The 60,948-nt window shown below is 41.7% G+C and overlaps 2 protein-coding genes across 2 annotated transcripts; both read right to left on the reverse strand.

The window, feature by feature from the left end:
- Positions 1-10,784: 10,784 nt before the first annotated feature.
- LOC145418755 (E3 ubiquitin-protein ligase RNF180-like) lies at positions 10,785-49,831 on the reverse strand. Its single transcript, XM_080287091.1, has 5 exons — positions 49,812-49,831; positions 31,598-31,738; positions 24,614-24,723; positions 22,067-22,198; positions 10,785-11,067 (listed from the first exon to the last, which is right to left on the reverse strand). The coding sequence occupies exons 2-5, from the start codon at positions 31,701-31,703 to the stop codon at positions 10,819-10,821; spliced, it is 597 nt and encodes a 198-aa protein (XP_080143217.1). The 5' UTR covers positions 31,704-31,738; positions 49,812-49,831; the 3' UTR covers positions 10,785-10,818.
- Positions 49,832-54,782: 4,951 nt separating this feature from the next.
- On the reverse strand, positions 54,783-57,846 carry LOC145418739 (uncharacterized). The gene has a single exon (XM_080287072.1). It carries the CDS (start codon positions 57,844-57,846, stop codon positions 54,976-54,978), a length of 2,871 nt encoding a protein of 956 aa, XP_080143198.1. The 3' UTR covers positions 54,783-54,975.
- Between the last annotated feature and the right edge of the window lie 3,102 nt (positions 57,847-60,948).

Raw genomic sequence — 60,948 nt, forward strand, 5'->3', positions numbered from 1 at the left:
GGATATGTGGCTTGTTGGTTAATGACTCTGGCGAAGCTGCGATGATATACCTGTGATAGCAGAGAATTACTGATGTGTGTGTGTGTGTGTGTGTGTGTGTGTGTGTGTGTGTGTGTGTGTGTGTGTGTGTGACGCAACACAGAGACAGTGAAACGCGGCGGGCGAAATCCTAAGACTCTGTCCCAATTTGGCGAAAGTGATGATTTGCCTCCTGTTGCCAGAGATTAATGATCTAATTTTTTTTAAGCGATGGCGGGCGGTACGCATTCGTGGCCGAATGCTGTGGCTTTTACTTTAAGAATATTTTCCCTGATGTAAACGCTTGAGACACTGCTGACATCCTGGATTATTATTCTGGTCAGCTTAGGGCTGATATCACCCTCATAGCAGGCACATGCAAAGCTGGTGGAGTATGTGGACAACTTTCGAGGAAGGTGCATGTCACCAGTATGAGTACATCCATGTGTAAAATTCGAATGTCATGCAAGTGTATTTTGCTTACATGAAACTAAGCATATTTATCCCCAAAACTACTACTATCAAAGAGGTGGTCAAGAGAAAGACAGCCATATCAGGCAAAGCCCTGAGTGTCGAAGTAGGCACAGCTTTCTGCAAATGAGCAAAATAACATTTCCCATAAACAACAGGCTCTACACCATTAGTAAAATTAGCAGGGCGCCTGGTTGTTCCAGGGGCGTAACTACTGGGGGGCCTGGGGGCGCCCAGGCCCCCCAGTCAGACCCTTGGTCCCTCCAGTGGCCCCCCCATTTGTATATTTTCCTTTTTTATATAATACTGTGTGCAGCTGTTTTCTTTGCACTTTTGGGTTAATTTTTTCAAAATTCCATTTCACTTCCCAATGGATAAAACTGTGTATAGTATTGTACTTCTGAATAATTTAATATCTTGGTGTGATATTGGTGGATTTTATTATGCGATAAAAATGATACACAATATATTTTTCCTCAGTCTGTCCTATGTTGACAAAGAAAATGTTCATCATTATCATCATCATCATCCGGACCTCCTTTCCCACCTTAGGGCAGGGTGAGGAGTAGCAATATCCAGACAGCCCAGATTTGCCCAATCCAATGGGCCACGCTTCCATTCACTCAAAGTAAAAAGCTTCTTTGTAATCAACGTGTGGTATCAGAGAACAGTGTAATCCAAACAAAGCAAAAAGTTGCTTTGTAATCAACTTGTGGCATCAGAGAACATCGGGAAGAGTATATGTCAAGAAAATATGAAGTCCTTTACTAAGCACCACCAGGGAATGGTTAGTAATGGCTGTCTTAGCTGGATATTGTAAAGTGTAAACCCAGTGGACTGTGTTGAAGTTGCCCTTATCCCGCAGCCCACCATCCTCCTCTCAGGGGACAGGGAGCGAGTGGAGGGGCGTTTGTCTAACTGGGTAAAAGAGCCGATCCATTTTATGGATGCCACCACGTGAAGGCGTCCCTCCAGCAAGCAGTGAACAGTAAAATCCAATCAGTGCAGTGTAAACAAAATATTAATTCCTTCAAAAAACGCCATTGTGTAGTAAAATGCAAAGAAAAAAACTCCTTACAAAATAACTAAATAAGAACAACAGTGAGTAAAAAGATCGTTCAGTCAACCAGTGAACAGTAAAATCCAGCTAGTGCAGTGTAAACAAAATATTAATTCCTTCAAAAAACACCATTGTGCAGAAAGATGCAAAGAAAAAAACTCCTTAAAATAAATAAGAACAACAGTCAGTAAACAAATCGTTCAGTCAACCAGTGAACAGTAAAATCCAATCAGTGCAAACAAAATATTAATTCCATCAAAAAACGCCATTGTGCAGAAAGATGAAAAAAAAAAAAAAAAGAAGAAGAAGAAGCTCCTTACAAAATAACTAAATAAGAACAACAGTGAGTAAAGAGATCGTTAGAAGGTAGTGAATACGTACAATTCAAGCCCAATGTATCAGTAGCGTAGGGGCCCGGGGCTAGGCTGTCACTCTTGGTTGTAAACATTGATTAAAGCCTTCATGTAGTGACTGCCCCTAACCCTGGTACAGCACCAGTGTAACACTAGATAATCTCCAAATGTGAGGCGATCAATTAGTAGCTTTTTGTGTACGTTTGCGGGCAGGCCAGCCCTGATGTATCCCAGCCGAGTTGACTCTAACGGTAATACTGCCACTAGCCATATCACTGCTCCTACATTCAATATAAGGGCCATGAAAGTTAGAACACTGAAAAAAATTGCGGCCTTTTCATATATAGGTGTGGCCATGTTGTAACAGCCGTAGACCACCGTCGTAAGACCCAAGATGTGGTCATCTTGATCTATTTTACACCTTACAAATGGAGGAAACGCTTTTGTTATTTCATCATTTAAATTATCCAAGTCTCGCTCGTAGATATTTGGAATAATTTTAAACAGTGTTCGTGAGGAAATAGCATACAAGAAAACCAGCTCACAAATCCCCAAGATTACTGCAGTAATATGAAGAATAATACTACTAAAGTATCCTGAGAAACTTCCCAAATTATCTTGTAAACTATTGCCTATCTGTGCTTCTCGAGTGTTCTCTAATCCATATGTGTTTTTCAAATATTTCTTTTTCAACCTGGAATCCACCCCCCAAATTACCTCTGGGACAAGGAGGATGAACAAAAAACACAATGAAATAAGAACGTAAAAATCAAAATAACGGTACACTACGGAAATCACGTCACTGTCGTCCTCGAAACCAGACGAATATTGGTTAATTCTGCAAACGTATTTTAAATATTCGCTTATTGGTTTTCCTTTTGACAAATCTACACAGTATAAGTCACTAATAATACTGAAGTAAATTTTGATACATATTATAACCACGAATTTTGACACATAGGATATACAAGTAAAATAATAACCAAGCGATCCCACAGGGGACACAGGGTCCGATAGTCTTGCTAGAAAACTTTCCATTTTTAGTGGATTACTGACCAACGAACTTACTGATCGCTCGGACTAAACTGAGTCAGCAGGTGGGAAGCCTCCCTTTATATACATTAGTTATTTTCACCAACCGGTGATGTATTGATATCACTTCAACCAGTGAATTGATAGTTATTCTCACTAGTTGGTATTGGACCACTTCCGCTAAGTTATTTACACCAACCGTTTGGAATTATTTGACAGGTAGGATTTCCTTTGAATTTCGTTATTCCATATTCATTAAAACTGACAGTGCAGTGTGTGAAGTATTTCAGATAAAGGTATCTAAGACAAGCCTTTTCCTTGCCTTGTTGACATGTTAATGCTTTGGGGTAAACATAGGCCTACGTTTTACTTGGAGCAGCAGAAGCACCTTACCAAATCAGTTCTTCCGCCTGATAGTAGTCTTCACTATTTTCCTGGGCCATTTCAGGTGTGCTAAATGAACATTTCACGTTATATTTTTTTCCCTCTTATTACTCATGTTCCTTCCGCTGTATAAACTGTTTCTCAGGTGTAATGGCGAACGCTTACAACATACGGAAATCCAGCAAAATTTGTTGTTGGCGGCCCGGTTGCCTGTTACTAAATCATCCTAATTTACGTTTTAATGTAAACTACCCAAACTAAACTTAACCCAGCCTTACCAAGCAGTTTAACCAAACCTTACTTAACCAAGATTATAGTAATTTTTAGTTAATCCGCCATTAGCCCGTGAAATAAAACGTAAGGTAACAGAGAAACAAAGTCAGCATTAAACATCATTTACGCCTCCCAAAATTAAGATAAAAAAGCAGTAAATACAAAAATTTATTAATTTGGCAGGTGACGGCGCTAACCATCCACTCACTTGATGTACAGTAATGCTACTCTCAGGCGCCAGCCCTTTCCTTCCTTCCTTCTTTCCTTCCTTCATCTTTCTTTTCTTCATTCCTCTTTCTTCTGTCTGCGCTGGGTGGTAACCATAGAATCAAATTATGGCGCTCTCCATCCAAGGGGTGGTTGGGGTTTATTGCTCATGTAATGCCATTCAGGGATGTGAGGCTGGACACGAATGTCAGGACCGACTTACCTAGCCTCGGACTCCTGCGCTTCTCATGGGATAGCACTGGGTTAGGTGATGAATGAATGAAACTGAGTAGGTTTGGGTAACATTGCTTAGTGAGAAAGTAGGTGTGTGGGTGAGAGGGAGATTAAATAATACTGTAAATATGATGATGACTTATTATTCTGTCTATCTATCTACCTATTGCCAGACGCCTTAATCCCGTAAGGGTTGGCCACAAACAAATCACCTCCATGTCGCCCTGTTCCCTGCCGTTTCATTGCCCTGTTCCCAGCTCACCCCTCCTCTCTCATATACCTCTCCACTTCATTCCTCCATCTCATCCTTGGCCTCCCCCTCCCTTTCCCCCCCTCCACCTCACTCACATACATTCTCCTCGTCAGTCTCTCGCTCTCCATCCTCTCCACATTGCCAAACCACCTCACTGTGTTTCTCCTAACGCATCTCATCACATCCACATCCACACCACAACGCTCCTTCACTTCCTCATTTGTCAGTCTGACTTTCCATGTGACTCCACGTGCTCCTTTCAGACAACTCATATCCACTGCTCTCTTGACCTGTGTCCCTCCAATAAGATCCAAGCTTCACTTCCATACGTTTAAGTTGGTATCACACATGCAGTAACTTTCTCACTTCCATGCTCACTTCCCTGTTTCTTATCACTGCATTCAAGGAACCAGCAGTCTTTCTTGTTATGGTTAAGGTACTGGCATGGGGAGTGCTGTGGTGATGGTGGATACTACTTGGCTTTAAGGTACTGGCAAGGGGAAATGCTGTAGTGATGAATTTTTAGGACAGTACAGTCATGGAGCTGGAGAGAGGGCATCTTGATGGCAGAGGACAGGGTGGCTTGGAGGCAGTTTGTGGTTGACTCACTGTTCGTAGACAAATTGGAGAAACACCGATGTGGGACTTAGTGTGAATTGATGTGCTTCATGGCTTCCTTAGAATACAGTGATGAAACCATGAGGCAGAATGTCAATACACACTAAGTCCCACATCGGTGTTTCTTTCTGAAGTTTGTAGTTACTCCTACTGTGATAAAAGTCCCTGACTGTATATGGATATATAAATAGGTAGATGGCTAGGTAAATAAAGTAAAAAAATGGGTAAATAGGTAGATAAGTACATAGATGGTAAATTGATAGATAGATACATAAATGGGCAGATGGATAATTAGATGGATGGTTAAATAGATAGATAGATGAGTAAATAGGTTGGTAGATAGGTAAGCAGATAGATATAGATAATTTGATGGGTAAATAGATAGATAGATGAGTAAATAGGTTGGTAGATAGGTAAGCAGATAGATAGATAATTTGATGGGTAAATAGATAGATAGATGGATAATTGGACTGATGGGTAAGTAGATACATCGTTAAATAGATAGATATTGATGTATTTCACCATTTTTAATAAGTGATGTGGAAATAACTCCCTGAAAGATTAAACATTTACCCTATACGTTTCTCTTACTGATCATTAATAAGTATAGTTTGTTTTCATGTGAGGGAACTGGGCCACAACCATAGCTAGAATACAGTATAGTTGTGGTTGCATGAAATCTGGTGGGGTTATAAGGTAGGAATGAGTCTCCTTGGTTACTAGTCAACCCTCCAATCTGACTACACATGGCCATAAACAGAGCTGATAAGGATTAGGAATCTTTTATCCATTACGTTTCTCCTTCAGCTGACAGACTGACTAGTAACCAAGGAGACTCATTCTAGCCTCATAGCTCACTGGCTGAAGGATAAATTTGACTAGTAACCAAGGAGACTCATTCCAACCTCTTAATTCACTGGGAAGACTTTTGGTTAGTTTGGCCTTCTTTCTACCTTTCTTTTCTGGACCCTACCCCACCCCATCTGTAGTACTGGATGGTGATGATGATGATGATGATGACAGTGATGATGTGGCAGTGATGACGATAATAATAATGGTGATGATGATGATAATGACAAAGATGACAGTGATGATGATTGTGATGATGACAATGATAATGATAGTGATGATGGCAAAGATTGTGATGGTAGTGATGATGACAAAGATGATCATGATAGTAATGATGATGATGACAAAGATGATGATAGTGATGATCATGTTGACAGAGTTGATAATAGGGATGATGATGATGATTGTGATGGTAACAATGATAATGATAGTGATGATGGCAAAGATGATGGTAGTGATGATGACAAAGATGATCATGATAGTGATGATGATGATGACAGAGATTATGATAGTGATGATGATGACAAAGATGATGATGATAGTGTTGATGATAGTGATGGTGACAATGATGATGATGATAGTGATGATGGCAAAGATGATGATAGTGATGATGACAAAGATGATGATAGTGATGATGACAATGATGATGATGATAGTGATGATGACAGAGATGATGATGATAATGATGTTGACAGTAAACAGCATTTCAGAGCAGACTATTAAATGCTGCTCTGTGTGTTGCAGGAGAGTGTGTTTCAGAGCAGACTATTAAATGCTGCTCTGTGTGTTGCAGGAGAGTGTGTGGTGGTATGGACTGCAAGCCAAAGATAGTCAGCACAGCAGTAGTGGAGCAGGACCAGCAGCCAAGAGTGGAAGTTGTAATACAAGCCACAGTGGTCACAAGTTTACCTCAACCTTACATGTATAGTTGGAAGGTGAGACGTTAAGTTCTCTACTGTACCCTATTTACTCTAACTTGGCCTAAAACTGCCATCTCTTTATCCTTGATGCCATCTATCAGTCTGTCTGTCTCTCTATCTGTCTATATACCTAGGCTGTTTCTCCCCAAAAAGGAAAGGGGGGTAGCCCAGACAGGACGGCACATTCACCAAACTGCTCATCCACATACACACGTTTACTTGTATCTTAGCCTCTAAGGGAAGGCTGAGCTGTAAAAATAGATTGACATTATAATATGATTTTAGTGATGAAAAAGTGCTTTGTAGAGGATATAGAGCCACAGCACTGTCTTCTTCAGCCACTGAGCTATGTTGAATGTTGTGAAAGGACAAAAAATCTGGGCTAAGTTAAGATGAAAAATGTATAACTAGGCAGCGAAACCTTGAACTATACTGTTTTGTTGCCACCACATGAAGGCATCACCCAGCTCCCTCCAGATAACTGTATACAGGTTAAGAGATATTTGCCAACAAGAAGTGTTAGATACAACCTGCATTATCCCCTTCACTTCAAAGGCTTAGTACAATGTCTGGTATAGTCCTTTCATCTTAACTTGGCCCAATTTTTTTTTTTTTTTCAGCTTCACATATATCACTGGCAGGGAAGAACAATGCTGCAGTACTAAATCTTTCTGTGGCACTTCTTTGTGACTAGCATCATGTTCTGGGGTAAATTTATTGTCAGCTTAGAATACAAGACAGAAACATGGCAATTTTAGGCCGTTACAGTAAAAGGAGTGTACAGTAATGGGTAATATGAGTGGGAGAGTAGGTACTGATCATGTGAATGATCTAATGGGTAGTAATGGAGTACCAGGAAAGAACGATAATGGAAAGCGACTGAAGGACTTGTGTCAAGAAAGGAGGTTGTGCATTTGTAATTCCTACTTCAGACATTTAGATGCACATAAATATACATGGTACAGAGGGAATGGAGATCGTGTCGAAAGAAGCCTGAGTGATTACGTGCTCGTAGGGAGGTCGATGCTGGGAATGGTTGCTGATATGAGGGCCGTGAGAGGACGATGTGGAGGTCTATCAGATCATATGATTGTGGTATGCATGATCAATCTGAGAGGAGTGAGGTGGACCATGAAAGAGAGGAGCAATCAGGGAGAAAGACTGAACATTGAGAAGCTGAGGATCAACGAAATGGAAGATGAATCCAGGGACAAAGTATAGGAGTTGAATTAAGTGAATTGGAATGAAATGGATTTGGACAACTTGTGGAATGCATACAGATATTCCTTATTAAGAAATGTTAAAGTGATGCGTGGTATGGCAAGTGTAACAATGAAGTAAGATACGGCATGGTGGGATGAAGAGGTTAAGAGAGCAGTGGAGGAAAAGAACAAAAAGTGGCTAGAGTGGATAGAGGACAGGAGCTTAATTGAAAGAAAAACTGAATATACTGAGAGCAAGAAGCATGTAAAGAGACCAGTGAAGAGGAAAAAGAAGGAGGTAAATGATGATCTAGGAAGAAAAATGAATGCAAACTACTCAGAAAATAAGAAGTTATTCTGGAAAGAGGTGCGGAAATGTAGAAGTGAAAGCAGAAAGAAATGTGATGGTGTGAAGGATGTAGGTGGTAGATTATTAACCCATGAGGATGAAGTAAGGACCACATGGAAAGAATATTTTGAAAGCCTGTTGAATGGGATTGGAGAGAGCAGAGCAGCTGTAAACTTGAATGGTTCTGGGGGTATGCAGAGTAGGAATGCAGTGACAGGAAACTTGACACTCGCACAGATGAAGAGCTCTGTGAAGCGGCTGAAAAATGGGAAATCACCTGGGGTTGATGAGGTGCATGCAGAGATTAAGTGTAGTGGAGAGAGAGGAATGAAGTGCTTGTTGGAGATATGTAAGAAGGCATGGATGAGTGAAGCTGTGCCAGCAGAGTGGAAAATAGCTGTGATTGTACCCGTGCAAAAATAAAGGTGAGCGAAGTGAGTGCAAGAATTATCGTGGCAGGTGTCTACTGAATGTTGTAGGGAAGGTATATGGAAAAATTATTATAGAGAAAGAAAGAGAGATATCAGATGGCCTATTGAGTGATGAACAGGGTGGCTTTAGGAGTGGCAGAGGATGTGTGGATCAAATATCTGCAGAGGGAGATAATGGAGAAGGCTTGTGAGAAGGGCTATAAGGTGTTTATGGCATTCATGGATCTGGAGAAAGCATACGACAAAGTAGACAGAGAAGGTTTGTGGAAGGTTTTGCTCATGTACACACGAGGCTCGCATGAAAAAGTGTTAGTGCCAACTTTAACATACGGATGTAAGACTATGGTGTGGAATGAAAATGAAAAGTCAAGTGTAAGAGCAGTGGAGATGGGACTGCTGAGTAATGTATGTGGAGTACAGAGGGTGGATAGGATACAGAATAATGTAATTCCTGAAAGATGTGGAGTGAGGATGTCTGTGGACACCAGAATCGAAGAGAGTGTCCTGAGATGGTATGGTCCCGTGGAGAGAATGGATAACAATAGAGTGGTGAAAAAGGTATATCTGTGCAAGTTTGAAGGAGGGAGGAGACAAGGTAGGCCAAGGAGAACGTGGAGAGATATGGTGGATGAGTGTGTGAGGAAGAAAGGTTTGGAAGTCGGTGAGGCTAGGGAACTGACAAGAGATCGAGCTGGCTGGATGAATGTTGTGAGGAGAAGTGCATGATCAGGGATTTGGCACCCTTTTTTAATGTGGCAGCATCCGGATTTACTCTGTCGGATACGTTTATTTGAAGCTACAGAACATGGTGAATGTTTTTGGTGTATCCGATAGAGCCAGGATTCCGGGGGCTTGAATGATGAGTGAACTGAAGTGTGGCCCATTGAACTGGGCAAATTTGGGCTGTCTGGACATTGCTACTCCTCACCCTGCCCTAGGGTGGAAAAGGAGGTCCGGATGATGATGATGGCATTGTTATCACTGTTATCATTACTATCATCCCCACATACTCAAAAAAAAAAACACACACACAGACATTTGCCTGCATAGACAGCCATAGTTACCCAATTTTCCTTTCCCTGCACCTTCCCACAGCCAGGGCTAAGTGTACTGTATATACAGGGACAGGGCTGTGACAGATGACTAGTGTCTGAAGAAGGCCAAAACAGGGACAAACATTACACACCACAGAATAAAGGCCAGTACCTCTATATGCTGCTTTGGTTGATATTCTGTTTCTCAAATGCACCGGATCTTCAAAAAATTTTACTAGCACTCGGTACCTTGAAATAAAATGGCTTTCAACTAAAAATATAATATCAGAATTGTGGTAGTGACTAAACCCTGTAATCCTTCATCACAGTTGCATCAACAGGCTCATGTGTCTTCAGGAAAGAAATGTTTTGAGTTGCTTCTTAAATGAGTGCAGAGAAAGATGGAATGCTCTATTGATATGGGCAACTTATCAGTTAATCTGGTGTTGTACAAGAGAAGGATCTTGAAGCAAAAGGACACTAACATACTGCTGTACACTCATGATGACACATTAGGTAATCACCATTACACAAAATAATTACATAATGCTTGACAAAAAAAGATACACATTCAGCAATCACAGTCATCACCACAGTGCTATTTAACTTTCTCATTTGCTTGGCTGTCCATATAACTCCACATGCTTCACTCAAATAACTCCTTTCCTCATTTTTCATACTTGTGTCCTTGCAACAAGTGTCCAAGCTCTACTTTAAAGTAGGCATCACAATACTGTCATTCAACAACTTTTCAACTTGCACACATACTTCCCTATTCATTACCATTGCTCTCAGCGAACTTACATCATTCCCTGTCGAACTTTTTCTTTTCCCTCATTCTGTAACTTTCCATTGCTGTTCATCACACTACTTAAATTCAGTGTTTTCAGTGAACCAGCAGCCTTTCTTTCCTACTGTCCTCTTTCTTGCACATCATGTAAATTTCCATCCTTGCTTATCACACTAGCTAAATATCTGTATTTGAAGACACTCACATTCCCCATATCCAGCCTCTTCAGCCTCATTATGCACTTCTCATGTACAAGTATAAAAATATGGTATATTCTCCATTAAAAATATGTTGACACAATGTATTCTTTATTTTTAACCTTGTGTTATTACAGCATAGTCTATGAAGTAAGTGTACCACCGCTGGAGTGTGATGCTGGTGAATTTGGGTGACACTGGCTGATCTGAACACTGTCTGCCTCATCACTGTGAACAGACAACAACAAATTTCCACCCCTATCACCTGCAGCATATTTGTCTTCTTCTGGTGTTGGGGTGATGAGGGGGAGCGAGGGCGGAGACGCTGAGGCAGAGTGGTCTGGGTAGGAGACAGGTCGGGGTAAGGCTTCACCTGTTTTCATCCAGTCAACCTGTGAGGCCAAGAGCATCATTAATATCCTCAAACTAACCTTTTGGTTCAGTGGAAGTTGCGGTGGATGGCCCTTGAGCATATATCCCCTCCCCCCTAAGAAATGAAAAATAAAATAAAGTAAAATAATATAAAAATAATACTACAGATACAGAAGAAATGTGGAAAGTTGTGAAGAGAGGTATGACAGAAGCAGTACATGGTAAGAAAATAGTGAAGGAGGTAAGATGAGATGGTATTGCTTTGTTGAATAGTGTTACAGATGTAGCCTTGAAGGATAAAAAAAAATATAAAAAAAACATGAATTATGATACATCAGAGAAGTGCACACAGGGAAGTGAGAGAAACAAGGAAATGGGAATACAGGAGATTGAAACTGTGAGTACCTGTACTATGGACAATAAAATAAAATGCATATGAATGATGGGTATGGAGAAGGATAATTAACTGAGCAGTACAAGAATGACAAAGAAAAATACTGTGAGCTAGTATATAAGGCTAAAAGACAAAAGGTGAAAGGAAGGATCAGGATAAATTTTTAAGAATGGATGGTAGACTGTTGGAAAAGGAACATGATACAGTTAAGACATGGAAAGAATATTTTAGCTTTCTGGCAGTGCCAGATAATCATATAATTTATTGCATCATAGCATTGCATCGTTTGTAAAGACTCCAACATGCTTGCAAGTGCCAGACTTGGTCACTTAAATGCAGCTCTCCACACTGCTTGACCTCTGGCTGTCTCCCTGTTCAGTCTTATCCCTGTGGCCACACTCTATGACCTCATCCCAGGTCTTTTTCGATCTGCCTCTTGCAGCCCTACCGCAAATGCTCTTACTTCTCACATTCTGCACCCAACTGTCATCCTCCATCCTCTCCACATTCCCAACCCAACTGTCATCCTCCATCCTCTCCACATTCCCAACCCAACTGTCATCCTCCATCCTCTCCACATTCCCAACCCAACTGTCATCCTCCATCCTCTCCACATTCCCAGCCTAACTGTCATCCTCCATCCTCTCCACATTCCCAGCCCAACTGTCATCCTCCATCCTCTCCACATTCCCAACCCAACTGTCATCCTCCATCCTCTCCACATTCCCAAACCATCTCAATCTAGCCCTCTTCAACGTTCATTCATTCATCACCTAATCCTGTATTGTTCCACGAGGAGCATAGGGTAAGAGACCGGGGCTTTGTAAGTTGGTCCTGACATTTAAGATGAGCGACCAGCCTCACTCATCCCTGAGAGGCATTTTGAGCAATAAACCCCAACCACCCCTTGGATATAAACCTGCACCGGCTCAATCCAATTGGAGCGCCTTAATTACCCACTAAACCACCAGGTGCCATAATTTGGTTATATGGTTACCACCCAGCGTAGTAAATGGTTTCCAGGTGTACAGGAAACCATTTGGCTTGTCACTCAGTGTAGTCACCCGTAGACAGAAGGAAGAGGAAAGAATGAAGGAAAGAAAGACAGAAGAGGAAGGATGGAGGAGAGGAAAGGGCAATCACCAAAGAGCAGAACTTTTTTTTCTTTTTTTTTTTTTTTTTTTTTTTTTTTTTTTAATGTGTCCGACTCTGGGCATAGGCTTCACAGCCTGCTATCAAGGCCCAGTAGTCCTCCTACATACCATACACCTCTACATGTCACCACTTCGGCACTAACACCCACCGTCCATACTGAATACATGCTAGGGCTGTCTCATACAGGACTGGTGTATTGGTATTAGCGGGGGTATTTTTACGACATGTCGGCGGGTTTTCTGGTAGATCGGTAAAGCCTGATTTAATGAAATTCAAATCCTCAAACTGTTCCCTGCCCCAGCCGGGATTCGAACCTGGGTCTGTAAGGACTGCAGGCCACCTCTCTACCGATTGAGCCACCGCCTACACTCAGTGAGTTCAATACATTCTAGTCCCATCCTTCCTCTCAACGCTTCAGTCACAATCCTAACTCCCCCCCCCCCCAGGCCTCACAATCCTAGCTCCCCCCCCCCCAGGCCTCATTTTCAAGGATGCACTACACATTCATCTAACCCTTGTCATTTCTGTACATTTGTGCCTAGGAATGTCCTCTTCCTTTACTGCCCAGGTCTCACCACCATATATCATTACATTCCTAACACATACTGTAAACAAAGCTCCCTTAGCACACAATGAGGGCCCTCTCAACGTTTGGAGAGGTAATAGCTCCCTGAACTTCCTTCAACCACTCCATACCTTAGTCACAGTGCTTGCTCCAGCCCTGCCTCCGGCACATAACGTGTCCCTTTATTAACCCCCTCAAGGTTTTCATACACATTTGATGCGTATGATCTACTTATCCCCTCATGGCTTTCATACACGTTTGATGCATGTGAACTACTTACCCCCTCACAGTTTTCATAAGCATTTAGACGTGTGTGAACCACTGGAAGAAAAAAAACAGACAGAAAAGGCGTATGATCTGCCTTCATATGCATTATAGACTCGTATGTCTGGCACCGGTGTGCCTAATTGTAAACATGTGTCTCATTGGTCCAAGTTGCAAGTGACAATCTTTTACTTTCTATGGGTAATATATTACAATAAATCTAACTTTGACTGCAACCAGAAAATAGTAGCACACTAAATATTCATGTGCTCTATACACTATATCATGAGAAATTTGATAACATAATGCAAAATAAGTCAGACAGAAGAGGGACTGTAATCACCATAATATTTTCTATCTATCTATCTATTGCCAGACGCCTCAATACCATTCGGGGTGGCCACAAACAAATCGCCTCAACATCAACCTGTCCCCCGCCATTTCACTGCCCTGCTCCCAACTCACACCCCCCTCACTCATATACCTCTCCACACCATCCCTCCATCTCATCCTTGGCCTCCACCTCACTCACCTACACTCTTTTTGTCCGTCTTTCACCCTCCATCCTCTCCACATGGCCAAACCACCTCAGTGTATTCCTCCTAATGCTTCCTATCACATCCACATCCACACCACAACGCTCCTTTATATCCTCATTTGTCATCCTGTCTCTCCATGTGACTCCACAGGATCCTCTTAAATAACTCATTTCCACTGCTCTCACTCTTGCCTTGTGTCCTTCCAACAACGTCCAAGCTTCACTTCCATACGTTAGAGTTGGTATCACAATACTTCCTCAAAATGTTCAGATTTCTTCGTAAATGAATGCAATGTAGTATTCACACACTTATTTCTACATAAATTTAAAAGGTTTTAATTTTCCGGCCTAAGAACAAAAGCTACAACTTTTGGTTTTCCAAAGCAACAAAAAAATAATTGGTATCTGTACCAAATTAGGGTCTGTTGTATAACAAAAAGTATAAACCATACTTTCAGTGCAGGGGATATATCTGGCTGGGCCTAAACCAGGAGGAGGAGTATGTGCAGGCCAAGTGTCCTGAGAGAGTTAATTAAACTCCTTCACATACTCAAAAGACTCTATAGCAAGATCAATCTTTTTCATGTCTTACAAGTTCTACATGCTCTCTCCAACATACTGCACACACGAAATCAGCATTATTTTCCAGTCTACCTCTAATACTGCTACATCTCTTATACATTCACCTATCACAAACACTGCACAAGATGGAGTCACTTCCCACACCCTTGTGTCAAACTACATATGGCCATTCTCCCTCTTCTTTGACAGGACCACCACCAGTCCTAAATATCATCACTTTTGTCTTATCCACATTTAATCTTAAACCTTTGTGCTCCATACTATCTCTCCATTTCCTAAATCTTTCCACAGCTTCCCTTTCATTCCCTGCAATCAACACCAAGTCACCAGCATATGCCATCCCCCACGACAGTCTATTTCTGAAGTCACATGAGAGAGTTTCCAGTACCATGACAAACAATAAGAGGCTCAAGACTAACCCCTGATTCATGCCAACATTCACAGAAAACTCATTACTCAAATCTCCATTCACTCTCACCTGGATGCGAACACCAACATACACAGCCATAACCTCTCTAACTAGCCATCAACCACAAGCTTTCTCATTGCCAACTTCACCCCCCTAGGGACTCTGTCAAAGGCCTTCTCCAAATCAACAGAAACAAAGTAGAGATCCCTTTTCTTCTCTACATAATTTCCCTGAAGCTGCAGAACAATGAATGTGGCATCAATGGTCCCTTTGTCTGGCATACACACAAACTGCTTATCATCAATATTCACTCTTTCCTTAATTGTAATTTTAGGATTCTCTCCATTACCTTCATAATCTGGTGTAAGAGATTTATGCCTCTATAATTTCTGCCTTCCAGGGCATCACTCTTCCCCCCATACACATTTACAGTCACACTCTTCAGCCAATCATCTGGGACACTACGTTCATATATAATCAAATTTGTCAAATCAGTAATTAATCTGACTCCTATATCTCCTGAGGCCTTCAGCATTTCACCAACCCAGACACACCTGCCGCCTTCCCTGACTACATCCTGCCTATTACCCTACTCACAGTAGTATCTTCAATCAAAGGCCAAGGGCCAAAAACTGGATCAGCAGACTCCAATCCTTCCCTGTTCCAGCCAAACTCCTCATTCTCTCCAGGCATCTTTAACATCTCCACTATTCACCGTTACCTTTCCTTCATCATTCTTCACACACTGCATGCCTATGATATCCCTGTTTTCCCTCTTCATCTGATTTCTATCTATCTATCTATTGCCAGACGCCTCAATCCCGTTTGGGGTGGCCACAAACAAATCGCCTCCAAGTCGCCCTGTCCCCCGCCATTTCACTGCCCTGCTCCCAACTCACACCCCCCTCTCTCATATACCTCTTCACCCCATCCCTCCATCTCATCCTCGGCCTCCCCCTCCCTCTTTCCCCCTCCACCTCACTCATATACACTCTCTTCGTCAGTCTTTCACCCTCCATCCTCTCCACATGGCCAAACCACCTCAGTGTATTCCTCATAACGCTTCCTATCACATCCACATCCACACCACAACATTCCTTTATATCCTCATTCGTCAGCCTGTCTCTCCATGTGACTCCACAGGCTCCTCTTAAATAACTCATTTCCACTGCTCTCACTCTTGACTTGTGTCCTTCCAACAATGTCCAAGCTTCACTTCCGTACATTAGAGTTGGTATCACAATACTGTCATGTAGTAACTTTTTCACTTCCATGCTCACTTCCCTGTTTCTTATCACTGCTTTCAAGGAACCAGCAACCTTTCTTCCCTGCTGTACCCTTTCAAGCACTTCACCCTCCAAACCTCCATCCTTACTCATCACACTACCCAAATACTTAAACGTACTCACATTTTCCAATTCCTCACCATCCAACCTCGCTGTACATTCACTAACTTCACCTCTCTCAAAGACCATCACTTTACTCTTCCCTACATTCACCTTTAGGTTCCGTTTCTTACACACTCTCTCAAACTCATCCACCAAGCCTTGCAGCTCCCCTTCGTCTTCTTTCAACAACACAGTATCATCTGCAAACAACAGTACAGGGAGTTTCCAAACACTATCCTTTCTCACCAGGGCCACTCCAACATCCACTACCCTACCTTGTACCTCTTTTATTACCCCATCCATGTACAGATTGAACAACCATGGAGACATAACACATCCCTGTTTCAAACCAACTTTCAAAGAGAAAAATTCACTTAGTTCACCATCCACACGCACTGCAGCCTTCGCACCATCGTACATACTCTTCACAGCATTCAACAACTTCCCATCTACTCCATATATTCTTAACACTTTCCACAATCCTTGTCTATCCACCCTGTCATATGCTTTCTCCAAATCCATGAAAGCCGCATACAACTTCTTTCCCTTCTCTAGAAACTTTTCCACTAAAGATCTAAGAATGAATATCTGATCTACACAACCTCTTCCCTTCCTAAAGCCTCCCTGTTCTTCTCCAACTAATTTCTCTGTTCTTTCTCTAACTCTGTCAATAAGTATCCTACCATACACTTTTCCTATTATACTAAGAATACAAATGCCCCTATGATTACCACACACTTCTTTTTCCCCTTTTCCTTTGTACAAGGGAATAATTATACCTGACTTCCAATCCTCCGGGACTCTACCTTCCTCCCAGGCCAATCTGCACATCTTCCACATCCATTCTACTACTATCTCTCCCCCATGCTTCAGCATTTCACCACACACTCCATCAATTCCTGGGGCTTTCCCCGATTTAACTTTCTTCATTGCTTCCACAACTTCTATCCTACTGATTTCTTCCTGTCTTCTCACCTCCCTCCTTCTCCCAGCCATTCCCCAGCCACTTATACTCGCATTACTTCCATCCTCTACGTTCAACAATTCCTTAAAGTGTTCTCTCCATCTGCTCACTTTTTCTCCCTTCTCCACTAGTAATCATCTGATTTGCCACCTTAAATACCACATTATTCCCTTCAGTGTTATTTAGGTCATCCAGTAAGTCTCTGAGATCAGATTTTGCCCATATACCTCTTTCCTGGTCCTATGCTTGGGGTCCAGATATTCCTCTCTGTTACCTCCCCTTTTCCATTCCCAGAAAAACCTTCTTTTCTCCTTAACAGTGGTTTCTACACCCTCATCCCACCACCATCTTACCCATGTCTTGGAGGGCCCCTTGTCCATCTGTGCACTGAATCAATAACTCTCAGATTATTCTTGAGAACTTTGTACTGTTCATTAACATTTCCATTAACAACTCTGTTTGGCCGTCACTCTACTCATCTTGCTATAGAAAGCATCCCTCCTGCTTGGGTTTTTAACTTCCACCTTTTTTTTTTTTTTTTTGAGTGCATAGGTCCTCTGCTTCACAACCTGCTTCTCAAGCACCATGTCACATGTCAGTAATCTGTGTTGCTGAACACACTTTTCACTCCCTATTATCTTAACATCCCTCATCAACTTCCCAACAGCTCTCCTGACCAGGAAATAGTCAATCTGGCTACCACTTCCCCCTGGCTACCACTTCCCCCAGACTCACATGTAATCAACCTACTGTCTTTTCCTAATATGCGTGTTGCACACAATTGTATTCACTGCCTCCCCAAATTCAAGATTTCTTTCCCCTTTTGCATTCCTCTTCCCATACGCACATCCCCAATGTATCCATTCATATCCTTGAGGTGCTTCACCCACATGACTATTTAAGTCCCCATCCAAAGCTACAGTCTCATCATCTCCCATACCTGCGAGTACACATATCAAGTCATCCCAGACCCTACTTTTTTCATCATCCAAGTCAGCCTGTGGAGCATATGCTGATATCATTTCATTTTGTTTTGTTTTTTCAAGGCTCCAACATGCTTGCATGCATTGGCCTTGATCATCTAATGGTGGCTCTCCATGCTGCATGATCTCTGGCAGCTTCCCTGTTCAGTTCCTTATCCCTGAGGTAACACTCAATGACTTCATCCCAGGCCTTTTTCTGTCTACCTCTGGCAACTCTGCCCCTAATGTTAACACTTCTTATTTTCTGCACCTAATTATCATCCCCCATCCTTTCCACATACCTAAACCATCTCACTCTACCTCTCCTCATCACAGCACCAATACACTCCAGTCCCATCATACCTCTCAACTCTTCTATCATAAACCTAGCCCTCTCAGGCCTCACACTCAGGGACACAATGCACATCCACCTAATCACTGTCATTTTTTTACATCTGAGCCTGCGAATATACTCTTCCTCTACTGTCCAGGTCTCATCAGCATACAGCATTACACTCCTAACACATGCCTGGCATAATGAGTTTACCAAACAATATTTTCACTACTAATCCTTTCATTCACTCGCACTACATTCATGACATATTCCACCCATTTCCCTTCAACCAGCACACCCACACCACAACATCCATCTACACTTCCTTGCTTAAATAGCTTGTACCTACAGTCCTTCCCAATCATATTAGCTGATCCTCCCCTATACCTGACTTCCTGCAGGTAACCATCGCCCACCCACCTCCTACTCAGCACTTCTACCATTTTCCCCACTCTACCCTTACCATAGTGCCACTCTGAACCCGTTGGGTGATTTAGTTTTCAGCAGCTTGCTTTTACTACTACTGTATTTCTTCTCATTGTTGTCATGTCAGGTAAATAAATGAGGAGACAGACCACAGGCCCTGCCCACCCAGTTTCAGGCCCAGGATTGGGACCTGGTACCCATATCCAACCAGCCATGGCCAATGGCTGTGGCAGTGGCCTTGGGGCACCGTTTGGACATTTACAGGGCACTGTAATTGCCCTGACATTATATGCCCACTGATAGGGCGGCATCCTGGGGTGCTACTCCCAGGTTCATACCCCTCTCTTTTGGACAGAAGTAGTGGCCTGGGAACCACAATGTCCTGTACCCTCTTGCACAGGTCTGAGCCCCATCCCATCCCAGTCCCTAAAACTGCACTGGTGAATCCCACGGCATGCCTCCCCTTGGGTACGCCACTAGGTAGTGGGGGCAATGTTTTCTGGTCACATGCACTTACTGGAATCAGCCCCTGTGATGTAGTGGGGTATGTTGTGTGTTTGTGAACTGCATGTAGAGTACTGCATGAGATAGTCCAAGAAGAGTGTTTGAGAGAACATGCTGGCCTACTCTCCATGTTAGTGTCACACTGAAAAGCGTCAGCAAAGGGGGATGGTCAGGATATCCTGATGGCTAGTGAAACAGGAGCTCCAGCTTTCCCTATCACCAGCATTTTCATCCTACTTGGGAGTACTGCCCTCATCGGGTGATGCTACAGCCTACTAAAAAAAGCAGTCAGTTGCTGGGTCATGGATAAAGGAGTAAGTGGATCAGTGGAAGAGGAACCAAGTAGTAGAGAGGAAAGGCCAACAGTTGATAAACAGACACTACGTAAGGCACCTGGAGAAGATGGCATCATTGGAGAAATGCAAAAGTATGGTGGTGATGAAGGTACCAATACACTGAAGGAAAGTAATAATAATGCCATTGCATAACGGTAATGGAAGGAAGGAAAAGCATATGAATCATAGAAGGATTAGTTTATCAAGTATAACCTGTACCAGAGGGGATGTACGGTAGGGTGCTTACAAAGAAATGGCATAACACAACACAACATACATGAGGAACAGTGCATTTACAAAGGTTATGGCATGTGTACACCAGTCATTTACAATGAGATCTTTAGTGGAGAAGTACACTGCAAAGAATATGAGGCTGTCTGTTGCATTTATGGGTCTGGAGAAGGGTTATAAGAGAGTGGACTGGAATGGATTATGGAATGTGTCAGGCATATATGGTGTAGGAGAGAGTTTGTTGGGGGTAACAAAATCCTTTTATGAGGGTAGTACCACATGCATCAATGTGAGGAAGTAGCCCAGTGATCTTTTCAATACTGATGTAGGTGTAAGACAGCGATATGTTGTCACCTTGGTTGTTCAGTCCATATATGGATGGAGTAGTCAAAAACATGGGTGATGACAGGAGGTATGGGAGCAAAACTGAAGTTAAATGGTGATGAATGGAGTGTCATAACCTGCCTGTATCATGATGATGCTGTTTGATGGCTGAAAGTTAGAGTGACTTGCAAAGGTAATGAATGAGTCTGACAGTCCAGAAGAAAAAAAATAAAAAAAGTAAAATAATAGTATGTGAACTAAAACAGTAGGACACAGCAGAACTGGCATGCAGGACAGTGTTGAGAAGAAACAAAGTGAACTGCAGGATCCAGATGGGAGGAGAAACACTTGAGGCTTATATTTTAAGTATCTGGGAGCTGTGTTGTGTAAATATTGCAAAATGAAATGTGAAATTAAGGAGAGACCACATCATAGCAGGAGAGTAACTGGAGATTCAGTTGTATTTTGAATGATAGAAAAGTTGGCATGGAGGTTACAAGAGACCTGTGTGAAAGTGTCTTACTGCTGCCACTCGTATGGCAGTGAAACTTGGGCAGTAAGTGACAGACAACTGTCTAGGCTGCAAGCTGCACACATGACCATTCTAAGAGCTGCTCCAGGGACACGGAGGATGAGGGTGTACAAACAGTGAAATTTATAGGCATTATGGAATGGAAGAAAAAGCTGTTGTATAGGAGTGAGATGTGGAACTGCTGCACAGATAAAGAGAAATACACTGACATGGTATGAACATATACAATGAATATACAGTACATAAAAAAAAAATAAATAAATAAAAAATTTAAAAAAAAAATAGCTTGTGAACGTGAGATCGAGGGCAATGAAGGCTGGCCTTATGTGGTATGCAAGAGAGTAAACCAATATAATGGTGAAAGAAAAGGTAGGAGATGAATGGCTACCATGGACCCTGACAAGTATTACCAGCAGTGAAATGGTAGGTGGAGGCAACCATCATCCACTCACTTGATGTAGTCCTGCCTACTTCTTCCTTAGCCTTTATCATTCTTTTTCTGTGCCTGCCCTCCTCTCTTCCTATTTCTCCCATCTTTCCTGTCACTTCTTATTGCTTTTCTTTCCTTTACAGGTGGCTTTACATTGAGTGACAAGCCAAATGGTTTCCTGTAAGCCAAGAAACCATTTATAACGCTGGGTGGTAACCATATAACCAAAACATATGTGCTCCCTACGTGTCAACAAGTGGGTTGGTGGAGGGTTAGTGTCCTTCCCCATAAAACAAATAACTCATAGTCAAATGGCTACCCCTTATGGGATTATGGCATCTGGCAATAGATAGATAAGATAGAAATGTGACTACAAGCTTGGTGGCTGGCCACACAATGTGGCATCCTCCTCCTCCTCAACATACGACCTCTTTCTTCCAATCAAGGATAGGGTGTGGTTTAGCAAAAAAAAAAAAAAAGTTGAGGGAGAACTATCAAAAGCCCGTCCAATTATCACTATTACCATGCACACTTCTTTTCCCACACAAAGATAGGGTGAGGTAATGAAAGAGAGAGAGAGAGAGAGAAAAAAAAAGGGTCACACTCTAATTAACACATCACTCAAGTCCTTGGAATCCTGAACTGCTCCACAGCCATACTCTCAACGTCAGCAGCAAATCACCTTAGATCTGAGGATGTGGACCTGAGGCAGGACAGCCACCCCACACGCACACTGGCTCCCTGACACAAAGTTGAACGAGCCGATACGAGCCTGACACCCAGGGCAGTGTAGCTTACCCTTTGTCCATGAGCTCTGAAATATAATAAAGTAGTAATAATAATAATAATAATAACGAGAAGGTGTGTAATGGATGCAAGAGTATATAGAGGTCGGTGGAGTGGCCTTTCTGACCACCACTTGGTAGTGGTCAGAATCAAGGTCCAAATTAAATGGAGAAATAGAAGAAGGGAAGGACAGGAGGAAGTAGTTCATACAAGGAGGGTGGAAAGGTTACAAGAGGATGGAAAAAAGACTGAATATAAGAGAAAAGTGGAGAAGCGTTTGAGTAAATATGGATTGGAGCAGATGGGGGACGTGGAAGGTGTGTGCAATTCACAGAAATAATCTGTGCAGCATATGAGGTGGTGTGTGGGGTGAAGAGATGATGAATGGGGGTGCAGGGAAGAGCGTGGTGGAATGAAGAGGTGAGACAGGCTGTGGCACAAAAGATGAAAGCATATAGTGAATGGATGAGAAACAGGGGCATGGAAGAAGTTGAAAGATGGAAGAGAGAGTTATATGTGGAAAGGAAAAAAGAGGTGAAAAGATTAGTATGAGAGAATAAGAAGAAACTGGATGAGGAATTTGAGTGTAAAGTGCAGGGAATGTAAGAAAATGTTCTGGAAAGAGGTAAAGAGAGTTGGACAGAATGCCAAAGAAGTTAGTTGGGGACTGAAAGATAAAAATGGTAAATTACTAGTGGAGAAGTGAGAAAAAGTGAGCAGATGGAGAAAACACTTTAAGGAATTGTTGAACACAGAGAATGAAAGTAATGTGAATGTATGTGACTGGGGAATGGGTGGGAGATGGAGGGATGTGAGAAGAGTGGAAGAAATCAGTAGGATGGAAGTTGTAGAAGCGATGAAGAAAGTTAAAATAGGGAAAGCCCCAGGAATTGATGGCGTGTGTGGTGAAATGCTGAAGCATGGGGGAGAGATAGTAGTAGAATGGATGTGGAAGATGTGCAGATTGACCTGGGGGGAAGGTAGAGTCCCGAAAGATTGGAAGTCAGGTATAATTATTCCCTTGTACAAAGGAAGAGGGATAAAAGAAGTATGTGGTAATCATAGGGGCATTTGTCTTCTTAGTGTAATAGGAAAAGTATATGGTAGGATACTTATTGACAGAGTTAGGGAAATAACAGAGGAATTAGTTGGAGAAGAACATGGAGGTTTTAGGAAGGGAAGAGGTTGTGTAGATCAGATATTCATTCTTAGGTCTTTAGTGGAAAAGTTTCTACAGAAGGGAAAGAAATTGTATGCGGCCTTCATGGATTTGGAGAAAGCATTTAACAAGGTGGATAGACAATGACTGTGGAAAGTATTAAGAATATATGGAGTAGATGGGAAGTTGCTGAATGCTGTGAAAAGTATGTATGAGGGTGCTAAGGCTGCAGTGCGGGTGAAGAGTGAACTGAGTGAATTTTCTACATGAAGGTTGAATTGAAACTGGGATGTTTCATATCTCCATGGTGGCTCAATCTGTATATGGATGGGGTAATAAAAGAGGTACAAGGTAGGGCAGTGGATGCTGGAGTGGCCCTGGTGAGAGAGGGTAGTGTTTGGAAACTCCCTGTACTGTTGTTTGGAGATGATACTGTGTTGTTATGTGAATATGAAAGGGAGCTGCAAGGCTCGGTGGATGAGTTTGGAAGAGTGTGCAAGAAACAGTATCTAAAGGTAAATGTAGGGAAGAGTGAAGTTATGGTCTTCGAAAGAAGTGAGGTCAGTGAATGTACAGTGAGGTTGGTTGAGGAGGAAATGGAAAATGTGAGTGCATTTAAGTACTTGGGTAGTGTGATGAATAAGGATGGAAGTTTAGAGGGTGAAGTGCTTGAAAGGGTACAACAAGGAAGAAAAGTTGCTGGTTCCTTGAAAGCAGTGACAAGAAACAGGGAAGTGAGCATGGAAGTAAAAAAGTTACTACATGACAGTACAGTATTGTGATACCAACTCTATCATATGGAAGTGAAGCCTGGACCTTGTTGGAGGGAAAGAAGTCAAGAGTGAGAGCAGTGGAAATGAGTTACTTGAAAGGAGCCTGTGGAGTCACATGAAGAGACAGACTGACAAATGAGGATGTGAAGGAGTGTTGTGGTGTGGATGTGGATGTGATAGGAAGCATTAGGAGAAACACACTGAGGTGGTTTGGCCATGTGGAGAGGATGGAAAGTGAGACTGTGACAAGGAGAGTGTATATGAGTGAGGGGGAGAGGGAGGGGGAGGCCAAGGATGAGATGGGGGGGATGGAGTGGAGACATATATGAGATGGTGGTGTGAGATGGGAGCGGGGCAGTGAAATGTTAGAGGACAGGGCGACACGTAGGTGAAAAGAAACCATTTGACTTGTCACTCAATGTAAAACAATTTGATGGCAGTATTACACCTACAGGATGGTTGCTGCCCCCACCTACCACCATTACTTAAAACACAACTGACTGGTACTCACCTCATCTACAGCACTGAGTATAAAATCAGGAAATGATTCTTCCGATAAATAAAGGCAGCTGTGTTCTTGTACTGAGGGGCACACATCTGACTTCCAGCTGTCATCACCCACTGCAAAATATCAGAGATTTGACTCAGCATACTTATACAGTCTGTTCACCACTGGCATTTCTCCATCCTGAAAGCTGAGTTTTAACAAGAGATGAACATTTGAGTATGGTGCTCGTTATGATAAAACAGGGAATAGGTGTCAAGCCACTGGATTGTCTAATGATGTCCTTGAGCAAAGGGAGGAATATCTCTCCTAAGATAATGGGAACAAACTCCAGTACTGCACATACAGTAATAGTGTATTGTAATAAAAAGTTGCCAAGCCTTTTTTTTTTACTCTCTCTCTCTCCACACCAGTCCTGTTACTGTACAAGTTATTAATTCCACTTGTACATCAACTGACAGAAGCAAGATTAAGCATTCAAAATATGACAGCTGTTATAACAGCTATATGAGGTCTGTTCAGAAAGCATCCAACTTTAGGCACTAAAAGAGTACAGTAAATAGCTAACCTGTTGAATTACGACACTAATCCCACTCAAAGTAGGCCCCTTCTGACTTGACACACTTAGCCCAGCATTCTTTCCACTACCTGAAACAATTTTCATAGTTAATTTTTAGTATCTCCTGCAGGTGTTTCATTCCATTTGTCATGATCTCTTCTCTCGGATGAATATTGTTCAAGACTTGTTGGGGTGTGCAAATTGCATTCCAGAATTTCTGAAGACTGTTATCACTGGAGTTGAGACTTGGATGTATGGGTATGACCCAGAAACCAAAGCACAGTTATCCCGGTGGAAGCATGCAGGGTTGCCTCGGCCCAAAAAAGCACAACAGGTCCACAGCGAGGTGAAATGCACTCACATGTTGACTTTTTTTTTTTTTTTTTTGACTCATGGTGTTGTGCATCACGAATACACACAGGAAGGTCAGACTGTCAACAAACATTACTACCTCAATGTTATATGTCGGCTTTGTGGAAGAGACCAGACCTTTGGAAAGCAGCAAGTTGGAAGCTGCATCATGACACGCCCCTGCCCATTCTTCTCTCAGTTGATTCAGGAATTTTTGGCCAAGCACAACATCCTGCAGGTCTGGCAGGCTCCCTGCTCACCAGACATGGCTCCAGATGACTTTTGGCTTTTCCCTAAGCTTAAAACTCAGCCGAAGGGTTCCCGATTTGAGATGAGAGAAGAGATTATGATGGATGTGATGAGGCACCTGCAGGAGATACCTAAAACCTACTTTGAAAAATAGTGCAAAGAACGCTGGGCTACATGTGTCAAGTCAGAAGGGGTCTACTTTGAGGTGGATTAGTGTCCTAGCTCAACAGATTAGCTATTTATTTTTTTAGTGCCTTAGGTTGGATACTTTCTGAACAGACCTCATATCACATAAACAGTAAAATATAAGGAAAGGTGGCGACTGTGCACTTGTTGACATTATTTGAATAAGACACGGATAAAAAAGAAGGCCAGCTCAATAAAGCAGTTCTTGAGTTAATGTGATGCCTCAGAGTTTTCAGTTATTGCATCCAACCCCTTCAGTTTGGTTTATATTTTTCTCAAATATTAGTTGAAGACAGACAGCAAGCTTGGCTTTCTTACTAAAGGAGTATTGTGCATTGGTTAACATACTGGTGCCTTTTCTCACATTCAGGACTGTCCCTTTAACCCTGGAATACGGTCGTGGGGTGTGAGATTCCGTCACCACTTTCATCACGTTACCGGTGCGTGGTGATAGGAAGCAGTTCTGTGGGTCTCTCAGTAGCTTCATGTCTCAATGTGCCCTAGTAGGGGAAGGTAGTGTCGCGGTGCTTCCTCGCGCGTGGTGCAGTGTAGGAGGGGGGGTTAGGTAAATTGTACCCAAGAAGAATAACCAAAGAATGAATAAATAACGTAAGTTACAATGGCAAATAACAGTAAAACCTGTTTTTAGAGCAAATATATATATTATCTTTTTTTCAGTCAAAGTTATCGTTCATTTACAGTAAAAAAAAAAAAATGTAAAAAAAAAAAAAAATAAGGATTTTTGGCATTTTTTTTTTAGTAGCCCCTAAAGAACCTAATGTACCTCATTATTAAGTACAATATAACGGATTCCGGAAGTACAGATGTTATATTTTCTTGAAATGTTTACAGATTTATTAAATTTTGATTACAACTATTTTTTTTTTATTTTTCAAACAGGGGTACAATACACCCCAGAACCGTGTTAGTAGTAAAAATTCCCACGACCATGTTCCAGGGTTAATGCGCACGTTGGAGTCTAGTGACTCAGTGTCACAGTCACTGGCCATGGATGGTGGGCCATGGGTCCCCCCATGCCTGGACTCGGTACTGTGTAAGTGGGTGGGGCCTGTGGTCTACCTCATTTATTTTACTGACTAATGACCAAAAATGAGAAGAAGCCAAAGCAAGCCCAGGGGGTTCAGTGTGGCTTCACAGAATGTGGGTACTGTATAACCTTGCCACTAGCCTTTTACTTGTATTTATGGCAAAATTACATGACTTGCCCAAGTTGTAATGGCATAATGCATTGTATTAACAGACATCTCAACAATACATCACCAACCAAAGATTTAAAAAATAAAATTCTGAACAGTGGAGATAGAAAGTTTTATGTATTTTGCTTTCACATCGACACTGTATCATTTAACATACAAAAGGATATTAATGGGTCTTAAAGGAAGAATTTGTGCCAAGTCTTCAGCACTATTTGGAATTCAAGTCCTATTATTATTCTTTCTTCCTTCAGTTAATGGAAGGGATGGTAAATAACACAGCCTGTTACAAATAAAGTTCAAATAAGACCCTACTTGTGCCTCTGAGTGAGGAATGGATATCAGGAGCTTAATACTGTACTTTCAATCCTACAATACAGCTGCAGTTTTATTCTTGCTGCTGCCACATGACTTGACTCTATTTAGAACATCCTCACAGGAAGGGGGTTACTGAAGACTGTATTATCATCCAATTCAAAGTCTACCCAGAAACGAACAAAATTATTGGGACAGAAATAATAAAATTATTCATGTCATCAGAGTGCAGGGGGTACTATAGTTTAACCATGCTCAATAGGCCACTGATGCTGTAGCCTAACTTGTATTTCTTTTTTCTCAAACACTGTATCAGAGGTAGACTGCGAGATAATGCTGATTTTATGCGTACGGCGTGCCGGGGTGAGCAGGTGGAGATTGTCAGACGTGAAAGGATTGAACTTGCTGGTGAATCTCTTGAGTGTGTGGAAGAGTTTTGTTATTTGGGAGACATGTTGTGTGCTGGAGGTGGGGCTGGAGCTAGCTCTGTGGCTAGGGTGAGAAGTGGTTGGAAGAAGTTCAGGGAGCTCTTGCCTCTCCTGACATTGAGAGGGCTCTCCCTACGTGCTAAGGGGTCTTTGTATGCAGCATGTGTTAGGAGTGTAATGCTATATGGCAGTGAGACCTGGGCAGTGAAGGAGGAAGATATTCGCCGGCTCAGACGTACAGAAATGACAATGATTAGGTGGATGTGCAGTGCGCCCCTGCGTCCAAGGCCTGGAGGGGCTGGGTTTACCATGGAAGAGTTGAGAGGTAGGATGGGACTGGAGTGTATTGGTGTTGTGATGAGGAGAGGTAGATTGAGGTGGTTTGGACATGTGGAGAGGATGGGGGATGATAACTGGGTGAGGAAGGTGAGAAGTGTTAATATTGGGGGTGGGGTTATGAGGGGTAGACCGAGAAAGACATGGGACGAGGTCATTAAGTGTGACCTTAGGGTTAAGGGACTGAACAGGGAGGCTGCAATGGATCGTGCAGCGTGGAAAGCCGCCATTAGGTGACCAAGGCCGACACATGCAAGCATGTTGGAGCCTTTAAAAACGAAAACGAAAAACTGTATGATCCAATGTCCATCATAAAAACCAAACACTGGACCTCCAAACCTTCATCACTGCAATCTGGCATAGGATAGCATTATAAAATGTAGAGAACTTACAGTAGTCACCCCCTAGGGAGGACCCTAGGTTCACCTTCAGTGACATCTAATGAAAACTGAGGTGTGTCACATCCTGCACTGAAAAGTCACCCATGAATTCTGGAAAAAAATATTATGTGGTGGTATTTGGTAAATATTAAATTTTTCAGACAACTAAAGCAATGACAAGCCTCAATATGGCAGACCCTCACTACACTGATAACTAGCTGGGGGAAGCCTGGTTCAATAAACCTGAAGCTCACCTCCCCAGGTAGGAATTCAAACACATAATTTAAAATAAATGACTACAATATCATATTCTGGTGCTGTAAATGAAAACTATACCCATATACACTAACTACAAATAATGTGTGCTGAGCACTAACGAATTCCCAAAGGAAGAACTGATGCTTTTGAGAAACAAGACCTGATTATTATTATTATTATTATTATTATTATAGCACTTTTTCATGATTAATACAATACTGTATTACCACAATCTGTTATTACAACTCAGCAACCACACTGAGGAAAGGGCAGTTTCAGGCCAGGTTGGCATAAAATGGGTAGGAAGCACATGTACTGTACATTGTATCACCCCATTTATCAACCCTACTTAGGCATAGCCAACAAATGTTCGGTGGGTTCAGAGGCATTTGATAAATCCAAATCTTATTATATCGAGGGTCTACAGTAAAGCACTACTCGTACTCATAAATACAAAACAATGTCATTGAGTGTGACCTCAGGGATAACAGACTAAATAGGGAAGCTGCCTGAGATCAAGCAGCATGGAGAGCCGCCATTAGGTGACCATGGCCGACGCATGCAAGCATGTTGGACCCTTCAAAACTAAATGGAACGAAACGATTTGCAGGCCTCTCTCCTGAGCTTATTACTAATATAACTAACAGACTATGTGTAAGGAATCACTAAGGGGGAGGTGGTGGCTCAAGCGGTAGAGTGATGGCCTGCAGTCCTACCGTACCCAGGTTCAAATCCCGGCTGGGGCAGGGAACAGTTTAAGGATTTGAATTTCATAAAATCAGACTTTACTGATCTACCTGAAGACCCGCCGACATGTCGTAAAAATACCCCTGCTAATACCAACACACCAGTCCTGTATGAGACAGCCCTAGCATGTACAGTATTCAATATGGACCGTGGGTGTTAGCGCCGAAGTGGTGACATGTAGAGGTGTATGGTATGTAGGAGGGGATTAATCCCCGAGCTAGACCTCATCAGATCATGTAGCCCTGCTAGGGTTACAGGAGAGCACTACCCCTCCCAGCACGGCAGCCACTGGGCGGGGCGCAAACTCACAACCTCACGATAACGAGCCCGACACCCTACCACGAAGCTACCGCGCTCCCCAGGTATGTAGGAGGACTACTGGGCCTTGAGTGCAGGCTGTGAAGCCTATGTCCAGAGTAGGACACACACACACACACACACACACACACAAAAGGGAAGACCAGTTTACAAAAAATGCAAACTAGCCAGTAATAAGTGTTCATTCATGTGTGTTGTATCTTTTTACTAAGAAGCAGTTTTGTGACAGGTGGTCTATGTTTGGTAATACTTAAGGATACAAACAGCCGCCTTATTTTGCTGTTTTTTTTTTTCTTTCTTTTTAACCTTGGCTCTTCACGTGATTCTCACCTTATTTATCCTAGCCTATTTTATGCTACCCTAACAAAGCTTATCCTAACCCATCCCTCATGTACAGTAATCATATTTTCCTTGTTTACTGATGGAACCCCTTTCTACTCAAAAAGGTACATCAGTACAGTACACGTTTGCAAAGTCACTAATCAATTCATAGTTTTTTTTTTTTTTTTTTTTTTTTATGTGGTCCTATGTTTCTTCAACCCCTGCCGTACTGATTCTTTGTAAAGAGGTTTATCCCGAGTCAGTGTTTCATAACCACTGTAAATTGTTCCTCACATGAAGCTGCACTGTACAGTACCGGGTACTTCAAAAAAGTATCCTCACTTGAGGGTAGATAGCTGCGAAAACTTAAGTTGTGGTTCATGTAGGCTGTTTGTCATTCATTCACCTTTATAATAATAATAAACATGTATTAAAATAATTGGTGCATCACAACTGTTGGAAATGCCTATGATAACAGCATAAATATATCAGTGGCAACTGGGGTCTTCAGGGGTACCGTCACTTGCCACAAGGACTCAGTCATGCTTCAGTTCACATCGTTGGGTTCTCAGTTTGTTTCCCACAAATTTGTTCGGATACTTTTTTGAGGTACTGTACCTCAAATAAGGTCTGCAGCTCAGCAAGCATTAACCCATTAACTCTCTATACAGCCTGGGCTGGTCCGAGTGTGAGTGCTCAATACAGCCCTGGCTGCACAGGTGAATTTTGAATATAGTGCCATGGTGACCAAGGCCAACCCGTGCAAGCATGTTTGAGCCTTCAAACCCGAAAAAGAAAACAAAAACCATACATTCCAATAGGGAATCAGACACTTATGTTCATCCATGGCTTTACCAAGGTAAATATTGAGCTAGTATTTTGTTACTATATACTTTGGCATGTGTTCTCTCAATTCCTAGGAAAAATTTGGCCTTTGGGAAATTTCATTTTTACCCCAATGTCTGTGCACCACAGACACCTCCAAAAAACTGCCATGAGCAGTTAACGGGTTAAGGATTACCCAATGTTCTTACCAATTATCATAAGTTTACCCACACATATATAACAGTTGCAATAGTTGCATTATTGTTTAAGTCCCAGGACCGAGTTAGGCCCACCATCAAGGTAGCAGACAACATTCAGAAAGTCCCCCATTACTGTTAGCTTGTGCAGTGTGAAGCTGCCCACCCAGCCTCCCCTGAACACCAATCTTAAATGTGGGTTTGTATGGCACAGGCAGAGCTGTGAATTGCACTATGCCATAAACATGGCTGGAGCCATGACATGCACTCAGCAAGTTACTCACACAATGACAAACTGATTCAAACCTGTGTTGTGGTATTCCTCTCCATGGGCATCAAGGAGACAGAACTCATCTTTGGACAACAGGATTCTCCGACACTTTCGGCAACGCACACGTTCACTCTCCCCCATCACTGTCCACGTGCTGAGGCATGCACAGCCAAGCACTGAAAGGAACAAAACTTCCCTTCACACAACTACTGTATATAGTACATACGATCTAACCTGACAAACAGCTGTAACTCCTTCCACTTCAGTTATTGGCCAAGTGTAGTCAGATCAGAGGGTAAATCTGAGTTCAGGCTGTCACTCGTTTTTCTTATTTCTTCTAGACTAGAACCACAGTTACCTGAAACATTTTTCATTTTTTAAATTAAATTCTAAAATGATTCATCAAACTGGAGATTATATCATATTCACTGATGCTTCAATAATTGACAAGGGCTTCTCAAAATTCAACTTTTTTAAATTTTTTTAACAATGATGTAAAGCTGCAAGCAGAACTTTGTTTTTTCTAACCTAATCTAACAAGTGAGTTGGCAGAGAGTTAGTGCCCCTCCCTGGAAGACAACTGTGGTAACCTACCTAAAAATACAAACAATAAGCCTCAGATCATGATAGACCAACAGGTGGCAACCAAGGACCGGACAAAGGATATGGTACGGATTGCAACATGGAATGTAAGGGGTGTGAATGACAAGATGAAAGAACGAGAGATTGTCCAGATGTCCGAGGGTGCATAAGTGGACATACATGGATTAACTGAGACTAAACGGCGGGGTGAGAGTATGGGAGTGTGTGTGTGTAATTCACCGGGTCGGTCAGGATCACTTGATGGTCGTGATCATCAGCTTTTACCCTCCCGGAAGGGAGCTGAGAGCTCATATAGTCCGATCTAAGGGCAAGGCTGTGACCTTCACACATGCACACACCTGTACCCTTGCTCAAGGGGGACAGTAACCACCCACTTTGTCAGTGAAACTTTTCGCAACCTGAGCGAGGCGCGAACTCTCGTCCACCAGTTGGCAAGCGAGAACGTTACCACTGCACCAGCGTGCGGTGTGTTTGTTTGTCTGTTCTTACCTAATTGTATCTTTACAGGAATGAGTCAAGCTCGTATTGTCCCGTGTCTTAGACCATATTTATCGTACATATCCTTAAATTTGTGAATTGTTTTGGCACACACTATTTCATTCGGTAGTGCATTCCATTGATCAATTGCTCTGTTTGGGAAACTGAATTTCCTTACGTCTTTATCACCTCTCTTCTTATGCAGTTTTTTGCAGTGTCCTCTTGCTGATGCTTCTCCATATGTTAAGTAATCATTTATGTCTATTTTCTCCTTTCCTGATATGCACTTATATAGCATTATCATGTCACCTCTTTTCCTTCTCTCCTGTAGTGTTGGTAGATTCAGTTTATTTAGTCTTTCTTCGTAGCTTAGGTCCCTTAAGCTTGGTATCCATCTTGTAGCGGCCCTTTGAACTTTTTCAATCTTGTCTATATGCTTTTTGAGATGAGGACTCCAGACTACTGATGCATATTCCAGGGTTGGTCTAATGAATGATGTTATTATCCTTCTTAGCATGTCTTCATTTATGTATGTGAATGCTATTCTCATATTTGCAAGCAGTGTATACATGTTCCGTACCTTCTCGCTGATGTGGTCAGCCGGAGATAGTCTGTTATTCATAATCACACCTAGGTCTTTCTCTCTTTCTGATGTGTATAGGGTTTTATTTCCTAACTTATAATCCCAATCAGGTCTTTTTCCACTTTTACCAAACTTGATTACATGACACTTGTCCACACTGAATTCCATTTGCCATGTACTACTCCATTCATGAAGTTTATTTAATTCTTCTTGTAGCTCCCTACAAGAGTCTGTGTTAGTAATTCTCCTTTGTATTTTTGCATCATCTGCAAACATATTCAGATAGCTCTCATTTCCAGTGTTACTGTTTATATCATTTATATACACTAAAAACATGATTGGTGCCAGCACCGAACCCTGTGGTACTCCACTAGTCACTTCTTTCCATGATGAGTAGTTTCCTCTTAGTACTGTCCTCATTTCTCTTTTTATGAGAAAGTCTTGCATCCAACAAAACAGTTTGCCTCGAATTCCTCCTTGATGGTACAGCTTCCATAAAAGTCTTTGGTGTGGTACTGTGTCAAAAGCTTTCTTGAAATCTAAATAGATACTGTCCACCCATCCTTCCCTTTCCTGTATTGTGTTTGTTACTCTGTCATAGTAGCTCAACAGATTAGTAACACATGATTTTCCTTTTCTGAAACCAAACTGTCTTTCTATTATCATACTGTGTTCTTCTAGATGATTTACCCAAGCTTTTCTTATAAGTTTTTCTAATACCTTGCTTACAACACTGGTCAGTGATACTGGTCGGTAGTTGAGTGGATTTTGTCTATTTCCTTTCTTGAATAAGGGGACTATATTTGCTTTTTTCCAAATATCAGGTAGTCTCCCTTGACTCAAGGATTTCTTGAAAATTAAAAATAATGGTTTACTTAACTCCTTTGCACATTCTCGTAACACCCAACATGAAATTTCATCAGGACCACTTGCTTTTCCTCTGTCTAATCTACTTAACTCCTCTTGTATTACTTTTTCTGCTATTTGTATATCTGGTAGTATGTGTGGACATGCATGTTCCACATATTCCCTCTCAAAATTTGGAAATTCTTATTTAGTGCTTCACAAATATCTTTCTCTTGTGTATAAGTGATTCCCTCGTCCATGATGGATTGTATTATATCTTTTACTTTGGTTTTGTAATGCTGCCTACTTCTTCCTTAGCCTTTATCATTCTTTTTCTGTGCCTGCCCTACTCTCTTCCAATTTCTCCCATCTTTCCTGTCACTACTTAATGCTTTTCTTTCTGTTACAGGTGGCTTTACATTGAGTGACAAGCCAAATGGTTTCCTGTAAGCCAAGAAACCATTTACAACGCTGGGTGGTAACCATACAACCAAACCATACGTGCTCCCTACGTGTCAAGTAGGTTGGTGGAGGGTTAGTGCCCCTCCCTGTAAAACAAATAACTCAAAGTCAAATGGCCACCCCATATGGGATTATGGCGTCTGGCAATAGATAGATAGATAGACTTTGGTTTTGTTTCTGATATAGCTGTAAAACAGCTTTGGTTGATCACTACTTTTATTTATTATATCCTCCTCAAACTGTTTTTGGGCTTCCCTCCTTATTCTTGTATAGTCGTTTCTTGCCTATTTGTAATTATTATACGCCCTTTCACTATTGTGTCTTCTGTATCTATTCCACAACAAATCTCTTCTTTCTTTTGATTTTTTACATTCTGTATTGAACCATTTCTGTATTTTCTTATCTGCTTCTTTGTGCTGTGGGATGTACTTCTGGACTCCTATTTCATAAAATTCACAAAAATTTTTATATACAGCATTTAAATCTTGTCCTCTAAGCTCATTTTCCCAATCAACTTCTAAGAAATACTTCTTTAGGTCTTGATAATTTCCCTTTTTATAGTTTAGTCTCTTTTTGTAACTGTCATTGCTGTTTACTATGTCATATGCTATCCTGAAGTTATAATTTAGTACTGCATGATCGCTTTTGCCGAGTGGAGGGTGATATATTAAACTGTCAATGTCATTTTCTTGCCTAGTAAATATTAGATCTAGCACTGAAGGTACATCAAGTCCTCTTTTTCTAGTGGTTTCCCTCACATGTTGCGTTAAGAAAAACTCTTGTACGAGATCCAGGAGCTTTTGGTCCCAACAGCTTTCTTGGCTATTTATATCTAGAGTATTCCAATTTATATTTGTATTGAAATCCCCAGTTAGTATAATTCTTTCCGATTTCTCTTCCATTTTATGTAGCAAGGATCTTATACTCTGAATTGTACTCTCTGCCAGGTCCTCATATTCGTCTCTTTCCCATGTGTTTGATCTGGGTGGCATATACAAATTGGCTACAATTACTTTACCTTCAGATGTATCGATCTCTACTGCAATCAGTTCTACTTGTGATGGTATATCTAGGTTTATTTCCTTGACTTTTAGATTTTTCTTGGTTAATATTATAATTCCTCCTCCTTTTTTTAAATTTCTGTCTCTTCTCCATATATTGTATTCCTCTAAGTTTAGTATGTCATTGGATATCCTTGGTGTTAATTTCGTCTCAGTTAGGCATATTATTTGTGGTTCATTTTCTCTGACATAATCATTCATCTCTAGTAATTTAGATACCATTCCATCCACATTTGAGTACTTCAACTTTATCATCTTGTTTATATACTTGTCATGACATGGTTCTACTAACTTCCTCCTTTTTCTTCCATCCTGTTTGTGTACCACTTTCGTACCTGCAATCCTATTACTTTGTAAAAAAATTTCTTCTTGTCCTCTTCTGATCTTCCCTCATTTTTTGTTTTTGCTTCCTCCCTTTTCTCTTTCAGTAATTCCAGTTCCTCTTGTGTTAGACATCTTTTTATCCATACATTTTTGAACTCCTCTTTTTCCATAAGATTCTTTGCCTTTTTTAGTATCTCTTCCACAGTGTTTACACTCTGGAAAGTCACCTTTAGAGGTCTTGTCTTGCTTTTCTCGTATTTCCCTAACCTTTTGTGTTCCTCTATGTCTTTACTACAGATTTCCTCTGATACTTCTTTCAATAAGCTCATTACATTTGCCATCTCCTTTTTGTCTCTAGTGATTTTGTTTTTATTTTCTTCCTCTTCTATACCAGTGATTACTATTGATATATTTATTTCTACTGAATCTCTGACTAACTTTGGATTGTTTTGGATTATTCTTTTCACTTCCCTTTTAATGTTTTTTTCCTCCACCCTTGTTTCTAAGTCTTTCTTTACTTTCACCATTTCAGCATACGTGATTTCTACATCATTTTTGTAGCTTTGCACAGCTTCATTCACCTGTGTTATCTTCTCCTCAATATCACTGCTCTGGTCCATAAGACTGCTTGCTTGTCTAATTGTCTCTGTGTCATTTTTTAACTCTTCCATAACACTCTCGTGATTAACTACTGTACTTTCCATTTCACTCACTTTCTTCCTAAGGGTATTCAATTCCACTGTTAGTTCACTGATGGTTGTGTCTTTCTTATTGGCCTCCCTTCCCAGTTTTTCTATCTCTTCCTTTTGCAAGTGCATTTGCTTCTTTATTTCATCAATTTCATTTCTGAAAGCCATTTCTAGTTTGTGTACACGTTCAACCAGTCTACTGTGAGTCTCCACTTCAACCAGTTCTTGGTAGAAATCATCATTTTGCTTTTTACTTTTATCCCTTTTCTTTTCCAAATTTTACTGAAGTATGTATCCATTTTGTAAAACTAAATGAACAGAGTGTGTATTTACAAAGTATGCACGCTTTCCCCAACTTGCTGTAGTATAAACAAACCCAGCTGACTCAACGCATCGTGGTTCTTTGTTGTTTGAACAAGTCTTATTTAAACTTATTATTTCTTTTCCTTCTAATAATGAAAAATCATTTTGTCTAACCTGGTACAGAGCTTGACTCATTCAAAGATACTTATTTAGGTAATGCCTCTGGTCGTGTTGAGCTGGTATGGAGCGCTGGTACAGACATCCACCTCCGACGATGCCGTGTATTTACCTATTTGTATTTACCTATTTGTAGTATACAGGAATTGAGCAGTGCTCGTGTTGTCCTGTCTCCATATCCACATTTATCAAGTCTACCTTTACACACATGAATGTTTTTCTCATGCACCACCTCTTTGTCTAAGTCGTTCCAAATATTTAAGAATATACCTAATTGTGATATACACGGAATGTACTATGCTCGTGAGTTTCCGTCGCTGTTTCTCAATAAGTCAAATTTAACTTTAAACTCGTTTAAGTTTTTAGACTGGACGATCTCTTTGTCCAGGCTATTCCATAAGTCTATACTTCTGTAAGGAAAGCTATATTTCTTGATATCCTTCAAGCAGCTTGACTTTTTCAATTTCATTCCATGCCCTCTTGTTGCTCTCTTATCCCATACAAACAGATCTTCTTTGTCAATTTTATTTACTCCCACCATGGTCCTGAACACCGCAATCATGTCTCCCCTCTTTCTCCTTTCCTCTAACGAAGGCAAATCCAGTTTTTCCAGCCTCTCTCTGTATGACAGGTCTGTCAGACTGGGGACCATCTTGGTTGGTGTTCTTTGTATTCTCTCAATCTTGTTTATATCTTTCTTTTTGTGTGGGGACCACACTACCGCTGCATATTCTAACCTGGGGCGGATCATGGCCACTATCAATTTTTTCATCATTTCCTCATCCATATAATGAAATGCTACTCTTATGTTAGTCAAGAGCTTATAAGTCTCTCCAACTATCTTGTTAATGTGCTTTTCTGGTGACAAACTATCTTGGACCAGCACTCCCAAATCTTTCTCTTCTCTCCTTTTTGTGATTAATTCATTACCCAAAAAATAATTCAGTGATGGTCTCCTGGTACTTTTACCCATTTCCAATATTTTACATTTCTTTACATTAAATTTCATTTCCCACGTCCGGCTCCAATTGTGTATCCTATCCAAATCCTCCTGCAGTATTTTACAATCCTCCTCAACCTCTATCTTCCTCAAGATCTTTACATCATCAGCAAACAGACTCGCATAACTGTTCACTCCATCTACCATATCATTTACGTAAATCAGGAACATTACTGGCGCCAACACTGAGCCTTGAGGGACTCCACTTGTTACTTCCCTCCATCCAGACATCTTTTCCTTTATTACTGTCCTCATTTGTCTGTCTCTCAAAAAGTCTCTCATCCATTCCAGAAGTTTCCCCTTTAGTCCTCCTATATATTCTAGTTTCAACATTAGTCTCTTATGAGGTACCTTGTCAAAGGCCTTCTCTAAGTACACACAATCCACCCAACCATCTCTCTCCTGTATCACATCAATCGCTCTTGAGTAAAAGCTCAACAAGTTTGAAACACATGACCTTCCACTTCTGAATCCAAACTGACATTCAGCCAAAATATTCATCTCTTCCAGATATTTTATCCATCTGTCTTTCAGGATTCTCTCACACAATTTTGCGACCATGCTGGTTAGAGACACTGGTCTATAATTCAGGGGTTCTTCCCTGTTTCCTCCCTTGTAAATTGGTACCACATTTGCCCTCTTCCATTCTTTTGGCACTTTCCCCTCTTCCAGTGAGCATACAATTAAGCTGTGAATTTTATCCGCCAGTTGTTCTCTGCATTCCTTCAGTACCCAATTAGAAAATCCATCAGGTCCTGGGGCTTTCCTTACATCTTGAGTTTCCAGTAATTTATACACTTCCTGCACCTCCACTTTTATATCTTTCATCACCGGAACATTTCTAATCACTCCCTCCCCTTCCACAAGCTCCTTTTCTTTAGTGAAAACTGACTGGAAACGTTTGTTCATTATTTCTGCTTGCATTGCCGCATCCTTAAAGACCTCTCCATCTACTTTCAGCTTGGTGATTCCTTCTTTTTGTTTCAGTTTGCCATTAACAAATCTATAAAACAGTTTGGGTTCATCCTTGCATTTGTCAATTACCGTATACCTTTTTCAAAATTCCTTTCTTCTTCCCTACGTATTCTTGTGTATTCGTTTCTTGTTCTTTTATATTCTTCCTTTGTTCTGTCGTTACCTCTCTTTCTCCAATTGTTCCACGCCTTCTCTCTCTCTTTTTTGGCTAACATACACCTTCTGTTAAACCACTCCTTTTTCCTGTTTTCTTTCCCTCTTACTCTTGGCACAAATTTTTCCACTCCCAAATTATAGAGGTCTAGAAAGATATCCCACTTCCTCTGTATCTCTCGTTTCTCTGAATTTTCTCCAATCCGCATTTTCAAAAAAGTTTCTCAATCCTGTAAACTTTGCTTTGCCAAAGTTGTATCTTCCCTGTCTATGAAGCTCGTCTCTTGGCTCGACGTTTCCTATTAACATCTGGAACTCAATGACCACGTGATCACTTTTTCCCAAAGGACAGAGATATTCCAATGATTCTATTACATCGGGTTCTTTGGTGAACAGTAAATCTAACCTTGCTGGTGTGTCCTCACCTCGAAACCGTGTCTCTTCTTTGACCCACTGCGTCATCACATTATTCATTATTATATTTAATAACATAGTACCCCACGAATCCTCGCCGCCTCCCGAGTACCATTCCTCCCAGTTCACCTCTTTACAATTAAAGTCACCCACCAAAATTATATTATTGCTTTTCTCAATTATTTTTTGCAAGTAGCTAGCCATATCCGACAACATCTCATGGTATTCGTCATCCTTCCATGCTCTCGTCTTTGGGGGAACATACACTACCGCCATATCTCTCTTAACATTCTCTCCAGTTTCTAATTTCATATATATCACTTCAGCCCTGCCTTCTCCCATTTCCACAGTATCTACATTTATGTTGTTCTTCACTGCTATCATCACTCCTCCTCCCTTTTTTTCTTTTCTGTCTTTTCTCCACAGTTTGTATTTACCATCTCCCAAATGAACATCAATATCTTCTCTTAATTTGGTCTCTACAAAGCACATGACATCAGGTTCATGTTCTCTCAAGAAATCATTAATTTCGATCCTTGTCGATATGAAACCATCAACATTAGTATATATCACCTTCAAATTATTTTTGACATTATTAATACCCTCTTCTCTCCTACTCTCTGTCCGTACCACTTCCTCAACTTCTGATCTTTCACAACCATCCCCCCTAGTTTCCTTCACTTCTATTTCCTTAAATACCATTTCCTTACTTTCATATCCAATACTCTCCAAAAAAAAGTATTACGTTCTTCCTCTGTCCTCTTATCATTTTTTTCCTTTACTTCTTCCTTCAATGATTTTAAAACTTCTCTTTCTTCTTCATTCAGATCTTTTCTTATTATAATATTTTCCATCCCCGCCTCTTTGCTTAATTTCCAGGTCACTTTAAGTATCTCATTTATTACACTTTCTGATGTAAACTTGACTCTCATTGGTCTTGTTTCCCCTTTCTTATAAGGCCCTATCCTCCTTACTTCCTCAATTTCTTTTACCCACTTGTCTCCTTCGGGGTCAATCTTGCCTAATATTCCTCTCACCATGTTCGTGTCTCAAGTCTTGCGAACCTAACCTTTTCTTCCTCTTCCCTGTTTCCAAATACTACCACACATCTATTCCTTTCTACAGTTTCTCTCACTATTTTCTCTTTTTTCTTCAGTATTTTCACTACATTTTCTTCCATTTCTTTCTTGTTCATTTCCCTTTCTTCCTGGATGATCTCTCTTAAGCTGACCACTTCTTTCTGTTCTTCTTCTACGTGTGCCCACTTTGCCTTGTGTTCTTCTAGTACATTACTCACCTTCTCCGTTTTATTAGTACTCTCTTCAAGTTTCCTCCTCAGTTCAACATTTTCCCTCTTCAAATTCTTAATTTCTTCATTGGCTGTTTCGTTGGACTGGATTAGACTCTGTATGGTGGTTTCCGTATTTCCTGACACATCCTTTATCACTAGATTCTCTACTTTTTTTTCGAGTTCACTAATCCTCATAATTAATGTTTTCACCAGGTCCATGACATTAGTATTAGCATCAAATCCTTGAAATTCCATTCCCTCATTGTTTACATTTTCGGCCATGTTTAACGTACCGGTAAAGTACCCAAACAGCTGTTACCGAATAAGCCACAAACATTCATGTATACTATTGCCAACAAATCTTTACATTTTTGGTAGTCTACCAACTTTCATTATTTTAAATTTAAAGAAAGACCCTAGGAGACAGGACAGACAAAATTCCTGAAACTACTCAAGGTTAGGAGCGATGCCTGGGACGTTCTCTCTCTCCGGCTGTTCGTGTGTCTGTGTCTGTGTCTGTGTGCACCAATGCAAGATCATGCAAGCATAGTGAAAGAAGAGTTCTGGGCAAATTTGGAAACATGCATGGAAAAGGTTGAGAGAAATGAAAGTGTTTTTGACTTGGGTTATGAATGGAAAAGTAGGGAATTTGAAGGTAGATGGAGTAGTTGGTGAATAGGGTATGCCTGCAGAAGTGGATGGCAATGGCAGTGCTCAGGTGGACAACTGTACGGAGAGGGGGTTGGTAACAGCTAATACCCTCTTAATGCACAAAATTATCTATAGGTATACGTGGTGAGTGATGAGAAGGGAAAGTGGTGAACTGAATGAGCAGAAGGCAATGATTGATTATGTGTGTGTGGATGAAAGAATGAGAAGGTATGTAACGGATGCAAGAGCATACAGAGATTGAGGGGGTGGACTTTCTGACCACCACTTGGTGGTGGTGAAAGTCAAGACTCAAGTGCAATGAAGGAATAGGAGGGAGGGACAGGAGGAAGTAGTCCATACAAGGAGGGTAGAAAAGTTGCAAGAGGATGGGAAAAACACAGAATATAGGAGAAAAGTGGAGCAGCAATTGGGTAAATATGAATTGTAGCAGATGGGAGACATGGAAGGTGTGTGCAAGATTTTAACAGAAATCTGTGCAGCATGTGAGGTGGTGTTGGGGGTGAAGAGAAGACAAAAGGGGGTGCAAGGAACAACATGGTGGAATGAAGAGGTGAGACAAGCTGTGGCATAAAAGAAGAAAGCATATTGTGAGCGGATGGGAAGCAGAGGCATGGAGGAAGTTGAGACAAGGAAGAGAGTTATAAGGTATGTCGAGATGAAGAGCGAGAAAAGATTAGTAAGAGGAGACTGGATGAGGAATTTGGAAGTAATGTGTGTAAAGGGGAAGGAACGTAAGAAAAATGTTCTGGAAAAAGTTTGACTGGGTGATAATGAAGTTAGTCGGGGAGCAAAAGATAAGTAATTTTGGTACATATGCAATACAGGTAGTTAACTGTTGAATTGTGACTGCAAGAAGTGAGTGAAAAAAACGAAATATACCTATTTTGGGGAGGTATTTAAGGAAACGGGCAGGTTGCCCGCGGGGTTCCGGGACAATTCGCCGTCAGGACGATTCGCCATCACAACAAAAACAAGACAACTCGCCGTCAGTACGATTCGCCATCACAACAGACAATTCGCCGTCATGATTTTTCCCCGTCATTTATTACATAGGAATTGGTACGTTTAAGTACTTGGGTAGTGTGATGAGTAAGGATGGAAGTTTAGAGGGTGAAGTGCTTGAAAGGGTACAGCAGGGAAGAAAGGTTCCTGGTTCCTTGAAAGCAGTGATAAGAAACAGGGAAGTGAGCATGGAAGTGAAAAAGTTACTACATGACAGTATTGTGATACCAACTCTAACATATGGAAGTGAAGCTTGGATGTTGTTGGAAGGACACAAGTCAAAAGTGAGAGCTGTGGAAATGAGTTATTTAAGAGGGGCCTGTGGAGTCACATGGTGAGACAGGCTGACAAATGAGGATACAAGGGAGCGTTGTGGTGTGGATGTGTTAGGAGGAACACACTGAGGTGGTTTGTTTGGCCATGTGGAGAGGATGAAGGGTGAGAGACTGACGAGGCGAGTATATGTGAATGAGGTGGAGGGAGGGGGAGGCCAAGGATGAGATGGAGGGATGGAGTGGAGAGGTATATGAGAGAGAGGGGCGTGAGCTGGAAGCAGGGCAGTGAAATGGCTGGGGACAGGGCGATGTGGAGGCGATTTGTTTGTGGCCACCTCGTATGGAATTAAGGCGTCTGGTAATAGATAGATAGATAGAAAATATTTGTTTACATTTTGGGTTAAGGTATGGAAATCCTTTTATTGATGCTGCTGTTTTAAATCTCGTGATACAGTATTTTAGTCCTATTTAAATGGAGGGCATGAATATGATGCTGCACATAGGCAAGCATCAAAGATAAATATGGCCAGGGATTATTAAACGATATAATGTACTTTGAAGTATTTAGAAAGATTACAAAGTGTTGTCTAGTGGTTATTATGCCCCTGCCGGAGTGATAGCTTTTGCCCTGTTTGCTTTCAATGGATTGGCAAGGGTTTTTGATCCTATAGTGCCATTAAGAGGTGTAGGCATGTCATCTAACTTTACCTTGTGTGTACATTTCTCACCCCTAGCCACGGGACCCAACACCTCAAAGGGTCTCAAAGGGTCCAATGGGATTGTTTGATGCTGTTATCATTTACATGTATTCTGCTGTAATTTACTTTCTCAGTCACTAATAACGACCACCCTACTGAATAAAGTAAACAATCATGCTGGATATATTCTCAAATATTCTCAGACGCCTGGGTAATAAAAAAAAAAAAAGGAAGAGTTGCGAGGTATGATGAGACTGGAGTGTATTAGTGCTGTGATAAGGAGGTAGATTGAGATGGTTTGGGCACATGGAGAGGATGGGGGATGATAACTGGGTGCAGAAAGTGAGAGGCATTAATGTTAGGGGTAGGGTAGCAAGAGATAGACCGGAAAAGACCTAGATGAAGTCATTGAGCGTGACCTCAGAGATAGAGACTGAATAGGGAAGCTGCCAGAGATTAAGCAGCATAGAGAGTCATCATTAGGTGACCAGGGCTGACACAGGCAAGCACGTTGGTCGAGCCTTTATAAACGGAATGAAACGAATTGGCCACAAATGAATTTTGGAAGGAAGTTAAGAATATTTACGTTGATAGATTTTTTTCGTATCACCTAATATTGTAACATTTATAAAGGCTCCAACGTTCCTGCATCCATCGGCCTTGGTCACCTAATGGTGATTCTCCATGTTGCTTGATCTCTGGCAGCCTTCCTATTCAGTCCCTTTATTCCTGCGTAATGGGGTCTGTTAATGCCTGCATTACCGGTAGGCAACCTAGGGATCCTCTGCTTGGCTCAGTGGTAACGTGCGTGCATGTGGAGTTCGAATCCTGGCCAGGTCAGTGTGATTAATTCGCTAAGTTTCATTGCAGTACAGTAATTACATTGGTTAGCAGTGGTGTGGGATGTGAGGTGAGGTTTGGTTGGAAATTTGATGTTGTTCCTTGGGTAACTGGCAGCGTCCTTGTTCTTACAGCCCGGGGATGAGGTGTTTGGTGTGGTCCACAGTGTCCCCAATGATGGCCTTCGATGCTACACTACTGTGTGTTCAAAACTCACTAAATTAAGCACCAAGAGGAGAAAGGGGGAATGTAATGGGGTCTGTAAATGCCTGCATTGTCCAGAGGCGAAGCGGGGATCCTCTGTTTGGCTCAGTGGTAACGTGCGTGCATGTGGAGTGCAAGGGCCTGAGACTGAATATTGGCCAGGATGGTGTGATTAATCTGTTAAGTTTCATTTCAGTTATTACACCTGTTTGCTCTCCATGCTGCTCAGTCTCTGGCAGCCTCCCTATTCAGTCCTTTATCCCTGAGGTCACACTTTACAACCTCATCCAAGGTCTTTTTTGGTCTGCCTTTCACAACCCTACCCCCAGTGTTCACAATTCTCACCTTACACACCCAATTGTCATCCCCCATCCTCTCCACATGCCCAAACCATCTCAGCCTACTCCTCCTCATCACAAACCATCTCAGTCTACCCCTCCTCATCACAAACCATCTCAGTCTACCCCTCTTCATCACAAACCATCTCAATCTACCCCTCCTCATCACAAACCATCTCAATCTACTCCTCCTCATCACAAACCATCTCAATCTATCCCTCCTCATCATAAACCATCTCAATCTACCCCTCCTCATCACAAACTATCTCAGTTTACCCCTCCTCATCACAAACCATCTCAATCTAGGCTACCTCTCCTCATCACAACATCAATTCACTCCAGTCTCATCCATTCTCTCAACTCTTCCATCATAAACCCAGCCCCCACAGGCCTTGCATTCAAGGATGTACTACACATCCATCTGATCACTATCATATCTGTCCATTTGAACTTACAAAATTATCAGGTTAATATCAACACAGCTTCTCATTATTAACGTAATAGTACCAAGATTTATCCAGCCATCATCCAATCATGTGCTGCCCCATGAGAAGCGTAGGAGCCCAGGGCTAGGCAAGTTGGTTCTGACATTTAAGATGAGTGACCAGCCTCATTCATCCCTGAGTGGCATTGTAAGAGCACTAAATCCCAACCACCCTTTGGGTATAAACCTTCACTGGCTCAATCCGACTGAAGTGCCGTAATTACCCACTAAACCACCAGGTGCCAAAATTTGGTCATATGTTTACCACCCAGTGCAGTGTATGGTTTCCTGGTGTACAGGAAACCATTTGGCTTGTCACTTAGTGTAAAGTCATCCATAGACAGGAGGAGGAGGAAAGAATAAAGGAAAGAAAGAAGAGAGAATGTAAAGTCACCCGCAGGCAGAAGGAAGAGGAAAGAATGAAGGAAAGAAAAACGGAGAAATGAATTCCCCGAGCTAGGCATCAAAGGCCATATAGTCCCTCTAGGTTACAGGAGGGAGCCACCCCTCCCGGCAACGATAGACCCCAGGCGAGGCTCAAACTTGAGACCCCCAGGCCACGAGCTCAATGCTATACCACTGAGCTACCACGCCCCCTGAAGGAAAGAAAAACAGATGAGGAAGGAAGGAAGAGAGGAAAGGGCAGGCACCCAAGAGCAGCACTACATCGAGTGAGTGGATGGTGAGTGCCACAGTCAGACACCTTAATTCTGAAAGGGGTGGCCACAAACAATCACCTCCTTGTTGCCCTGTCATCTGTCATTTGGCTGTCCTTCCACCTACTCACACCCCTGTCTCATATCTCTCAACCCAATCCCACCGCTGTTTATTTTCCCTTCCTGTCTCCCCCTATGACTCACTCATATCCACCCTCCTAGTCAGTCTCTCATTCTCCATCCTCTCTACATGGCCAAACTATATACTGTATAATAACTCAGCTGGCATTGAAGGCTGCTAAGCACCTCTTCCTTAGTGATTTATTTTGCTTATTAAACTTATATATTGTTTTTTATGCTGATAATATAAATACAGCACAAATGCAACGTAAGCAAGCATTCTTGCTGATGTAAAGCTACTCAGGGCTGGGTTAGGCTGGCCACCATTGCCTTAAATGTCAAAGCTGAATAACCTTGCTATGCTCCTGTCTGTATGGGGCAAAATGGGATTGGATGATGATGGTGTTTGTGTTATAAAAATAATATAATTATTCCTGACTTAATACTATTGATATATTCTTAAGGCTACCATGCTGGGTGAAAATCATGTGACGTGATGGTTGTTTTACAGACAGAAAAAGTATATTCCCACACAATACCAAAATTATATTCATGGCTGTAAATAACTAACAAACTGGATTATACATCTGACTGGGTGTATGTGGGTGTACGGTACTACTACTACTACTAACGTTATGGCTGGGTAGGCTATATGAGAGTGTACTACTACTACTACTACTACTACTAAATGTTATGGCTGGGTATATGAGGGTGTACTACTACTATTCCTACAGCTACTACTACTACTAATGTTATGGCTGGGTAGGCTATATGAGGGTGTACTACTACTAAAGTACTACTACTACTATATGTTATGGCTGGGTATATGAGGGTGTACTACTACTACTACTAAATGTTATTGCTGGGTAGGCTATATGAGAATGTACTACTACTAAAGTACTACTATTACTACTACTATATGTAATGGCTGGGTATATGTAGGTGTACTACTACTGCTACTACAATTACTACTAACAATAATACATGTTATGGCTGGGATTACAAGAGTGTACTACTATTACTACTACTACTTCTTGGACTAAATGTTGTAATCCATAATCATGTTAAAGAAATAATGATGAAATGTGTTTGTGTGAGCTATATCAAGCCTAATGCTTCCCTGCACACCCTGACTGCTACATAGTAAATAATATTGCGTTGAGTGAGATGTGTTCCTACAATGAATAACAGCTTAATAATGAAAACCACTGGTAGGTGACAGTGTGTTAACCAAGGAATTACTGTGCCATACTGAGGTACAATAGGCATAATGAACCATCTCAATCTACCCCTCCTTAACACAACACCAATACTGTACACTCCAGTCCCATCCTTCCTATCAACTCTAGGATTATGTGAAAGGAAGGATGGGACTGGAACATATTGGTGTTGTGATGAGGAGGGGTAGATTGAGATGATTTGGACATGTGAAGATGGAGCATGACAATTGGGTGCAGAAAGTGAGAAGTGTGAATGCTAGGAGTAGGGTTGTGAGAGGCAGACCAAAAAAGACCAGGACAAGGTCACAGAGTGTGACCTCAGGGATAAGGGACTGAACAGGGAGGCTGCTAAAGATCGAGCAGCATGAAGAGCCACCATTAGGTAATGGTGACCAAGGCCAATGCATGCAAGCATGTTGGAGCCATCATAAATGATGTAATACAAATGAACTGCTAAGAAAAAGGTGTTACAAAGACTCCAATGGGCCTAGGCTCATATTCTTGTTAGCTAAGGAAGCTCCCTAACACCTGTTCCTTAGAGACTTATTTTTGGTTATGGCTGGTTAATATCGTTTTGTAGATTAATTACGTAGTGGATGCTGATACTGGAAGGATTTATATAATATTGGAAAGCTTTATACACCACAGAAGTGGACAGTAGGGCATAATAATCAAAATAAACTGCTTGGAAAAAGGTTTTGGGGAGCTTTATGCAGAGTATGGGGATATTCGGAGGATTTATACAACACTGAAGAGGAAAGTAAGGTGTAATAAACAAAATAAACATCTTAGGATATGGCGTTAGGGGGTTTTCTTAACCATCGAGAATATGGGTCCTAAAACACCTCTATATCACTGCATGAAATCCACTCCTCCAGTACAATAACATTTATTCCAATCATTGCTGGATAATTTTGGTAAGTGTACAAGGACCTTTTCAAACAGGATGGGTTATATCAAGCCTTCAGTATCCCCCTTCACTACTCAGGCACTCTTAGGTGATTTTAATCAGCTAGTAATTACAACAAATAAATAAATAAAACAGATAGTGATACTGACCAGAAGAATGTGATTGAGGTGGAAGGGGAAGGGAAGAGGGGGAAACTAAGGATAGGATGGAGGGGTGGAGTGGAGTGACATGATAGAAGGGTGTGTGTGGGCTAGAGGGAGGGTGACCATATGACAGTGGAGAGGGTGACATGGAGGCAATTTGTTTGTGGCCACCCTTTACAAGATTAAAGTTTTTTTTTTTTTTGACATAGATGTTACTCTATTAAAGATGATACAGAATGGTCCTACAAATCATCTAGTCAAAATATCACAATGGGGAATTAACCACCTGACATCTATGCTCAGCTGAAGTAAGTCACAGGAGCCTGGGTGCAATAGGAAAAGGAGTTAAATTTGTGCTGTGGTAAGTATTGAAAGACTCTCCAAACTTATATACAGCACTGGAAATAGCAATAAAAAAATCTATTTATCTGTCTATAGCCAGATGCCATAATTCCATAAGGGGTGGCTGTTTGTCTTTGAAATGGTTGTTTTATGGGGAGGGGCACTAACCCTCCACCAACCCACCAGACATGTAGGGAACACATATGGGTTGGTTATATGGTTACCACCCAGTGCTGTAAATGGTTTCCTGGCTTACAGGAAACCATTACACTTGTCAGGCAATGTAAAGCCACCTGAAATGGAAAGAAAAGTAATAAAAAGTGACAGGAAAGACAAGAGACACAGGAAGAGAGGAGGGCAGAGACAGAAAAGAATGATAATGGTGAAGGAAGAAGTAGGCAGCACTACATCAAGTGAATGGATGATAGTCACCACCACCTACCACCATAATAAAAATAAACCAATATGCCTATATCAAAACATGGGCCATATTGTAATTGCCTTTGGAGGTTCAAAAACACTTCTTCCTAAGCAATTACCTCTGCACAATACACCTGAATATCCAGCCTCTTTAAGGTGTTGGAGAGAGACAAACAAATAAGGAAGTAAAGAAGCATTGTGGTATTGATGTGACTGTGACAGTGTGTTAAAGGTAATACCCTGAGATGACTGGCTATGTGATGAAGATGGAGAATGAGACACTGACTAGAAAAGTGTATGTGAGTGAGGTGGTGAGGGAGACCAAGGATGAGATGGAAGGATGGAGCTGAGAGACATATGAGAGAGGGAGGTGTGACTTGGAGGGAGGACAGCCAAATGGCAGATGAAAGAGTGACATGGCAGTGATGTGTTTGTGGCCATCTTTTACAATACTTTGGCATCTGGCTACATACATACATACATAAATAAAAGTAGTTGTTGTTATGTAGCCCTGGTGAGCAAATGGTTGTATAGGTGTGTGCTACAGATACAAAGTACATTACATACACTGTGTATGGCTCCAGTACCCCTAGTGGCAGACACCACCTCATCAGGGTCCTTCCCATGGCCAACAGCAGGAAAATGCAAGGATGCTTGGCTCCTGGGTGGATGCCACAACTTTTCCACTCTGGGTGCATGGCGACACTGTGTGTAGGCTCCTCATCATCACCAACTCTTGTAAGTCATTGTTGTTGTGTATCCATGGTCTGTCTGGGCCAGCAGACCCATCAACTGCAGGTAAATGATGAATGTTATGTTGGTGAGAAAAATATATTTAAAAACATTGAGGAAAATATCAGGGTAACATAAATTGGTAACATAAATTGCTAAGAAAAAGTTGCCACCACACAGACTACTGGATGGAAGGCAACAACTAATATTTTATGGTACAATAATTATAACACAACTAGATACAAGTACTGTACTCACCTGTGACTGCTCAAATTTGTATATCATCATAATCATCATTTACATCATATTTATTTGAAACAAGCATGAGAAGTTAACAGTGACAGACTGACAAATAAGAAACAGAAGGAATGCTGTGGTATGGATGTGGATGTGACAGAATGCATTAGGAGAAATACAATGAGGTGGTTCGGCCATATGGAGAGGATGGAGAGTGTATGGGAGTAAGGTGGAGAGAGGGAGAGGGAGGGGGAGACCAAGGATGAGATGGAGGGATGGAGTAGAGAGGTATATGAGAGAGGAGGTTGTAAGTTGGGGGGAGGGCAGTGAAATGGCAGGGGACTGTGCGACATGGAGGCAGTTTGTCTGTGGCCACCCCTTATGGGATTCAGGCATCTGGCTATAGATACAGATCTCTCTCAATTTTATCATCGTCTGCCAACATCGTCATCACCAGCGCCATAATTTTCATCACCTTTATTGCCAATATCCTTCTAATCACCATCATCACTGTCAGCATCATCATCATCATTACCATCATCATCATCATTACCACCACCATCATTTTTACTATCATTATCTTTCTCACCACAACACCACCATCATCATTTTCATATCAACTTCAACATCATACAGTAATCACCACCACCACCACTACCACCACCACCACCACCACCACCACCATCATCATCATCATCATCATCATCATCATCATCATCATCATCATCATCATCATCATTGCCATCATCATCATCATCTTCTTGAAACAGTTCGCAGCAAGAGAAAGGTCCCTCCAATTTTTTTCCATTCATCCCTTTTGTTCTCTCTAAAAGCAAGTCTGTCCATTCCATCTCTTCCTCTCACTCCATCTCTTACACTCACCCTATCTCTTCTTCTCACACCATCTCTTCCTCTCACTCCATCTCTTCCTCTCACTCCATCTCTTCCTCTCACCCTGTCTCTTCCTCTCACCCCATCTATTCCTTTCACTCCATCTCTCCCTCTCAATCCATCTCTTATACTCACACCATCTCTTCCACTCACTCGATCTCTCACACTCACACCATCTCTTCCTCTCACTCCATCTCTTCTTCTCACCCCATCTCTTCCTCTCCCTCCATCTCTTCTTCTCATTCCATCTCTTCCTCTCACTCCATCTCATCCTTTCACTCCATCTCTTACACTCACACCATCTCTTCCTCTCACTCCATCTCTTCCCTCAGTCTGATATGCTGCCTGTCCGTCTTGTATCTTATCCATGAAGCACTTAACGCCTACTTTCATTCCTACTTTCCCACTTCACCTGTCACATCCAATACTCAGGTGTGTTTCATTAACCAGTGATTTTCCTCTTCATTACTGCATGTGGTTCCAATATTATCTTTTCCATTATTTTCTCGGCACAACATACAATAACATTTTCTACTTACATCTGCTACCTCAGAATCTATATATCTATCTACTGGTATCTATCTATTGTCAGATGTCTCAATCCCTCAAGGGGTGGCCACAAACAAATAGCCTCCATGTTGCCCTGTCCCCCACCATTTCGCTGCCCTCCACCCAGCTCACACATCCCTCTTTCGGAACTGACTACAGTAATTTCTCATATAACATGGATTTCACTATAAATCTGTTAATCACCATTGCAACACTCTTCACTTATCTATCTATCTATAGCCAGATGCCATAATCCCATAACGGGTGGCCATTTGTCTTTGAGTTTGTTGTTGTATGGGGAGGGGCACTAACCATCCACTAACCCACTTGTTGACATGTAGGGAACACGTGTGGATTGGTTATATGGTTACCACCCAGCACTGTAAATGGTTTCCTGGCTTACAGGAAACCATTAGGCTTGTCACTCAATGTAAAGCCACCTGAAAAGGAAAGAGTAATAAAAAGTGACAGGAAAGATGGGAGAAATAGGAGGAGAGAAGGGCAGACACAGAAAAAGAATGATAAAGGTGAAGGAGCATGCCACTGTTCACCATCAAGAGATCAAGATGTGCAGGGAAGAACAGGGACTGATACCACTCACATTATCACTTCTCAATACATAACTATTTCTCTGGCCTTCTCATACACCCAGACACAACACAATATCCATTTATATCATTCTTTACAGCCCTGAATGTGTGTGTGTGTGTGTGTGTGTGTGTGTGTGTGTGTGTGTGTGTGTGTGTGTGTGTGTGTGTGTGTGTGTATTATCTGAGAATACAATATTTCTTGGTGCAGCACACCCCTCACTCGCCACAGCAGTTTTGAGGAGCACATATGTAGTGTTAGGTGAGGAATTACTGCATATTAACTAGGATAAGATTTCTGAACAGGAAGGTTAAACATAAGATCCATTAACCTCCTCATTACAAGAACATTCTCCAAGGCTGAATAAACTATACTCTGTTCACTTTAACTTGGCCTAAAATTGCCGTCTCTCCAACTTGAATGTGGAGCTATAACGAGAGATCAACAGTACAGTATGATGCTAGTCACAAAGCAGTGCAATGGAAAAGGGGTATAGCCACAGTCTTGCCTTATTCTGCCACTGAGCTACAGGAAACATGTTGCAAAAAGACAAAAATATCTGCCAATTTAAAATGAACAAAGCATAGTATACAGGTTCAGTTTACTAGCCTATTAAATATAGTACAGCTTTCATATTCTTCATCGTGGTAGGTGGTGGCAACCGTCAACCGCTCACTTGATGTAGTGCTGCCTACTTCTTCCTTCACCTTATTCATTCTTTTTCTGTGTCAGTCCCTCTTCTCTTCCTAATTCTTTCAACTTTCCTGCCACTTTTTATTACTCCTCTTTCTTTTTCAGGTGGTTTTACAATGAGTTACAAGCCAAATGGTTTCCCGTAAGCCAGGAAACCATTTACAATGCTGGGTGGTAACCATATAACCAACACATTCTTGTTCCCTAATATGTCAACATGTGGGTTGACGAAGGGTTAGTGCCCCTCCCCCTAAAACAACTAACTCAAAGTCAAAAAGCCACTCCTTACAAGATCATGGCATCTGGCTATAGACAGATAGATGGTGTTCTTCATATTTATCCTCAAGCATGCTTTCAAGGCTGTAAGTACACTCAAACCTCGATTTAAGGGACCTCCATTTAATGGATTTCGGATTTAAGGGACTCCATATTCTACCTGACAAATGGACAACACCATTCAAAAGTGATACTTAATGTCTAGGTTATACACATTAATATGTTTCTTTATACAGTACTCGGAAAATAATATTCATAATCATATAAAGAATTAAGATAAGTGAAACAATAACTGCATTTCATAATAAGATTGTCTTTATATGTGGCAGAACAATGGATATTTTCAAGTAAGGGCCAAGTTGATTCCCCATCTAGTCCCTCAAATCGAGGTTTGAGTGTAACTACATACAAGAACTCAATTGTGCAGATGCATCCAATACAGTACCACATGTCACAACAACAGGGTCATGCGGAGCCTACTACAGTGTCCCTGTTAACTGGGTGGAGTGGCATCCATCCAGGAACCAAAGTTATACACTCTTCCCTGGTGAGGCACTGTCCACCACAGGGGAACACTGGTTCACTGCACGGGATGGCACTGCCGGGGGAATTGTTTGCCTGTGGTTGATGGGTCTGCTCTGCCAGGCAGACCAGGGTTACTCTACTACTACTACTACAATTATGTATAATCAGTGTCTTTGGTGAGCTTCAACAACAATATTGTAAACCTGGTCCAAAGCAAATATCCCTGCACACCCAGTTTCATTTTTATGTATAATGATTCACTGTAACTTGCATAAAACTGCCTTCTCTCCATCTTGAATGCAAACACAAGAACATGGTGTTAGTCACAAAGAAGTTCCATGGGTAGCATACTGAACTGCAGTTTCATGTTTTTCTCCCACTGGACTACGAGAAATAAGCAGCAAAAGGACGAAAGTTTTTATGGGAAATCAGATGCAAAAGCACAAAAATCTAAGCCTAGTTCAAATGAATGAAATACACTGTATATACATCATTAACATTTACCGAGAATATCTAAGGGTACAGGCCACTTCCACAGTCACTGCTTGAATTACAATACTGACCAACAACACTTTTCAATCCTCTGTTTCTGCTCCCACCATCACCTTTGGCAGTGATGTTGGTGAGCACACAAACCACCGACATCCTAAGAATGGTTATCATGGAATCCCTAGTGAGCACCATCCCTCCCCAGTGAAGCTCATTATGCCTGGGGCTCTTTTCACTGCAATGCAAACAAATAAACTGTGGAAGCAGCCCAAATATGAGGTGTATAAAAAACCCATATAGCCTGGTAAAGTGGAATATTCTTCTTGTCTCAATAATTTACAACTCACACGGTCAAACAGGGCCAGAATCACCCCCCCCCCCTCAAGCAGTACAAACTTTTATATCTGAACTGCCTGGTTCCAAAGGCTTTGTGGAAAACTGAATATTTTGGAAAATAAAATCATAATGAGAACTATGAGAAAATCATGTAAAATACAGCGAATTGTGGAACAGCAGTTGTAATGATGTACCTTGTATGATTATTATTCCATCTGTTGTTATACTTGTCCACAAATAAACTTTGTCTTCAAATATACATTGACTGTGCACGGACAGATGATATCAACATCTCCTTTGTGCATGAAAAAATGGTTTGCAAAGTGGAGGTTACTGAAAATTGGATGTTAAGATTTGAGAGATTGTACTGTAGTGTATTGGGATTCACTTTAGTTGTTACAGCCCTCAGGCTAGGTTACCTCTTCATATTCGTGTGAACACCCCAGCCAATCTTCACCTTGGACTTCTGAGCTAAATCCTGGACATCTATGGGCGAGACTGGCTGATCGGACAAGACGCGTACCTCCCTAAAAGTCACTCTGGTGGCAACATCCAGCAACAGCTTCAACCCCTTTAGTGAGAGATTACAAGACTGCAAGATGACTGACGAGTAATGATGACTGAGCCTCTGCAACACCTGCCCTGCCCACTCTGCCCGATTATCACTGAGACCTCCCAGTTTAACCACCAGTTGTTTGTGATAGTGAAGTCTGGGGATTTCCTCTGGGGTGACATCACAGTCCAGGTCTAAACTCAGCTCTACATACCTGAGGGACCATTTGCTGGATGGTTTTATTATGGTTTTCCATCGTCTGTGTTTCCTGAAGCTTAACTGAAGCTGGGTTAGGGCTTCCATGGATGTCACTCTGATGAACAGTGCCTGGATTCTATTGGCTGTCACTAACTGAGAGGCAAAGTGAGGGCCAGCATGACCTTTAAACTCTAGTAGCATGTTGGCCTTAAGAAGCACTGCTATCTGACTGTCCACTTCTTCTTCAGGCTTAACAGTGCTGAAATGACTGTCCAGGTATAGCCTAACCTTACTCTTGCCTCCAGTTCCAATCAGCCTGAGGATATCTTGCACCTCTGGGCACTCCTCCAATCTAGTTGTGTATTTAACCTGAATGACAACACTGCAAGGTGCAGCACCAGTTGCCCTCACAAGACTGGCTTTGGCTTCTGTTAACTCTGGTGGATCCCAGCTGTTTACAACCCACAATCTCTGTTCACTGACAATCAAACCCACAGCCTTACATATGGCAGGATCACACTCTGCTTCCTTCAGTAATCTTGCCCACACTTCAGAATCACTTGCATGACTTTTCCTCAAAACTTGTATGATTTCACTGGCTGTACATGGGGTGAGGCTACAATTAATCTTCTGCAGACCAGCAACATAGATGATCATCTCTTGGAATCTAGAACAAGAGGTGTTTTTCACTACCGAGACCAAAGAACCGGATGTAGACAACTGTTCACTCACATAATATGCCGCCAAGAACTCCTGACTGGAGCTATGGTGAAAAGAGAAACTGTATACAGCACCAGTAACAGTGTGTTCTGCATCACACTTTAAGAAGGTGGACAGTGTCTGAATAGGATCAATACCTTCCTTATCACACAAACTGATGAGATGATCTGCACGTTCATTGTTCAAGCTTAGCACTTCCTCACACATCATATCCCATGCAACCTGACCAAGCTGTACCATCCACGACTGCACCTTCAGCCTGAGTGAGGTACAGTGTCCTGCACCCATGGCCTCAAGCCTGGCAATCAGCTTTTGCCGGCACATTTCATATATTTTGCTGTACAGGCAAGTGGTGGTGGTAACGGCTGTGACCATCTGAGAATCATCACACCAAAGGATCAAAAGGAGAGCCAAAGTGAGTGGCAGAGTGAGGTGGCACTTTAGGGAGGTGCTGGCACCACTCCTGTACTTCAGAAACTCTTGGGTTTCTTGGTCTCGACGCTTCTGGTTGGGATACTTGATGGAGAAAATGTTTTCTACATATTTTTTCTGACTGTCACTATCAAATCCTTCCACCTGAATAACAACATGATCTTCTGCCATCCGCATCAGTTCTAAGGTGAATTCAGGTCTTGTTGTTACAATGATAGAACTGTCTGTAAATTTGTGAACAATTTCCCGCACAACGGCTTTCCCATGGCTGGTGGCTTCATCCATGCCATCTATCAGGAAGAGGACATTGATATCCTGTAAGACGGGAATGATGTCAGACTCACTGAAGAGTTGACATGTTGCCTTGAGTAGCTGTTCTCTGAGGAACTGAACCAGAGAACCACAACTTACAGCTCTCATCTCCATGGCAATAACAATGTCCACAGCCATGAGGCCTACAACATCAGGGGAGCGGCAACACCACTGCTGTAACAGGTACCTATATAGTGAGGTCTTTCCCGCACCCATCACACCTCGTAATATCACCACCCGCGGCACGAACCTCTCCCTCAGCGTAGCCACGTTCAAGATATTTTTCAATAACACGGGAGTGCCACAATCGACCAGCTTGAGATTTGTGAACACATTCTCTACTGTGAAGTCTTTGAAGTTACTATCACTCAACCATGAACAAGGGTTAAGGATCTTCACTTTTGAGTAAGCTAACATAAGTTCTTTCCTCCCCTCACTAATCATTTTGGAGCACTTCTGCTGACGGAAGTTATTCAGTTCCTGTAAGTAGTCGCTGATGTCACTCTGCTCCAGCTTAGCCACAAGAAGGTCATTTAATCCATCCTCCACCTCAGTTATAACAATGGTCAGATCCTGGCCAGTTATAGCAGCAACACCCTCCAGGACTAATCGACACAATCCCTGTAGCTCCTTCAAGTGTTGTTCCAGCTCTATCTCATCCATACGTAGGTCCTCGTGGCACACACTGTTTCTAAGGTTTTTTATGTCTCTGATCTCCTTCTTGATTGGATCTGATAAATTTCCCAACACATGCATGATAATTTTGAACAACAGGGAAATGTCACAAACGAACTCATCACTTGTCGGCGCCTTCCCCAGAATCTGTCGCTCCGATGCGTTGAACGTTTTGTTGTAGACGCCTCCCGACCACTGCAGGTTGTGAAGGCAATAATCCCGCACCAGCAGAGTCCCTCCTTTGGTGTCCAGGGTTTGGTAGATGAGGAGGAAGGCAGACTTCAGCACCACCCTTCCAAATTTACTGACGGCCTTGAAGTACTTGCCAAAGCAGAGATCCTGCTTTGTGTACTTCCCAGAGGGCAGGTGGATGGGAGAGTGGCTTACAGGGTCCATCTTGACTCACACTGGTACAGTAACTCTCTCGGTTTCTATTCACACTATACCTGGCTCACTCTCACCCACTGGATCTTGCCTACTCTTATACCTTAAATACTAAATCATGGTTACATTATATTCAGTGAGTCTTGGTTATCAGGAAGGAATAGATCTCCTCGGTTACAAGTCAAATCAACACTCATATCTGACTACACCTGGCCATCAACTGAGCTGGAAGGGGTTACAGATCTTCATCAGGATGAAACAAATGCACTTTAAAATCTTAACATTTCTTAAGACGAACAATTTTTTATAGTGATGAAATACTGTATGAAATCAAATTGCTTCATCACATTTTTCATGTCATTATTCACCACAGTTTGGTGTTGAAGTATTTCACAGTTATATGACCTGAGAAAAAAGCATCAACAAATATAACTGAGATGGTTTATGACTGTGACACGTGGTGGGAGAAAGCTTAGTTTGTTTTTCCTTGCTGCCACCTGATGTTCCTATTTAGTGTCCTCTTATCATCTTAATAATAACAATAATACTGCAATAATATTAACCCATCCATCCATCATCCAATCCTACGTTGCCCCATGAGGAGTGTAAAAGCCTGGTGCTAGGCAATTTGGTCCTGACATAATAATAATAATAATAATAATAATAATACTGGTAATAATAAAATGCCTACAATAACCCTCTAATAGTGACAAAATAAAAAAATATATATAAGTTTTATTTGTGACAGATGGTTTGGCTAGAGCAGCTTGTAACTGCCTAAATGTTAACTGCTTTGGTATGGTGATGTCTCTTTCATTTAAGCTCAAGTACTATCAAGCAATTTTATACAGTTTATGGGGATCTTGAATACTGAAGGAGCCAATTTAGTCTATAACTAACCCCTCTAGTATCACCCCTATGCTAACTCATATACTAATCTTGTAAACAGCATGAAGAAAATACTAAATTCACACAAAATTCATCATGGTCGCCAAGGGTTTAAGAAATACATAAAAAGTTCCCAGTTTCCTACCCTATTTATAATGCATAACACTTGACACTGATAATTCCATAAACACATCTTTTCTGTCGCTGGTCAACTCCCACACTGCCGATGCATCATCTTCAGCTGTCTCCATACTGACTGTTCTAATTATGATTAATGCCATAAAGGTGCCATTTTAACAATTTAATTGCTACATCCAGTAGCATGTATAACTGAAAAGTAAAGCACTTACTACTACTACTACTTCTATTGCTACCACTACTGCTGCTACTACTACTACCCATCCACTACCAAGGTGCTCTTGTAATCTGAATAAAACTGTGTGGCAGCAACAACATAAATGGAAGTGAACTTATGCTCTTTCCATTGCAAGGTGGATGTGCTGCCCACTGCCCCAGAACACACCCCACAACAGTCAAGGTTACATCTACATCCCTAATTGTTCCAGCAGGCACACAGGAACAGAGGAAAAACAAAATGCACCCAACTGTATGACTGACCCAGGAAACAAACTCAGGCTCCTTCATTAATGCTAACCAATGCCCCTCAGCTTCCCCTGCAACCTTACTGACTCCACTTCTGCCAGGAGATCATACACAAAGTGCAGCCCAATTAACTGGGCTGCGATGAGATGGGTGGAGTTGGGTTGAGCTTGATTTGATGGGTTGGGCTGGGTGGAGATGAGTTGGGTTGCAGAGATGAGCTAAGATGGGCCGAGATGAGGTGAGATGAGCTGAGAAGGGTAGAGCTGAGCTAAGCTAAACTGAACTGTGCTGGGTTGGACTGGGCTGGATTGGGTTTGGCTGGGTTGGGCATTCACATTATAGGTGCCAGAAGCTGGAACTGCTCCAGTGACTCCAGCCTGCCATGCCTGAGAACATCAATGACTCAGTTAAACCATAATCTACGGCAAAGTTGTTGCTTATCAAATATGAAATACTGTATAGTATAGTAGCCAAGTAACAAAATTTATTAACATCTGATGCCTGGTGGTGTAGTGGATTAAGGCACTCCAACCAGATGGGGTCTGTGGGTTCTATCCAAGGGGTGTTCATTCACTGCTCACCTAATGTCACTCAGGGATTAATGAGGCTGGTCACTCTTGTCTTGCATGTCAGGACCAAGTAGCTTAGCCCTGGATCCCTACACTCCCGGTCAGGCAAGGATGGCTTGGAAGACACAAGAAAGCAGATTAACATTGGATCATTATATGCGTCAGTATGAAGACAAAGGATTAATGAGGACACTCTTGAACCCCTCAAATATAAAAAATGTGTCCTAACCTAATATTATTTCTAACCCATCCAGTAAAAAAAAATGTCCTGACCCAGTACCAGCTCTAACCCATCCACTGGAAAAAAAAAAAAAGTTCTACTGGCATTTCTAACCCATCCAGTTAAGAAAAATACATTAAATAAAAACTGTCCTAATATTATCTCAAGCCACGCCAGTAAAAAGTCCTAAACCTAACATTGTCTCGAACCCATCCAGTCAAAATACATAAATAAATAAAATAAACATAAATAAAAATGTGTCAACCCAACATCATCTCTACACCATTCCGTTAAGAAAATACAGAACTGCCTGAACCCAATATCATAATCTAACCAGTCTAGATAAAAAATAATTAAGTACTGTAATCTATCTATCTATCTACAGCCAAATGCCATAATCCTGTAAGGGGTGGCCGTTTGTCTTTGAGTTTGTTGTTTTACGGGGAAGGGCACTAACCCTCCGCCAACCCACTTGCTGACACATAGGAAGCACATATGGGTTGGACAAATGGTTACCACCCAGCTTTGTAAATGGTTCCTGGCTTACAGGAAACCATTAGGCTTGTCACTACATGTAAAGCCACCAGAAATGGAATGAAAAGTAAAATAAAGTGACAGGAAAGATGGGAGAAATAGGAAGAAAGGAGGGGAGGCACAATAAAATAGTGGTGAAGAAGTAGGCAGCACACACAAAGAATTATCCTAATCTATTTTTTAAATGTCCTAAAAAAAAAAACGTAGACCATAAAACAAAGATGACACATGGGCCTGACTCTCTAAGGTCCATATTCTCCACCCATCCATCCATCATTCAATCCTACATTGCCCCATGAG

Source organism: Coenobita brevimanus, chromosome 116 (assembly GCF_032717465.1).
Source record: "Coenobita brevimanus isolate Jiangsu-jjx chromosome 116, ASM3271746v2, whole genome shotgun sequence".
Lineage (NCBI taxonomy): Eukaryota > Metazoa > Arthropoda > Malacostraca > Decapoda > Coenobitidae > Coenobita > Coenobita brevimanus.

Coding starts and splice junctions, on each gene's coding strand:
- LOC145418755 (XM_080287091.1), bottom strand. CDS start 31,703: ATGGGGGAGAGTGAACGTGTGCGTTGCCGAAAGTGTCGGAGAATCCTG. Junction 24,724..31,597: donor AGAGGAATACCACAACACAG/GTTTGAATCAGT, acceptor GATATTTTGCAG/TGGGTGATGACAGCTGGAAG. Junction 22,199..24,613: donor TACTCAGTGCTGTAGATGAG/GTGAGTACCAGT, acceptor ATTATATTTCAG/AGCTCATGGACAAAGGGTAA.
- LOC145418739 (XM_080287072.1), bottom strand. CDS start 57,846: ATGGACCCTGTAAGCCACTCTCCCATCCACCTGCCCTCTGGGAAGTAC.